The sequence below is a fragment of the Glycine max genome, chromosome 1 (genome assembly GCF_000004515.6).
Source record: "Glycine max cultivar Williams 82 chromosome 1, Glycine_max_v4.0, whole genome shotgun sequence".
NCBI lineage: Eukaryota > Viridiplantae > Streptophyta > Magnoliopsida > Fabales > Fabaceae > Glycine > Glycine max.
Window position 1 is genome coordinate 49192515 of NC_016088.4, and position 72089 is coordinate 49264603.

General features: G+C 34.7%; 4 protein-coding genes across 8 annotated transcripts; 3 read left to right on the top strand and 1 right to left on the bottom strand.

Moving 5' to 3' along the window:
• Positions 1-8102: 8102 nt before the first annotated feature.
• Positions 8103-11868, top strand: LOC100797716 (aldehyde oxidase GLOX1). The gene is made up of 3 exons (XM_003516428.4): positions 8103-8654; positions 9142-9311; positions 10439-11868. Exons 1-3 carry the CDS (start codon positions 8202-8204, stop codon positions 11616-11618), a joined length of 1803 nt encoding a protein of 600 aa, XP_003516476.1. The 5' UTR covers positions 8103-8201; the 3' UTR covers positions 11619-11868.
• Positions 11869-13710: 1842 nt separating this feature from the next.
• LOC100801627 (probable xyloglucan endotransglucosylase/hydrolase protein 26) lies at positions 13711-16458 on the top strand. The gene is made up of 4 exons (XM_014761637.2): positions 13711-13918; positions 14958-15058; positions 15225-15418; positions 15787-16458. Exons 1-4 carry the CDS (start codon positions 13753-13755, stop codon positions 16193-16195), a joined length of 870 nt encoding a protein of 289 aa, XP_014617123.2. The 5' UTR covers positions 13711-13752; the 3' UTR covers positions 16196-16458.
• A 25588-nt stretch (positions 16459-42046) lies between these two features.
• On the top strand, positions 42047-49084 carry LOC100798768 (casein kinase 1-like protein 3). 5 transcript variants are annotated; one of them, XM_041015795.1, is made up of 18 exons: positions 42047-42248; positions 42370-42410; positions 44353-44422; positions 44642-44790; positions 45060-45155; positions 45268-45338; positions 45532-45593; positions 45677-45740; positions 45850-45934; positions 46033-46159; positions 46403-46485; positions 46560-46617; positions 46698-46831; positions 46948-47142; positions 47239-47431; positions 47654-47679; positions 48251-48339; positions 48433-49084. In XM_041015795.1, exons 1-14 carry the CDS (start codon positions 42173-42175, stop codon positions 47128-47130), a joined length of 1299 nt encoding a protein of 432 aa, XP_040871729.1. In that variant the 5' UTR covers positions 42047-42172; the 3' UTR covers positions 47131-47142; positions 47239-47431; positions 47654-47679; positions 48251-48339; positions 48433-49084. The 5 variants fall into 5 exon arrangements, with proteins under 5 accessions (XP_040871729.1, XP_040871727.1, XP_040871728.1 ...); XM_041015793.1 differs by having other exon boundaries at positions 47239-47679; XM_041015794.1 differs by lacking the exon at positions 47654-47679.
• A 16909-nt stretch (positions 49085-65993) lies between these two features.
• Positions 65994-69504, bottom strand: GLYI-1 (putative lactoylglutathione lyase). Its single transcript, XM_003517016.5, has 9 exons — positions 69308-69504; positions 68829-69024; positions 68611-68735; positions 68413-68477; positions 67993-68205; positions 67858-67905; positions 66740-66847; positions 66383-66523; positions 65994-66264 (listed from the first exon to the last, which is right to left on the bottom strand). Exons 1-9 carry the CDS (start codon positions 69405-69407, stop codon positions 66223-66225), a joined length of 1038 nt encoding a protein of 345 aa, XP_003517064.1. The 5' UTR covers positions 69408-69504; the 3' UTR covers positions 65994-66222.
• Between the last annotated feature and the right edge of the window lie 2585 nt (positions 69505-72089).

Genomic DNA, 72089 nt, shown 5'->3' on the forward strand with positions numbered 1-72089 from the left:
CTATTAAGCGTTACCCTCTCCCGAGTGGTCTAACCCTTAAAATAGATTCAAGTATTCATTCCTTACCCCTAATTAGGCTTTACCCTCTCCCGAGTGGACTAAATCCTAACAGAAAGCAAGTTTCGAGATACAGGATGTAAAAAGAAAGAACGGTAAATAAATAAAAGAACCTGGAGGGAATTCCTCTTTTTATTGATAACTCTTGAAATGCTCCATACATCATTAGCTTTTTAGGCCTGTCAGGCCCTAGCTAGGGGATTAGCCACTCATGGTCATGAGGGCTTTACAATGAGAAGGGGGGTGAAAGAAAGGGAGTAAATGAAACCCCTAGAAGAGGGGGTTCTGTGGTGGTCTTTTGTTCCTTGGACTGGCTCTCTATTTATAGCTGCTGAAGTGGGCTTTGGGCCTTCGTAGGCGCGCTTAGCGCGACACCCCGCACTTAGCGCGTGTACTTCCTGGCCCACTTAGCCCGTGACGCGCGCTGAGCGCGCGTATTGGGCTGAGCCTTCTTCAAATTTTATTCTTTTCTTCAAATTTTATTCTTTTCTTCAATTTTTTTTCCCTTTTAGCTTGTTACACCTCCAATTTTTATATCTGCAATCAAAATTCGAAATTAATTAAATCTTTCCAAATTGAAGCATAAATAACTGCTAAATAATTAATTCTAAGTTAATTTTAGACCGATTTTCCACTATTAATTCACTATTATTTAGCAGTTATCAACAGACATTCCCTTGCAGTAGGTATAACATGCATAACTCAAAAAAGAAACTTATCCTAAGAAAGGGAAGCTCGAGGCTGTAGTACCCAATGTGAGTTGTTTAAAGCACATACTAGTATTTAATTGCCATTGAGAAAAAGAATTAACTTCAATCTTTAACAAATTCTTTATACATATCCATGCAAAAAATTAAATGTCTCGAATAATCTTTTGGTGATAAAAAATCTCTTGTTTGAAGACGCACATATTCCTTGTCTTCCATATAATCCATACAATAGCTACCCCAAAATCATCGTTATTAGCCCACTTTTTCTATTCCCTGCCACTTCCCAATGTTGGGAAAAATGCAATTCCACAGTGTGTGGTAATATTGTGATGTCCCCAAGCCACTCATAGCACTCCTGCCAAATGGAATAGCTTTTTGAACACATAAACAACAAGTAGTTTGTAGTCTCCTCCTCAAGTAAGCATAATGGACAGAGGGTTGAAGGTATAGTCACTCCTCTCCTATCAAGATTCATTCTTGAAGGCAAGCTATTATGCATGATTCTCCAATCAAGGCATTGGACCTTTGGTGGTACATGTAGGTCCTAAATGTGTGAAAAAATGTTATCAACCATTGTATACTTCATACATCCAAAGAATTCCCCATAGGCAAATTTAACTAAAAACAAGCCATTAGATTCTTTTCTCCACCATCAACAATCCGAGGTATCAATTTTCAAATTGAAACCATCAAGTTTTCTATGTAATTCTTCTTTCAAGCTCTCCTCCCAAACAAAACTTCCTTCCTCCAACAAAGATTCCACTTACAAGTCCCATCTTCCCATATTCCCATATCTTGGATAAGAAGATTTTGTTGCATAGAAAGAACAAAGAGTCTAGAATAAGTGTGAGCAAGACTTTGTTCTTCTAGTCAATTATAAATCCAAAAATAAGCTTTGTTGTCACTCCCTATCCTCCACTTAAAGAGATTGTCAAACCACTTTGTATCATCATTCGCGACACACATATAGCACAAATCCCTCCACCAAATAGATGCATTAATTGTCATGACTTTCGGTCTTTAGAATGCCCTTTCATCTCTCATATTTTGGCTCTAGGACACACACCCTCAATGCTTCCTCATTTTGGAAAAGTCCCACCTACATTTTCTCAGGAGAGATTTGTTAAGGGAACCAATACGTTTAATGCCTAACCCTCTTGGGATTTTGGCCTACATACCTTTTCCCATCCAAACCTTTGTCAAGGGAAATTAAATTTGGAACATAGTGTGATTGCTTTATCTTTTGAAATTTAAGAGTGTCATTGATTTATCTTGACTTCCTATTAATGATATTAGCTTATTTATTGTTTTATTGATGCATTGTTTTCTTAATTTCATGTCTATTAAACAATTTTCAATTAAAATTAATTATTTGATGCTTAAAAGTTATTAACAACTAGAAATGATTTTCATTAATGGAATTTGAAATAAAGTGGTTAATTATGTTTAAAAAATGAAACAGGTTGAGATATGTAGATATGTATAATTATAAACAGAATTATATTTGTCTCTAATCAGAGACGGACTATCACAGTTTTAAAGACGGACAAAAAAATAGTGTCATTATTTTGAGATGGATGTCAATCTAACTCTGATTAGAGACGGAGCTATAATTTTAGAGACGGATGGCTCTGTCTCTAACAGACATGAATGGAAATTTTTTTATATAAATGACCAATTATACTTCCAACAGTTGATAAGAGATGAATATATAATCCTGTCTCAAAATATTCGGAAACGCCCAGATCTGTGATTAGGCTCTTTATCTAATTATTAGAGACGGAAAATTTCTTTTAGTGACAAAAGTCTTCCCTCTCTACATAAGATTTTTCTAGTAAAGATATCTACTTCGACACCAAGATAAAGTTGAATGTGGTGTTAGTTTCTATAATGTAGTTTATGCTAATGTGATTTTCTTATATTGAGTTTAGTCAAAAAAACTTATAAGTTTAAACAATTTGCTAAACTTGGGGGAAAACTTAATAAAGTAATGCATTTTTATAACTTATTGCATTCTCTGATGAGAGTTAAGGACTAATCTCACAAAATACTAAACTTAATACATTTTAGGAACTGAAATTTCCAAACAGCGGATCGATGCCCTATTAATTATATATTCCACATATTTTGCACTCTCTTATCAAATGCAATACTTGGTAAATTTTTAAGCAAATACAAGTGACCCAATCGTTCAAAGCAGCATTGCGAAATATTTATAATGAAAACTATATTATATAATTGATTTAATTTTAATTGATTTAATTTAATTATTGAGGGAATGTGTGAGAGAATGAGCATAAGAGAATTGTTTAGACTAATTTTTTAAAAACTAATTAGTTATTAAATTGATGAAAGTATAAATTTAAGTTATCCATGAGTTTAATTGTGATTCAACCATAATTTAATCGACAATAATTAAGCATATAATCTTAATATTATATAATATATTAATTAATAAATTAAAATAAAATTGTACGAAAAAATTTAAATAAAATTTCAAATTAATACAGAAAGATTAAAATATTGTATATATTTTAAGAAAATTATAATAAAAGGTTAAATAATAATAATTCATAAATAGACTTATTTGACCATTATTTATTTTTAAAAAAATCAAAGTAAAAGTTATAATATTAAAAACTGTTCTACTTTTTCGGTGAAAGTTTAAGCTAATTTGTTTATCATTAATTTTGAACGATTTTAGATTGATTTGATCCTTTTTGACTGCTTTCTATCGATTTTTTAAGTTGTATATAAATTTAATAATTTTATTGATTCATTAATCTACCATTTGAATTGACTGGTCCAATTCTACTTTTCATTTTAAGTTTATGGGCGTTTGACGAGGACAAGTTTTTTGGTACTCGAAAAATATGATTTTTGAAAAAGTCGATTTTTAAGAATTATAATTTTTGAGATTGTGGAAAATATATTTGATTAGTTATAACATATTTTTTATGAATTAAAAATTAATATAAAATATATAATTAAAACTTTTTTTTCACTGGTGAAAGTTGAATTCTGTCTGTTTGTTATTTTTTTTTACAAAAAAGTAAATTAAAATTAATTTTCGAAAATCATAAATTTTAATAATTTTTTTATTATTACATATTAAACATGGGAATCATAATTTTTCATTTTAAAATTATTGAGAAAGTAAAAATTTTAGCCTATCCAAAAGCTCCTTTGGAGTTAAAAGCATAATGGAGTCAACCAAAAATGAGCAATGGATATGCATTAACAAAATTTCACACAAATATCGATAGAAATAATAATTAATCACTGTGAAATATGAATTGAACACTGTTTTTAAAGATAAGAAAGGGATTGTGTGTCATCCTCTTGTTTCTTCTTTTTCTGTTTTTACCTGCTGAGATGGGCAAACTGTCTTAAAGCTAGACTCTCACACACGATAATAACATTCTATCTTTTTGTTATTATTTTTTACATCTATTTTTTCCTGTCTCCCATCTTGTCATACATATAGCGTGTCAAGTGTCAACCAGTGTGACTTACTTGAAAAGAAGCGAATCCATTCTTTCTGTCTACAACATTATTATAATTCTAATAATTAGAGGAAGAGAGACACTTCGAGTCTCTTTATATATTTTAAATAAAAATAAAATAAAATAAATATTTAGAAGTTAAAAAAATAAGAAAAGGAAATAGCTAACTAAAAAATAATAGAGCAGTTAGTTATAAAAAAATTTGATGAAAAATAAAATTATTTAAAATATATATATACTAAATGGGATAATTTTCATTATTAGTTGTTATAGATAATCATGGGTAAATTGTTTTTCTTTCTAGATGTTGCAAAGTATTTTTTTTATAAGAATAAATTAGACTTAAGTGAGATAGGATAGATCTTATCAGCATCAAATTACTCATGGACTCAATTGGATATTGAGTCAATAAGTCATTGATTGATGTCCATGATTCAGTTTAAAACTATTTAAGTAATTTCATAACCTGTAGACTTATACACAAAGTTTAACAAAATTTAATATATTTAAAAGATAAATTTTGAACTTATTTAAAAATCTTAAGCAACATATTATTTTTTTTTCTTCAGAATTCAGCCTACACTAACACATAATTTAAATCAACTATTTATTAAAACTATAATCGTTGCATACTGGAAAATATAATTTAATATATATAGAGAGAGACAAAATATAAAAACAAATTCAATGAAGTGAATAAACTTGTATAAAACTTATTTTATTTAGAAAATATAATTTTTTTCATTTTTTCATTATTGTTATGATAAAAAATAATTATTTTTCAAACAAGTAAGTCTATAAGATAAATACAAATTTTACTCATAGATGATAACATAAGTCAAGGGAAAGAACTTAATTTGAAAGTGGTGATAACTTTATAATGTCAAATGGTAAGATGTGATTATGCTTGGTAAAAAAGCAAGTAAATCTATAAAATTAATTTTCTAATATGAGTAATGTTCTTCAGCTTAAACTAAATTATAATTTTTAAAAATAAATAAATAAAAATTGCATGACTCAACAAGTCAATTGAATCGTCAGGTCAAGATTGAGTTGAGCCGAATCAAACCAGATCAAATGTGCATCTATTCAAATGGTGACTCGAACTAGTTAAATGTCTAAACCAACAGGTCTAGTTGAACAGTTCGAAACAAGTCTGATAACTATGAATAAGATCCTTGTTAATAATAAAATTATTTCTTTAAATATTTAATATTGAATTATCATGTTAATTTTCGTTGAGGAACCTGGTTGGCTTGATTTAGTGGTGTCTTCTTCCTCAATTTGCTTGATTTAGTGGTGTCTTTTTTCTCAATTTTTTTTTCATCCGCAACAAGACTCCAACTTCAAACTTTTGTTTAAGAAGACTGAGTCAGTGCCACTTGAACCAACATCTTGTAGGTAAAAACTATCGTGTTTTGGTATATTTGTTTGAGAAAAATATTTTTTTTATGCAGTGATGTATTTTTATTTAATTAAAAAGAAAAGGAAAAATAAAAAAATAATTTCTAAATGTAAAAACTTAGATTTTCTTTCGTTGTTTTTTTTTCTTCTTCTTTTTCCCAAACTAACAAATGCAGAGTTAATTAGTCCTCCCCGTAATGATGCTATTGCTGTATGATAAATTATGCTCGAGTAAACAGTGAAAGTGTTACCAAATGCACCTCATTTAGCATAGTAGCTTATGATAAATTATTCTCTATTCTTCTGAATTAAGCATAATATGAGTGAATCAGAAGAAGCCTTTTGTCTTTCGCACTAATATTTAGCTTATAAAAAAATTAGCTACCGCGTATACTTGATTGGTATTTGTTTAATCGAATACTAAACTAAAAAAAGTTGTCTTTATTAATAATTAGCAATAGATTATTTTTTTGTTAATTTAATCTTTATATAAAAAATAAAATCATTAATATAAACATTATGAGTTTGTTTAGGAAAAAAAGCATTATATGAGTCTATGCTAACATTATGATCTATTTTGCACATAGAGTAGTTTTAATTGATTTGATATTCAGTCTTTGATCAGGGTATTTCCATGTGAGAATGGATTTTCAACAGTGATTTTTTTATTGCATAAATACATTTTAGTCCTTGAATAAATTTTATTAATATAATATTCTATAATAAAGTGAAAGTTGAAAAGAATAATTAATGAGATCATAATACTTAATTATGTCAAAAAATAATTTCATTGTAGAGGATCTCTTTCCAGATATACACTAGTATAAGTTTAACTCCTTAAATATTGTTACAATTAGGAACTCTTGTTTTTGTTTTTATTTTTTCTGTAACATTTAGGGTACTCTTCTAATAACTGTCTTTACTAAAATTTAAATTCTGGTCAAATTTTGATTTTCCCTTGCAGGCAACTTGCACTATTGTACTCATCATTAGCCCAAAATCAATTTTCTAATTTTCCAATTAGAACATAATAAGCATTAAAAGCAACTCCTTTTCGTAAAGGTAAAGTAAGTCATTTTTAAAAAAATAATGGTCAGGTACATGCAAAATTCCGTTTAAAAAAGAAGGTACATGCACAATGGTCAGTGCAACTTGGCCCATTTATGAAACATACGTATAAAACAGGAAATAATATAGCAACCATGCATATATATGGAATGGTGATTCAATCAAAATCAGATCTTAAATTCAAGTAGTTGATAATTAATATTGGTATAAACTAATTGAAGGCGCATTCCGTACAATATCCATGTTTCACAGCAAACAGAATCACAGATAGACCTGTCACTAAGAAAAAGCAACTCTTTCAAAAGGGAAAAGGAAATGGGAAAATATTGGCAACTTGATTGAAAAGTTGTGGTCTGTTGGTTGGTAACATTTGCCTCCGGACGAAAGAATACTACATAACTTGATCCTCATGTTTGCCTTCGAATTAAAGTAGTCAATATGGTCACATTTTTTTTCCCTCAAATATATAAAAGTTAATCTGAAGAAGATATTAATTATTACCGTTAGATGTGGCCGGGGAAAAAAATAAATTTATTAATATAATGGTTTATGTCAAATTAATATAACATAAGTCAGAGAAAACACTGTTAGAAGAAAGCGTTTCACATCGGTTAAGAGACAATTTTTTATGATGGTTATTAATGATCGTCATGTGGTTATATTAAAAGGATGGAATCAAAGGGAATAGAACAATGCAAGCTGTAAAAGAGAGAATAGAACAAGACGGAACGTTGTGTTATGTCTGATAGAAACCTCTCACGTTTCTGGCACTAAACTAATTAAAAGCACAAATGTGAAATAAATAGGACTGAACATTACTTCTAATTATATATTGTTAATGAGAAGAGTTGCTAGATGTTGACTCTTCCAAACTCTTACTTTCCCACTATAAATGGTGTGTCACAAATATTGGTCCAAGAGCTTAGGCACCAGTAACTATTTATAGACTATTTTTTCATCAAGAATACATTACAAGCCTTTACTACACCACAATAAAAAAATATATTAATTAATAAGAATTTTTCATAAAAAATTGCTTCTTAATATTTTTAACCAGTGTCTTAAATGCAGTACTTGTTAGCATTTTAATTATTCTAAAATTATTCAAGTCTTTACCTACAGGTCTGAAGTATATATTGGAATACTATTATTTCATGATATTTATAGCAATGTTATCTAAAAGAGGAATATATTTTGCTAGAAATTAAGAAATCAGAAACACCTTCTACCTTGCGTTACATTCCATAAACAGAAAAGTGCTAGTTACCGTTTATTACAAGGCAATCTCCAGTGGCTAAAATCCATTTGCTATTTTGGCAAATGCTTAAACAAGCAACGCTCATATGAAAGCTCAAATGAAGGTTTATTAAACAGAAGCCTAACCTAAGGAACATAAACCAGACACACCCAAGAGATCTCTTTGAGGTTTCTCATCAAACACCTTTAGCCAACAACAATGGCACCTTTGAACAAAGTTCTTTTGCTCCTCACCTTATTGTTCCTTGCGGTGGATGCCAAATACAAAAACAAGAAAGACAAGAAGAACAGTGTTTTTCATAAGATTCCCAAATTTCCAAAATTTCCAGTTCCTATCATTGGAGGTGACCAGAAAGTTGTTGTGGATGGTGGTAATAATGCCATTGCCAAGCCCGATTTTGAAACAAACAACCTAGGGCATTGGGAGTTGATTAATAAGCAGTCGGGTGTATCCGCCATGCAAATCAATTTGATGCCCAATAACAAGATGCTTGTATATGATGCCACCGTTTACCGTACCTCTAGACTCCCATATCCAAAAGGGATGCCATGTGTTCAATGGGTTGATGACAACCTTAAGCAAAGCAAAGAAGATTGTTTTGCTCATTCAATGGAATACGATATTGAGACTAATCAAGTTCGAGCACTCACGGTTAGTGTCATCTTTATTTCTTCTTTTCACACATTACAAAATTAATTAGCTTAGTGTTGTTTAATTAAAATGTGATGCATCATACTAGTAGCATGATATACTAATAATGAGTTTAATCATTATATATTGTCAACCAATTAAAATCATAATTGATATAACTTTTAAGTTAATTATCATAAAAATTAATAAATTTATCATATTTATGATTCGATAAAAATATAAAACACTTTTTTATTTGCATCACTTCATTTTCAGTCAATTTCTTTTCATATGTTTCTTTTCATTTTCTATTGTATCAAGTATTTATCACTTTTCTCCCTCCTCTTTTGTTTTTCTCTCCATCTCTCTCATCCTTCCACTCAGCCAAAAATGAAAGGAAACCTAATGTTTAACCATGATGAAGCATTTTTCTTTTTTGTGACACGCTTTCAAATTAAAGGGCACGAGAGTTGATTAAATGCATGGCATAATGTGGACCTTGGTGCAGGTAAAGACAGATCCATGGTGCTCATGTGGAGGACTTACACCTGATGGTACCCTAGTTGTTGCTGGTGGTTTTGCAGACGGAGGGAAAACCTCCAGATACTATGGCGGTCAACCTGATTGCCAAGACTGTGACTGGAGGGAATACCCCAATAAATTGCAAGAGCCTAGATGGTACGTAGATACAGTATTTATCACTATAATGTTCATTTAAATCTTAAATCTTGACAAAACTGATTAAATTTAATCTAATTAACTTAGCTAATTAAAGTTTTATTTCTAATGATTTCAATTTTTGTTTGGAAACTCTAAATATTCCAAGGATTTGGCTTGCATTTTGAAACACCAATTATATATAGTTTGCATTATTATTATTTTTTTCTTTTGTGTATATGCTCGTACATGGAAAAACTCTTAAATACATATTATTTATCACATTATCTCACTTAGGCACTGGAGGCAAATAACATGTATAAATGCACTTTACACTTTAAATTCAACATTATATTTAGGTAACGTTTCGTGACAGATAAAATGGAATGATAAATCTTTCTCTATTCCGGTCTCTTTAATTCCACCTTCTTCAATAAAATTATATATACCATTTTTTTTTACCTCATGCATACGTTTTATTTTAATTTTAAGGAAAAATTATTTTTTGTTATTATAAGCGCACAAATTTTACCTTTTAATATTTACACTTACAAACAATCTTTTCTAATCCTTACTAAGGAGTTTAAGTTAGTTTGTCGAATAGGTGTATGAGTTATTGTAAATTTTTTAATATTTATCTTTAATTGTTATGAATAAAAAAAAATTTAGATCTTGTGTAAATATTTTCAAATCCTTTTTTTTTGTTGATATTGTTACACAAACATTACCTTTTAGTGTTTGTTATTTTATAATGGCAAGAGACCAAAAGTATTTGTGCAAAAAGTAAAAATGATCATTTTTAAGTTTAAAGATTAAAAGGGTAAAGTATGTGCAATTATAAGGCATAATTTTTTCTACTTTTAAAATATATCGAACATATATATATATATATATATATAATATTTTCATCCCTTTTTAATATATCTACCCAATGCTACCTTGGTATTAAGCAAACGGCCTACATATTAGTTGTCTAATTAATCAAGAATATTAGTTTCATTTCATGTATATGAAAAATAGATCATACATATGATAATACCACAAGCATAATCATTTCACTTGAGAAGATGTTAGAGTATTAGACCAATATGTCTTTCCTACAAAAACCATGCATTATTGATTTGTTGTTCCACTCTTGTATATGCTAGGTATGCTACTCAAGCAATTCTTGCCAATGGAGAGTATATTGTGATAGGAGGTCGTAGATCTTTCAGCTATGAGTTCTTTCCAAAGGAAGGGCAACCTAGTGACAAACCCATATTTTTCCCATTCCTCTATGAAACCTCAGACATTGATGAAAACAATCTTTACCCTTTTGTCCACCTTTCTAGTGATGGCAATCTCTTCATCTTTGCCAACAACCGTTCCCTCCTCCTCAACCCTACCACCAACAAAGTGGTCCGCACCTACCCCGTCCTCCCCGGTGGTTCCCGGAACTACCCGGCTTCCGGCATGTCTTCCATCCTCCCTATAAAACTCGATGGCACTGAGCTAAGTAGTGCCTCCATCAAGGTAGAGGTCCTTGTATGTGGTGGCAACAGCCATGATAGTTTCATCTTAGCCGAGACTGAAAAAATTTTCAAACCAGCCATCAAAGATTGTAGTAGAATGGTGATCACAGACCCTGACCCTAAATGGGACAGTGAAGAGATGCCTTCAGGGAGAACCATGGGGGATTCTCTTGTCCTCCCCAATGGACAAATCTTGTTCATCAATGGTGCACAAAAGGGTACAGCTGCATGGTGGGATGCTGATGAACCTAACTTCACACCAGTATTGTATTTCTCTGAAAAACCTAAGGGTCAAAGGTTTAAGGTGTTGAAACCTAGCCAAATAGCTAGAATGTACCACTCAACCTCAGCAGTGCTTCCTAGTGGCAAAATTTGGGTTGGTGGTAGCAACACCCATGATACTTACAAGGACAAGGATAGGTTTCCAACTGAGACTAGGATTGAGGCTTTCTCTCCTCCTTACTTGGACCCAAAACTAGATAAATACCGACCCCAAATTGTTGAGGAATCTTCAGAGAAGAAGCTGATGTATGGAAAAAACTTTGAGACACAATTCAAATTGCAAGACACGAACCAGAAATTGACCAAGCAAGACATTAAGGTCTCCATGTATTTTCCACCTTTCACCACTCATGGCTACTCTATGAACCAAAGGTTGTTGTTTCTTAAGACTTTCATTGCTCAAAACTCTGAAGGGACTTACAAGGTTACGTCCAAGGCACCAACTTTCCGAGAGGTGGCTCCCCCAGGATATTACTTGCTCTTCATTGTCCATCGTGGAGTTCCTAGCAAGGGAATGTGGGTGCAAATTGGGTAGGATTATTACTAGCTCAATTTCAAGGCACACGTGGAGATCTTTGAACATGTTTTTATTTTAGTTTTTTTTAATATCTAGGAAATCCTCATTTTTGAAGCACAAAAAATGGAGGAAGAGAAAGTGGTGTTATTATCGCACCCTTTTCTAGTCATGTAAAAGTTAAATCATTTTAGTTCATGTACAAATAATTAGTGTCAGCTTCTACATGAGAACTATGTCATGTAAGGGGGACTTCTTCGAGTAAAGAACATGATGCAAAAGATGTTTTGATGAAGTAAAGTGAAAAATGATAATTTTACTTTTTAAGATTATTCGTTTTAGCATTATTGTATACAAGGTGATGATAAGATTTGAACTTGTTACCTCATAGAAATTATCCAAACTACCTACCATTAGTCCAATTTTAGTGAGTACATTTTTTCATATTAACTTGAAAGTATAATTATTTTTGCATTTTATATATTTTCTTTTGAACTAGCAAAATATATTGGTGATTAATTTAGTGTAATAGCAACGAAAGAATAAAAAAGAATAGATACATAGTGGGCTAATAGATAATGATGAGAAAATAAAATAAAAATGAAACAGATTCCTTATTAGTCATTTTAATTAACGTATGATTATTTCATTAATTTATAAACTCATTTAATCAAAAACAAAAAAATTATGGCAAACAATATTATCTCACCATCTCTTGTGGTATTTTTTATATGTTGTTTGAATTTATAATTTATAATTTTTTCTCAATTTTATCCTCAATATTTTAATTAAAATCTATCTTCTAATATTATACTATTTATTTTAATTTTTATTAAAATATTTTATCATTAAATAAAAATAATAAGAGTTCAAAATTAACTAAAAAATTGTAAAAATATAATTATTTTAAAACATATATATTTTTCTTAAAAAATAGAATTTATATAAATATATAATTAATTTTACGTCACCTTATATAATTATTAGCTAATTTAACTACTAATTTTACCAAAAATCAACTATATATATACGTTAATTAAGGAAGTTGGAAGAGTGAATATACGTGTGTAAGTATATATGTAACAACTAGTCAACTCTATTTTTCATTTGCCCCTCTCCATCCCCTTTATATATATATTCCCCCTTAAATTTTACATCATATAAAAAATATTCTTTTATCTTAAAGAAAGAGCTAGCACAAGTAGTCCAAAAAAAAACATTATTTTCCTCGATCAGGGGTGCACGACCTTGGTGATGAACCAACAATGGTAGCCGGTAGCTGGATAGTCCATTGCACTAGTCCTAGGCACGACACTCATCATCTCTTTCTCCGCGTTCCAGCTAAGTCTGGTTTTCTTCCCAGCGTTACTCTTTAATTATCATGCACCCTACCATGTAGTAATTAAGTTGTAAACTAAACATCAATAAGTAATAATCTGTTTCCATTGATTTCAAGTTCTGATTACCAAACTCAAGTGCAGTGTTTGTTATCTTTGTTAGATTCCTTTCACTGCATACTTAGTATATATTTGTTTATTCATTTAATAGGATAATAATCAAACCGCTTAATTATGTTTGAGATTAATAATATATATTTGATTTTTATTTGAAGTTTTTTATAAAGTTTTTTTATTATTCTAAGTGATATATTAAAAATTTTGTTTTGAATTCTTATGTGGTGAGAAGAAGATTCAAAATAAAACTTTTAATATAACAGAAATATAATAATAATATTTATTATTTTTATCATTTTATTTATATTTATATTTGACATAAATAAAGTTATTTAACGTTACAGATAGCACATTTTGTTGAGTTTTAGTTTTGTTGAGTTTGTTGAGTGTTGATCTTTTATATTTATATTTGACACAAATAAAGATGAATATAATCCAAAGGACAGCTAATCTTGCCAAACTTATTTATGATACCTGACGTTAACTCTTTTGACTCTTAAAAAAACTAATTTCAACAAATCAAATCTAAAAGGAAAAGGTCAACAATACTCGGAAACCAGTTATTTAAGTTTTCAAATATTTCCAGCAGAATGTCACATCTTGCCACTATTATATATATAAAGTGATCACGAACCAGGACACTATGCATTCAAGTTTAATTTCAATCCATAGAAGATCAAACAGAGGCGGCAGAAGTTAACATGGCACAAATTGAGAAATTTTTGGTAGCTTTGTTCCTCTTTGCAATGGCACACAGTATAATCCTCGTAGATGCCACTTTTTCCAAAAGCATGTACATCACTTGGGGTTCCCGACATGCATCAATGCAGGGTGAAGACCTCCAACTTGTGTTGGATCAAACCTCAGGTGAAAACTCCATAACTGGATCCAATTTAGATTATCTCAACAGATATTTTTCTTAGGCAATAGAAAACATTTGCATTTATATATGATCAAGAAAATAATATGAAGTTGCAACCATGCTGCATTCTTTAATTTAATACTATGTTGCAATTGAAATGAATGGCGATAATGATCTAATAATCCAATTGCAAACAAGTGCAGATATATATCAGGAGAAACAAATTAAATTAATCATTAACCTATCCAATGTCATAGAGATTCGACAAAGTTTAACATTGGCTGTCGAAAGCCTAACACAACCCTCTCCTTTTATCCGGGCTTGGGACCGGCTAAGAATAGCAAAGCTATTAGAGAGAGCATCGGGGGTGTTATGTGATGTGAAGGGAATGTGAATCATCGCATTCAAGCAGGATGGATGAAATGGAGAAAAGTATCGGAGGTGTTATGTGATGCAAAGGTACCGATCAAGCTAAAGGAAAAGTTTTATCGGACTGCGGTAAGACCGGCGATTTTGTACGGAACAGAATGTTGGGCGGTCAAGAGCCAACATGAGAATAAAGTAGGTGTAGCGGAGATGAGGATGTTGCGGTGGATGTGTGGTAAGACTCGACAGGATAAAATTAGAAACGAAGCTATTAGAGAGAGGGTTGGAGTAGCGCCTATTGTAGAGAAGATGGTGGAAAATAGACTTAGGTGGTTTGGGCATGTAGAGAGAAGACCGGTAGACTCTGTAGTGAGGAGAGTAGACCAGATGGAGAGAAGACAAACAATTCGAGGCAGAGGAAGACCCAAAAAGACTATAAGAGAGGTTATCAAAAAGGATCTCGAAATTAATGGTTTGGATAGAAGTATGGTACTTGATAGAACATTATGGCGGAAGTTGATCCATGTAGCCGACCCCACCTAGTGAGATAAGGCGTTGATGTTGTTGTTGTTGTATTAACCTATCCAATGTCTTAATTGACTGCATTATGAAAAGTTTAATGAATTCCTCCATAATTTCACCTTAACTAGAGTATTCGGTGTTGCTTTTGAAATTTAGGATCCGCAGCACAAACAAAGAAAGCATTCTTATTTGGAAGTATTGAATCGAGAATCAAGCTAGTGCCTGGTAATTCTGCAGGAACAGTTACTGCCTACTATGTAAGTTCACTGTATTTTTTCCAATTAAAAAGAAAAGAAAAGAAAAACAAGTAGCAAAACTTCAGATCAGCTAACATCATCAAAATTGTGTCAGTGAATATTGTAAAAATATGTAGATTTTACAAAAGGAAAAGTGCTAATGCTTCATCACATAAACTGTGCGCAGCTATCTTCTACCGGAAGCCAGCATGATGAGATAGATTTTGAGTTCTTAGGCAACATTTCAGGACAACCATACATTGTCCATACAAACATATATACACAAGGAAATGGAAGCAGGGAGCAACAATTTTACCTCTGGTTTGACCCAACTGCTGATTTTCACAATTACACCATTCATTGGAACCCCATTGAAGTTGTGTAAGTTGAAAAGCTACTAAACTCTACCAGCACAAAGTAATTAATTCATTGTTCATTTTTCTTAGTTCTATATGAAAGAAATAGTCAATTAGTTATACCTTCTTCAATTGCATCATGATCTATGTTATTGATTTGTTATCTCAGGTGCTAGTATATTGATAGTGTACCAATTAGACTATTTAATAGTTAAACCTTAGAGATATAAGGTTGATCTAGTGATGAAGGAAAAATAGAAGGGGAGGAGAGGTCGCGGTTCGAATTCTCCCCTAAACAAAAACTAACAATAGTAACAATTAACATTTCTCAATAAAAAATAGTTAAACCTTTTTCAATTGCATCATGGTCTATATTATTGATTTTTTTCTCAGGTGGTACATTGATAGTATACCAATTAGGGCGTATCGAAACTATGAAAATGAAGGCATTGCTTACCCAAACAAGCAAGGAATGAGGGTTTATACTAGCCTGTGGAATGCAGATGATTGGGCCACTAGAGGTGGGCTTGTTAAGACCAATTGGAGTGGTGCACCATTCATAGCCAGATTTAATCATTTTAGAGCAAGGGCTTGTAAGTGGAATGGAGCAGTTAGTATCAACCAATGTGCATTAAATTTCCCTGCCAATTGGTGGACCTCTCCCACATACAAGCAATTGAGTTATGCCAAACTGGGCCAGATGAATTGGGTCAGGAACAATTACATGATCTATGATTATTGCAGAGATACCAAAAGATTCAATGGACGGATGCCTCCTGAATGCTTCAAGTCACAATTCTAAACATAAAGGAAGGCATATGCAAGCTGAAACGTGTTTTTTCATTTAATTATTGCTTTTGTCCCATTTGTTTGTGTTTCAACCTATGTGATTTCATTCTTGCTAGCCAATTCAATTGAATAATGTACACTATTTTGTGTATTGCAATATAGTTTCATCTTCATTCCATGCCCATGGGCTCTTAGTCATACCTGTATTATATTATCTGAGAGTAAATTGATTATTGGCCATTGTTTAGATGGCCATTTTATTGTTGTTATTGATCTTACCGATATATATTAGAATCCAAAAGGTTCCTACTTTCTAACATATTGTGGATAAAATTTGTGTAACCTTGTATTTGGAATTGCGTTTTCACGCCACGCTAACACAGAAGCTACATATTGTAGCATATGGTGGATGGTGGATGCAACTTTTTCATTGTCCGAATGTGCGACCCACCAACACCCACTAAGATTTTATGTATTTGTATTTAGGCTTAAATATGTTTTTGTTGTTATAAGTTAGTGTTTTTTTTTTAAAAAAAATAATTGATCCTTATAAGTTTATTTTTTTTTTTAATTTTAATCATTCACGTGAGTGTTAACATTTTTTCAATTTTGATCCTTATAGATTTTAAAAGAAGAAGAAAATCACAATTAAACACAAGATTACCATCAATTCCAAAACCTATTGTATAACCTCATCCTTATCTTTTGTAGAGTTGTAGAGCCCGTTTTTTTTTTTTCTATTTTGTTTCTATTCATAACTATATTATGTTACTAGGATCTAGAATTTGTTGAGGTGTATCTTTTCTGTTATTTCCTTTTAACTTTTCTTTCATAGGTTGTATATATATACATTCCCCATTCCTTATTCATAAGAGGGAACGGGAAATCATTTTCACCCTTTTGTCTCTCAACATTTCCTTCCTTGCCTTGTGTTTCCTTTTATGGTATTAGAGCTTCTCATTGGAGCTCTGCTAATTGCCTCCCTCTATCAAAATGCCAAATACTTCCCACACAAGCAATCCTGATGTTGTCACGCCACCCTCTAATCCTTGTCTTGACCCATCTAGTCCTTATTATATTCATCCTAGTGACAACCCATCCTCTATTTCCGTCACCCCAGCTTTAATTGGCAGCAACTACCACTCTTGGTCTTGCTCCATCAAAATGGCCTTAATATCTAAAAACAAGATGGGTTTTTTGAATGGCATAATACTTGTCCCAACTATTTATCTGTCGTGGGAACGTTGTAACACCCTTATCATCTCTTGGTTGTTGAACTCTTTGTCACCACCAATTGCGCAAAGCGTCATTTTTCTTGACCGTGCCATAGATATATATAGGGACCTTCATGAACGATTTTCCCAAAGTGATCTACTCCGCATAGCAAAACTCCAAGAGGAAATTTACGGTATCCGACAAGGTTCTCGATCGGTCTCTAATTACTATACAACGCTGAAGTCATTATGGGAGGAACTCGATAATTTTTGTCCCTTCCATGTTTGCACATGCTCCACAAAACTTTATCATCAACAAGACTTCATAATACTTTTTTGAAAGGCTTAGATGACCATTTCTCTGTTGTTCGCTCTCAAATACTTTTGATGGACCCGTTACCGTCCATTAACCGTGTTTTTTCCATGGTAGCTCAACAGGAGTGTCAACATTCTTCATCATACACCATTGATGAACCAAATGCCTTCGTTAATGCTGGACAATCGGCGTATGGATAGGGACGCGGCAGGGGAGGACCTGGCGGACCACCAAGAGGCAATACCCGAACTGGTGGTTCCAACAAAAAGTGTATTTACTGTGGCCGTACCAGACACACAATGGAAGTTTGTTACATTAAGCACGAGTATCCTCTTGGCCACCCACGTTACCTTGGACGACCAAAGTTCCACAACCGGGACAACTCTTCCTCCTCTTGTGCTGCCATCAATAGCGCTGCACAAGAAGCAGATTCACGCATTCCTTCCTTGATTAGTCAAGACAATGATTCCAACGGGTTAGGCTTTAGCCTAACCAGAGCCCAATATCAAGGACTTCTAGGTCTCTTCCAGCAACAAAAACCAAATGTTGACGCTAGCCCATCAATGGCTTCTTCTCAGCCTAAACATGCCAATATTTCTCAAGTGTCCAAATCCAATTCTAATGACTCTCCTGAAATGTATTTTGGTACCCATTTTGTCTTTTGCACCACCATTACCCCACGTTCTTTGTCTAATGCACACACTGCTCCTATCACTCACACAATTAATTGTACCCCTTGGATTATTGACTCTGGGGCCACAGACCACATTACATGTTCCTTTAATAATTTTTTAAGCTTCTAAAAAATACAACCTGTGTGTATCCATTTACCCAATGGTTTTGTCATTGTTGCTCATATTTCAAGAACTGTCCAGTTATCGCCACACTTCATTATACATGATGTTCTTTATGTTCCAAATTTTAAATTCAATCTTATTTCAATCTCCAAGCTTTTGTCTTCATTAAAATACACTCTCACCTTTTCCAATTCTCATTGTCTAATACAGGAAATGAAGTCCTTGAAGATGATTGGTTTGGCTAAATTAAAGCATGGATTATACCAGTTGCAGATCAACAAGGATGTAAACCAAGCCATTCCTAAAGTTTCCTTCATCAATAACTTCTCCACCCCACCTATTACCGAAACTAACCTTTGGCACTTTAGACTATAGGTCACCTTTCCGGTAAACGTCTCAATGTTCTTCATTCTATTTTTCCTTTTATTTCTAAACATGTTGAAGAAAATTGTAATGTTTGTCACTTAGCTAAACAAAAGAAATTGTCATATTCTCCTAGTATTAATAGAGCTTCCAAGATTTTTGATTTGGTTCATATGGATATTTGGGGTCCTTTCTATCAACATTCCATTCATGGTCATAAATATTTTTTAACTATTGTGGATGATTTTAGTCGTTATACATGGATAGTGCTTCTAAGATCAAAAGGGGAAGTTAGAACACAAGTTCAAAACTTCATCATTTTAATTGAAAATCAATTTAAAATCACAATTAAATGTGTTAGATCCGATAACAACCCAGAATTTTTTCAACAAGATTTTTTTTCATCCAAAGGAATACTTCATCAAACTAGTCGTGTCCATACGCCTCAACAAAATGGTCATGTCGAAAGAAAACATCAACATATTATTAACGTCGCTAGAGCTCTTATGTTTCAATCTCAACTTCCAAAACATTTTTTGTCATATGCTATTAATCATGTTTTTTATCTTATTAATTGAATCCCATCACTAATAATTAAAAACCAAACCCCTTATAAATTATTACATAAAAAGAAACCAGATTTTTCCGTGTTGAAGGTTTTCAGTTATTTATGCTATGCATCCACACATCCATCCCATCAAAAATTTGATGCTTGAGCTAGACGAGGTATTTTTTTGGGTTTTCAAACTAGGACAAAAGGGCATGTCATCTCAGATTTAAATTCTAGAGAAATTTTTGTGTCCCATGATGTTTTATTTAATGAGATGGTTTTTCCATTTACTAAATTTCCTTCCAATGACATGTCTAATAACCAAAGCCCATTACCAGCTAATCATGCTCCGCCCACAAGGTTTTTTTACTACACCATCCCCCCTAACACTCGGCCTATAATGCAGCAGTTCAAAATCCACGCCATCCTTATCTCAATCGTCGACGTCACCACCAGAACCCCAGCCCACCCACCGCTCAACTCGCCCTCACCACCGTCCCACTTACCTTGCTGACTACAAGTGCAATGCGTGCCCTCGCATTCCCATCCATGGCTCATTACAATCAAACCAATCTTTTCCAAAGATATCTCGTTGTCCAATATGTTGTTAATTATTCAAGTATATCTCGCTCTCGCACTCGTTTTTTTATGAGTCTGTCTCCTGAGCAAGAACCCACCACTTTTCGCGAAGCCGCAAAGCACCGTTTTTGGCAAGAGGCCATGAAATATGAGATTCAAGCTCTTGTTCGTAATCAGACCTGGGACATTGTCCAGATGCCACCACATGTGAGACCAATTGGTTGTAAGTGGGTGTATAAGATTAAGCGTGGTCCGGATGGGTCAATTGAGCGCTGCAAGGCGTGTTTGGTGGATAAAGGCTATTCCCAGATCGAAGACATTGACTACCTTGATATCTTCTCTCCGATAGTCAAGATGAGCATGATTCATGTTGTTTTGGTGATAGCTTCCATTCATCATTGGCACTTGCAGCAACTTGATGTTAGTAATGCTTTCCTATATGGGGATCTCAACGAGGATGTGTATATGGCCATTCCTTAGGGTGTCTCTGGCTATCAACCATCTCAATGTTGCAAACTGAAACGGTCACTCTATGGCTTAAAACAAGCCAGCCGCCAATGGATTGCCAAGCTATCCAATTTGTTGAAGCATTATAGATTCATGCAGGCTCACGTTGATCACAGCCTTTTCACGAAGGTAACAGGTCATACTATCACTGTCTTGATCATTTATGTTGACAATATCGTTCTGGCTGGTAACTCAATTGCTAAAATTGATAAAGTCAAACACCTCTTATGTTCTAATTTTCATATAAGGGACCTAAGCAAACTAAAATATTTCTTAGGGATTGAGGTTGTCCATTCCTCCTCTGGTATTTCTTTGTGTCAAAGAAAGTATTGCTTGGACTTGATTTCATATGCAGGCTTTTTAAACTGCAAGCCATGTTCCACACCAATGGACACCTCTTTTCGCCTCCACCATGATTCCAGTGAAGCTCTTGTTAATCCCTTATCATACAGGCGGTTAGTTGGATGTTTGATATACCTAACCAGTACCCGTCCGGACATCGTTTATGCAACCCAACAACTCAGTTAATTCATGATTGCTCCTACTCAAACTCATTTTCAAGCTGCCTTGAGAGTTGTTCGCTATTTGAAGGCTACTCCTGGGAAGGGATTATTCTTCCGCAGAAATACTTCTTTCCAACTATCTGGTTTTAGTGATGTAGACTGGGCCACCTGTGTTAACACATGTCGATTTGTCACTGGATAATGTTTCTTCGTTGGTAGTTCTCTGGTTTCATGGAAAACAAAGAAGCAATCTACAGTCTCTAGATCACCTACAGAGGCTGAATATAGAGCCCTCGTCTCAGCGACTTGTGAACTGCAATAGTTATTTTACTTAGAGACTTACAAGTTCCTTATTCAAAATGTGTTGCATTATACTGTGATAGCCAAAGCCCACTCTACATTGCTGCAAATCCAGTGTTTCATAAATGGACTAAACACTTGGAAATTGACTACCATCTAGTTCGAGAAAAGCTTCTTTCTGGACTAATGAACCTCTTTTCGGTTTCCTCTTCCCACCAACTCGCAAATATGTTCACTAAAGCACTTTCCCCAAAACTGTTTCAGTCAAATCTTTCCAAGCTTGAGCTTCATGATATCTTTGAACCTCCAACTTGTGGGGGCTAAAAGAAGAAGAAAATCACAATTAAACAGAAGATTATCATCAATTCCAAAACCTATTGTACAACCTCATCCTTATCTTTTGTGCAATTGTAGAGCTTGCTATTTTTTTCTCTATCTTGTTTCTATTCATAACTATATTTTGTTACTAGGATCTAGAATTTGCTTAGATTTATCTTTTCTGTTATTTCCTTTTAACTTTTCTTTCATAGGCTGTATATATATACATTCCGCATTCCTTATTCATAGGAGGGAACGGGAAATCATTTTCACCCTTTTGTCTGTTAGCATTTCCTTCCTTGCCTTGTGTTTCCTTTTAGGTTTTGTGTTCATTTTTAGTCCATATAAATTTGTGTTTTTTAAATTTTATTTCCTTTAAGATTTTAATTTTTTTATTTATAGTACCCATAAGTTTGTGCTTACATGGACCAAAATTGGAGAAAATACAAATTTACAGGGACTTAAAATGAACTAAATATCTTACATGGATCAAAATTGAAAAAACACCAAATAAAATTATAAAGATAAACTTATAGGGATCAAAAATGAAAAAAAATGCTAACTTACATGAATAACAACATATTTAAACCTTTTAATTTTTTATCAAAAACCATGGGACAATGGTTTGGAAAAAAGCTTGCCTCTTGTATCTTTTCCTCAAACCATGATTTACAAGTGTTATCAAATGAAATATAAATATGTTATAAATAATATTTGTGTGTCCTAACCTAAATTTATTTAGAAAAACTTACATGAATTCACCAATAATGAAGATCATGTCTCTTGTAGCTTTGATTATTATAGTATAACATAATTTATAATTATATATAAAGAGAATATGATGTTTTCGTGTATATATTTTTATGTCAATTTTATTCTTATAACTACATTCATAAAGTTACTATTTTATTCTTATAACTACCTTCACAAACTATCCACTAATTTATTATTTTTCTTTTTATTTAAAAACTACATGAAAAAAATTTGTTAGACTCAGTGTCTGTTTTTCCCTTGTAATATATAACTATGATAATGTTCAAATGTCCTCAAATAAGCACTAACTTGAATAAGAACAACCTACCCTATAACACAACATGCAAACACGAAACATTGGCATGTACCTTAAAACATGGCACATGTACACCCTATGTCAATAAAGCAAAACTCCATGCATCATGTATTGTCTAGGGTACACAAAGTACATGTGGAAAGCTACGTAGCACTTTATTACACATGTCAGCCCTCCATGTCAGCCTTGGCACAAGAGCACAGACATCCAACCCTTAACAATCGGGCTCTCAACTGACAAGTTATCTCTAACCTCTTAATATTTGAATATATTGTTGCCTCTTTATCTCCTGGTAGGTATCCAATTATCCACAAAGCTACACATTATCTGTAAGTAACAATTATCTACTAGCTTTTATCTCTAAGCTATACATTATCTCTAACCTTATCTATAAGTCACCTTTATCTATTGGCTATTATCTATAAGTCGGTAATTATCTGTAAGGGTTGTTACGTCACCGTAACAGCCCCTATCAACAAGGACCTGCAGCTCCCTCTCCACACTATAAGTATCAAGTTCCCTCGTACTTTTTTCATACACATTCTCACTCACGTACTTACTTAAGCATAGGAGTCCTTTATTTTACAGGTCCCCTCTCTTGTCCTCCTATCAAAGGCCATTCTTAGTCTGACATGCGAAGTCTAGGAGCCCACTTTATCTACATCCACTCTGACGTGTCCCGATTCCAAATTTTGGTAAGTACATTTGGCGTCCACCGAGAGAACGCGGTAAAATAGACCCTGTTGTCTCTCTTTCTCTCTCACCCATAGGTAGCACTCGGTTTGGCCTCAGACATGATACCCCTTTCGAAGGCTCCAATCCTCCTCCAGCAACCATGACAAATATTGATACTCTCCAACAACTCCAAAATTGCATTGCGGAGATGGAGCGACGCCATGAGGAAGAGCTCAAAAAGATAAAGGCCAACAATGATCAGCTCGAGGCTCATGTGAGACGCCCCTAGGGCAATAAGCACTTCGCTCACACATTTCCTGAGCACACTCAAGGGGAATCACACCCCCAACGTACAGTTAACACGCAAGAAGATCCAAGTCTCTTCTGTAGTTGTATGAATACATGGTTTTGATGATGCCAAAGAATAATCAAACAAGGTTGTTTCTAAGATTACTTCAACAAACATTCAAAGCTTAAGCATTGCTTCAAGATTAATACAAGGTTGCTTCAACAAACAAGCATTGCTTCAAGATTAATTCAAGATTAAGTTTTTCCTCAAAACAAGTGTTTCCTAAGAGATCAAGGCTCCGGTAATCGATTACCAGGCAGTGTAATCGATTACCAGAAGACAATTTTGAAAATCAACTTTTAAAAAGGGTTTTGAATTTGAATTTTGAATAATGTAATCGATTACCAGCAACGGCACTTCAAAAAACACTTTGAAAAGTCATGACCCTTCAAAATATAATTGTGTAATCGATTACCAGAAACCTGTAATCGATTACCAGCAAAAAATTTCAGAAAAAAGCTTTTTGAAAAGACACATCACTTCAAACCATTTTGAAAAAGGACAAAGGGCCTATATATGTGTGTGTTTGACTTCGAAAAGAAAATGAGAGATATTCACGAAGAACTTAATTGTCAAATGCTCTCTCAACAACTCTTGGGAAAACACTTGCAAATCTATTGAGAATTCATCTAGGAACTTCAAATTGTATTATCATCTCTAAAAGAGAGAAATTCCTCTAAGAACTTCAAATTGTATCATCCATTCTGAAGGAGAGAAATCTTAATGTTCATCTCAGAAAGTCAGTTGTAATCAAGAGACGGGTTGTCTCTTGGAGAATCTTTGAACACAAGGGTGAGGGATCCTAAGGTGTGTTCAAAGTTTGTAAAGGATTTACAGAGATAGTGGAAAATCTCAAGTGAGTTGCTTGAGGACTAGACGTAGGCATAGGAAGTGGCCGAACCAGTACAAATCGAGTTTGCATTTCTCTCTTCCCTTGTCTCATTTATGTTATTGCAATCAATTTTGTCTTGCATGTTTAAAGAACATTATTAAATTGATTGCTTCTTCTTCTGCATTATGAACCTATCATTTAGAAGGGGGTTAAAAGTTTGTTAGTGGGAAAATTTGAAACTTAATTCACCCCCCCCTCTTAAGTTATTGAGGCCACTTGTCCAACAAGTGCTATCAGAAGAAGGGGAAATGCAACTATAGAAAAGCCTAGAGAAGAATGGGATGATGATGAAAGAAGAATGGTTCAATACAATTTAAAGGCTAAAAATATAATCACTTATGCATTAGGCATGGATGAATATTTTAGAGTATAAAACTATAAGAATGCAAAAGAAATGTGGGATACATTACAAGTAACCCATGAAGGAACAACTGATGTAAAGAGATCTAGAATAAACACCCTTACTCATGAATATGAACTGTTTAGAATGAATCAATATGAAACCATACAAGATATGCAAAAGAAATTTACTCATATAGTTAATCATCTTGCATCATTGGGAAAAATATTTCCTAATGAAGATCTCATTAACAAAGTGTTGAGATGTTTAAGCAGGCAATGGCAACCAAAAGTAACAGCAATTGCAGAATCAAGAGATCTCACTAATATGTCTCTTGTCACTCTCTTTGGAAAACTTCAAGAACATGAAATGGAACTTATGAAACTCCATCAACATGAATAGAATGATAAAAAGAGAAAAGGAATAGCATTCAGAGCCTCATCATCTTCTATTCAAGAAGACAGTGACAAAGAGGACTTGAATGAAATAAAAGATGATGATTTCAAATTTTTTGTGAAGAGATTCAATAAACTTCTGAGAAACAAAGGAAATCAAAGGAGATCAAATATCAATCCTAATAAGAAAGTAGAAGATTCCTCCTTAGCCCCAAAAATTCTATGAATGCAATCAACCTGGGCACTTAAGATTCGATTGTCCTGTCCTTAAAAGAAGAATGAAAAAATCCGACAAGAGAAATTTCAAAGAAAAGAAAGAAAGGAAAGCATGTATCACTTGGGAAGATAATGACATGGATTCTTCAAGTGATTCAGAAAATGAAATTATAAATCTGGGTCTCATGGCGAAAGACTATGAAAGCGGAAAAGAGGTAATGTCTTCTAACTATAACTTATCAATTTCTTTTAATGAACTTCAAGATGCAATCAATGACTTGCATAAAGAATCTATCAAACTTGCCAAATTAGTTTCATATTCTAAGAAAACTATTTCAAGTTTAGAAAATGAAATTTTGAAGTTAAATGTAGAGTTAGAAAATCTTAAATCTGAAGTTAAAACATTAAAATCAGTAGATAAAGACCAACCATCTACAAAATGCTTAGTACAAGAAAACATTAAAGCATCTCATTCATGTGAATGTTGTGATAAATTCAAAGAAGAAATTTTAGATTTAAAAATTGCTCTTGCCCAAGTTACTCTTGGTAAAAATAATTTAGATATTATATTAGGCAAACAAAGATGTGTTTTTGATAAGGCTGGATTAGGATATAATCCTGAATATCAACAAAAGACGCATAAAAATTTCTTTGCCTCCACTCAAAAGTCTAGTTCTCCTTTGCTAACATGGTTTTACTATGGTAAGAAAGATCATAGTGCATCAACATGTTATATTAGAAAGAATGGTAGTAGCATTGGAAAAAATGGTATGGGTTCCAAAAGGATCCTTACTCAAAACTAACATTCAAGGACCCAAGAAAATCTGGGTACCAAAATCAAAATATGATTATATGAATGGTGGACTCCTTGAAGCAAAGTTGGCACATTAATAGTGATTGCTCCAAACACATGGCGAGAGATGCATCAAATTTTATTCATATTTCTCCCAAAGATAGTGAATATGAGATCTGTAGAGACAACAAACAAAGGTAAAATTGTTGGAGTTGGAAAAATAGGTACGAATTCCTCTACCTCCATAGAAAATGCTTTACTTATTGATGATATTAAGCATAGTTTATTAAGTATTCATCAATTATGTGATAAAGGCCTTTTGATATCATTTGATTCTCATATATTCCAACAAGTGATAACATTTTCTTTTAGGCCATGAAATGATACTTGAACAGTATGACATTCTCTACTCTTTTAATTCATTATAAATTACTGAATGCTTTTATCCTCTCTGCTTATGATTTATTTTTGATGTTGACAAAGGGAGAAGATAGATAAAAGAAAAGATAGTAAGGGTTTATGAGATAGCTTTTTATATATGAAATGTATGTAATCTTCAATTGTTTCGTATAAGCAATCATTGCAAAATCAAGGGGGAGCAAACTATACATATAGATATTCTTTTGTTTTTACTCCTAATCTACAGATGGTTGTCATCATCAAAAAAGGGGGAGAATGTGAATCATGCAGGTTTTGATGATGTCAAAAAAGAATTTGCTTGATAATGATTGTCATCATCAAAAAAGTGGAGAATGTAACTGTATGAATACATGGTTTTGATGACGCCAAAGAATAATCAAACAAGTTTGCTTTCAATTTTACTTCAACAAACATTCAAAGGTTAAACATTGCTTCAAGATTAATACAAGGTTGCTTCAACAAACAAGCATTGCTTCAAGATTAATTCAAGATCAAGCTTTTGCCTCAAAATAAGTGTTTCCAAAGAGATCAAGGCTCTGGTAATCGATTACCAGGCAGTGTAATTGATTATCAGAAGACAATTTTGAAATTAGCTTCTAAAAAGGGTTTTGAATTTGAATTCTGAATTATGTAATCAATACCAGATGTTTGTAATTGATTACTAGCAACAACACTTCAAAAAAAACTTTGAAAAGTCATGACCCTTCAAAATATAACTGTATAATCGATTACCAGAAACCTGTAATCGATTACCAGTGAAGAATTTCAGAAAAAGCTTTTTGAAAAGACACATCTCTTCAAACCATTTTGAAAAAGCACAAAGAGCCTATATATGTGTGTGTTTGACTTCGAAAAGAAAGTGAGAGATATTCACAAAGAACTTAATTGTCAAATGCTCTCTCAACAACTCTTGGGCAAACACTTGCAAATCTATTAAGAATTCATCTAGGAACTACAAATTGTATTATCATCTCTAAAAGAGAGAAATTCCTCTAGGAACTTCAAATTGTTTCATCCACTCTGAAGGAGAGAAATCTTTTTGTTCATCTCAGAAAGTCAGTTGTAATCAAGAGACATGTTGTCTCTTGGAGAATCTTTGAATACAAGGGTGAGGAATCCCAAGGTGTATTCAAAGTCTGTAAAGGATTCACAGAGATGGTGAAAAATCTCAAGTGGGTTGCTTGAGGACTAGACGTAGGCACGGGAAGTGACCAAACCAATATAAATCAAGTTTGCATTTCTCTCTTTCCTCGTCTCATTTATGTTATTGCAATCAATTTTGTCTTGCATGGTTAAAGAACATTATTAAATTGATTGTTGCTTCTTCTTTTGCATTTTGAGCCTATCATTTAGAAGGGGATTAAAAGTTTGTTAGTGAAAAATTTTGAAACTTAATTCACCCCCCCCCCCCTCTTAAGTTATTGAGGTCACTTGTCCAACATCTCCCACATGCACCGTCCTGCAAGGCGAACTACTTGTTGGTACCCCTTCATCGATTGAATCATGGAAGCTATCATACCCCTGGGTTGGAAACCACTCAACCTAGAGCGGTATGATGGGACCACCAATCAAGATGAACATCTGGATACTAAATAATTTGTACACTAATGACAATGCAATCTTGTGTTGTTTCTTTCCAACGTCCCTCAAAGGGGTGGCATTAACCTGGTACGGTGGACTTCCTCCAAGGTCCATCGACAGCTTCAACATTCTTGTTGAGCACTTTAGTGCGTAACATGCAACCAGTCGGTCACATCGTATGACATTGACTGCTATGACCAGCCTACGTCAAGCAAATGATGAATCTCTCTGAAAATCAGGGACAGGTTTGGGCGCATTGTTGTCCAAATCCGTAATCTCAACCCATAGGTAGCATTCCACTCCATTCTCCTTGCTCTACAACCTGACAAGTTCGCGGACAGTTTGTGCCAAAAATCCCTAGTAGCATGGACGAGTAGTGCGAACAAGCCAACGGTTACATCCAGATGGAAGAGATATCCAGGTACAAGAATGAGGTCCAACAACCCGGACAAAAGTGCAACAAGCGAGAAGGAAACACCAAGACTAATTCACACAAGTCATACAAGTGGCACAAGTCGGACAAGCGCTAATCTTTCCCAAAAGGGCCCAGGTACAAGTGTTACACACTCTTGACGGCCAATCACATTACAATCAAGGGTTTAATCGTCGATGCAAATACCTCTTACTTTGCTTTGATTAGTAGGAAAACGCTCAACGAGCTCGGAGTCATCGTCTCCATATCCCATCTGAAGATGAAGTTCCCCACCTTGACGGGAGAGATTGTGACCATCAAGGAAGATCAAAAATAGGCACGACAGTGCTACACGAAAAGCCTAAAGTAGCACCCTATCCTCCTACCAGGGAGCCTGCCAAGCCTCACCCCACGACGGATGGTGCCACTCAAGTCATGAGCCTGGACAAAGGGTCTCTAGTCTGAGCCCTGACCATCTACCAAGCAAGCCTAGACGATGTTAACTCATTGGCAAGTGCACCAAATTGTCACAAGTAGTAAAGTAAAGCGGAAGTCTGAGTGTCAAGTCCACATGGACTTTGTTTGTACTTAGATTGGTGAAAACCCAATTTTGAAGCAATTGATAGAAAAGATAAGGAATTGCAAGTGAGAAATTAAAGGGGAACATAAAAGGCAAAAAGACAAGAAAAATAAACAATAATTTAAATGCAAAGGATGAATTCAAAATGCAAATGTGTTGGGGCCTAACATGCCAAAACTACTTGTGATGCAATGTTAATAATTTTTCTCTATCTAATGTTATCTCAGTTTTTACCCGTATCTACTATGATACTCTATCTTTGGTTCCCCGCATGAAGAGCCTAATTTATCTATTTTCTTTCCCAAATTCCTTTGCATAGATAAAATAGTAAATTGCATTAAGATTAAAGATGCATGAAATAGGATAAACAAAATATCACTCTATTTCTAGACATGATTTCATTTATATGTCATTTCCTAGTTCTCTAGAAAATAACAATTTTCCAATGCATTACCTCCTAAATAATACATGAACATGGGTGATCAGACCATAATCAATAACAATAAAGCACACAAAAAAACAATAAAAATTGGAATTGCATTAAATAGATAATAAGGAAGAGTTACATTACAAGAGTTTGGCCTACCAGGCTCCTAATAATGGGAGGTTTAGCCCATCATTGACATGAGAGGCTTTACACTTTAGGGGTTGATGGAGATAAAAGAAAAAGATGGATGAATAATGAAAGAGAGAAGGGAAAAATGACTAAAGAAAAAGGGTTTTCCCTATTAGAGATGCTTAGGCTTTGGGTGTATTCAATAGAGAGCTTTGGGTCTCGGTGTGTCTTTCTCCTTTACTTCCTACTCCTTTTATACGCCTAAGGTAGCTTAAAATTCACGCAACCTCGCGCTAAGCGTTCCCTTCTGGGCTTAGCAAGTATGGTAGTGATCATGCATTGAGTGTGGCGACATTTGGGCTTAGCAATATGGCGTCAATCGCACGCTTAGCGCGGGATTCACACTAAGCGCACCTTTGGGCTTCTTCGTGGGTCTTCTTCATGCTAAGCTTGTGCTAGCCACTAAGTGAGTTGACGTGCTGAGCCTGTCTTATACGCTAAACGAGTTGTCCTAATCTTCAACTTTTTCTTCAAGTTTTTGCATCAATTTTTCCTCCCAAGCACTTGTAATTTCCTTCTTTTGAATCCTGCTGGTCAAAAATTAAAATGATATTAAAATCCTCATTATTCCATTTAAAACAACAGTAAAGTAGACAAATTCTAATCATTCTTAGTCAAAATTGAAAATCAATTAAACCCAAATTTTGCATTTATCAAACGATGTATTCGATATAGATCCGCACGATGACACTTTTGATAGAGGCCCAAAGCTTATTGAAGAACTCATTAAATTGCAACTCGGACCCAAACCAAGGCAGTACGCAGCTTAGCAGGGACCTCATCAGCAATGAGCACAAACGCATAGTCGATGTCCTACACAAGAACGTTGACCTGTTCGCTTGGCAGCCATTTGACATGCTGGGAATCCACCTTAGCACTATCTGCCATAAGCTCATTATTTGTCCCTTGGCCAAACCGGTATCACAAAAGAAGAGGAAGATGGGAGAAGAATGACGCAAAGCGATTAATGAAGAAGTGGACAAGCTCCTCAAAGCCATCTTCATCAGAGAAGTTAGGTATTCCACCTGGCTTGCCAATGTCGGCATGGTAAAAAAAGTCAACGGAAAATGGAGAATGTGTATCGACTACATTGATATGAACATGGTATGTCCCAAGGATGCATACCCTTTGCCTAACATCAACAGGCTAATCGACAAAGTGTCTAGGTTCCAAGTACTAAGCTTCCTAGACGCCTATTCCGAATACAACCAGATAGGATGCATGCTCCAGACGAGGAGAAAACGACATTCATCACTGAAGATGCCAACTTTGCTATAGGGTCATGCCTTTTAGCCTTAAAAATACAAGCACTACATACTAGAGTTGATGGGATGGGTTTTCAAATAGTAGATCAGATGAAATGTTGAGGTCTACGTCGATTACATGGTGGTTAAATCCCACAGCCTAGCCCAACACGTGGCAAACCTGGAAGAGGTATTCGGAGAAATCCAAAAATATGACATGCGCCTCAACCTAGAAAAATGTACTTTCGAGGTTGGTGGAGACAAGTTCCTAGGCTTTATGATCACACATCGGGGAACAAAAGCCAACACCGACAAATGCACAAGCATACTAGAGATGCAAAGTCCTACAAACGTCAAAGAAGTCCAGAAGTTGAATGGTAGACTAGCATCTCTATCCAGGTTCCTCCCTAAGCTCACATAAAAGGAGAAACCATTCTACAAATTGCTCAAGAAAACAGAGCCATTCTTATGAGACGAAACCTTTGAACAAGCCTTCTTGGCCTTTAAGAAGACTATTGTCAGACCACCAGTCCTGAGTCGACCCAGGCCAAGAGTACCCCTACTTCTATATCTTTCAGTAGGTGGCGAAGTCGTTAGCTCAACCCTCATACAAGAGGAAGGGAAACACCAACTTCCTATTTACTTCACCAGCCGTTTACTCCATGACACCGAGAAACGCTACCAAATGATAGACAAGGTGTCTCTAGCACTCATTACCTCGGTCTGATGTCTCAGGCCATACTTTCTGAGTCACCAAGTGGTAGTTAAGAGGAACTACCCCATCAAACAGGTTTTGAGAAAGCCTGAATTGACAGGGAGAATGGTGGCATGATTTGAAAAAATTTTAGAGTTCGATCTCCAATATGAACCCTGCGGCCCCATGAAGACATAGCTCATGGCAGACATCTTGGCAGAATTTGCTAAGAACAACCAAACCACCCTAGATTGTGGAGCCTCTACATTGACGGTGCATCCAACATGAAGGGGAACGGGGCAAGAATCATCCTCGAAGGACCTGACAATGTCACTCTAGAGAAATCCCCCAAGCTCAACTTCAAAGCCTCAAACAATCAGGCCGAGTACGAAGCACTCATTATAGGTCTAAAACTAACAAGAGAAGTCACAGCTAAGAAGCTACGATGCTACACAGACTCGCATCTTGTCCAAGGGCAAGTTGCCAACAGATACCAAACAAAGGAAATAATGTTGCTCAAGTACTATCAAATTTCCAAAACTTTCATTGACAACTTCGAATGCTTTGATATGTTCTACATACCCAGGGAGAGCAACACCAGAGCAGACTTGCTCTCCAAGCTGGCTAACACCAAAAAGACCGAGTACCTCCAGCCTATCATTAAGGAGACACTCCAAACTCCCACCATAGACACTGAGGAAGTTATGGCAGGAGAAGACGAGGAACCAGACTACATAACCCCTTACAAGAATTTCCTAATCCGAGGGATGTTGCCGTCAAATGAGAATGAAGCCTGATGCCTAAAAAGGAAGGCTAGCTACTATGTCATCCTTGATGGGGAACTATTCAAAAAAGGGTTGACAACACCCCTGCAAAAATGCCTAAAATAGCCAATAGACAAACTATGTCATGAAAGAACTTCATGAAGGGATATGCGGTTTCCACACCGGGGGACGCGCCCTTGCAACAAAAGTGGTGTGTGCTGGCTACTACTGGCCAACACTTAGGGCAAACGCCCTTGACTTCACAAAGAGATGCAAATGATGCTGAGAGTTTACAGAAATTCCATGCATCCCTCCTTACAATCTCCATAGTTTGAGGTCCCCTTGGCCCTTTTCCATGTGGGGAATAGACATACCGGCACCACTGCCAAAGGCCCTAGGAGCAGTCAAATATCTACTAGTTGTTATCGACTACTTTACCAAGTGGATGGAGGCAAGTCCACTCCAAGAAATCACAGCCAACGAGGTGGAGAAGTTCACCTGGAAACACCTCATATGCAGGCATGGCCTCCTGTACACCATTGTCACCAACAATAACACCCAATTCAAAACTCAGACTTATGAAGACTTCCTGATGAGGCTGGGCGTCAAACACCTCACCACCTCTGTCAAGCATCCCCAAACCAACGGTCAAGCAAAGGCAGCTAACAGAGCCATCCTTAGGGGCCTACCGTTTCTAACAGAGCCACCTCATCACCTCTGTCAAACATCCCTAAGTGTAAAGGTATGTGGAAAAAGGAACCCCTAGTATACTCAGGACCTACCATTGTTCACCCTAGATAGCAATCAAGGAAACTTCTTATTGACTCACATATGGAATAGACATCATGATCCCTGTTGAAGTTGGGGAACCGTCAACAAGGAGAGTCTTGTTTCAAAAACAACAAAATGAAGAAAACAAGAGGACTAAAGACAATAGATGAAGCCCAAGAGATAGCCAAAATCAAAGAAGAAGCTACCAAGCTTCGAGCATCAAGAAGATATAATACATTGAATAAAATTCTACATCCGGAGCTTGTCAAACCCAAGGTCCACCCTTGGTGAGTCTCACCAAAATCTAGGATGGACATGTTGTTGGTCGTTTCTCCAAAGACTTGTCAAACCCAAGGTCTGACCTTGGTGAGTCTCTTTTCTCCAAAGGCTCGTCAAACCCAAGGTCCACCCTTGGTAAGTCTCTCCAAAACCTATGACAAACTATTCCTTGGTCGCTTCTCCAAAGGCTCACAAAACCCAAGGTTCGCCCTTGGCGAGTCTCACAGACTCGTCGAACCCATAGTTTGCCCTTGGTGAGTCTCGGTTCTCCAAAGGCTCGTAAAACCCAAGGTCCGCCCTTAGTGAGTCTCATAGGCTTGTCAAACCTATGGTTCGCCCTTGGTGAGTCTCACCAAAATCTAGGACAGATGTGTCGCTAGTCTTTTCTCCAAAGACTCGTCAAACCCAAGATCCGCCCTTGATGAGTCTTTTTTCTCCAAAGGCTTGTCAAACCCAAGGTCCTCCCTTGGTGAGCCTCAATGCAGCTCTACAGGTTTGCCAAACCCAAGGTCAGCCCTTGGTGAGCCTCACCAAAACCCAAGGCAAACACATCTTCTGTTGCTAAGTTCCATCTCCATATCAAGGTACACAAGGTCTACCCTTGACAATATGCCCTATTCCTAACTTTTATCTATGCAAGAATACAAGTATGAAGGAACATCAAAAACCCAAGGTTCTTCTTTGGTACAAAAACCCAAGGTTCTCCTTTGGTACAAAAACCCAAGGTCCACCCTTGGTACGCACTCCTACAAAACCCAAGGCACCCCTTTGGTCAGCTCACTCCTTAAGAACCACGATGACCACAATCAAAAGGTTCAGGTTCCACAAGACGAACTACCACCAGACTGGTCTATAAGACCTTTAATCAGGTGGAAATCATACTAACTCCTCACAACCATCAGAGGAGAAGCTCCATAGGTCAAGTGACCTATCACTGGACTGGTTGATAAAACCTTTAACCAAGTGCAAATCAAACCAACTCCTCACAAGTATCAAGGGAAAAGCTCCACAAAGCAAAATGAAGCACCACCAGATGAGTGACAAGACCTTTAATTAGGTTGAAATCAAACCTAAGATGATCTCGTGTCATCTACTTCTTTACTTCACACAAGACCATCAAGGTCTTGCTTCCTACATTAACAAAGAATTCACTCTCATCACGACGGGCTATTCATACTACCACAAGTAACGGAGCATTGCATACACAATGGCAAACACACAAGATATAACAGCAATGCAAACTTTGTTAACAAAGTAATAATGCAAATGCATTAGAAGAAAAATTGTCATAATTACAAAGCCTATGCGACCAAAGTCCAACAATAAAGAAAAACAAAGAAACATCGGCCTAAAAATTAGCCCCAACATCCTGTTCCTTGGCATCCTCCTTCTTAGCAGCAATATCTTTCTCATCAATCAGAACACTGTCCTTCATGTCCTTGAAAAGGTCAAAAAGACCAAAGTCAAGGTCCTTGGCGAAGAACTCAACCTGTCAGACGGCCTTGTTAAAGTCTTTTTCATCATATTCCACAACTTCCTTCTTGTACATTAGCAACTCCTCTTCAAGCTCTTTGCTGGCCTCCCTCTCCCTAGCCGTCCACAGCTTGGACTTCTCCAGCCTGGACTCCGACTCCTTCAGCCGGGCCTCAAGGTCCGCCGCCACTTTGGCAAGCTCATTCTTCTCTGCTGCAATGCCCTTCACCTTGCTAGCCAAGTCTTTTTTTCTCTCCCTACAAATCCTTGCAGCGCTCGAACAACTCATCATCATCCAACCTGGTGCGAAACAACTTGGCCAAAACACTGCCAGCCTTGGAAGACAGTTCGTGGTTTGACTTCACAGCTTGAGCAAAAGCAACGATGGCACTAGCTACCTTAGATCGCTCCACTCTCCAAACTGTGCGAGTAGTAGCCCTCCATTTGATGACCTCCACCTCCAAGAACGCCACTTTGCTTAGCGCCTCTTGGTGCTTTAGCCCATTTTCTTCAAGGATTACTAGACTTCACTAAAGAAAGACCTTGGTAGAATCGGTAGCATACTAGACCCCAACTAATCGGATGAGATTTTTGTCAAAGTTTGACACAAAGCCAACCAGGGCCTTCTATTCAGGCTTGTACCCCATACCCCATAGGGAATTAACATTGTTGAAGGTGTAGATGTGGTCCAAGGAAACATATGGGTGAGAGGAGGAGGAAGGTGATGTCGATGCCAACATGACCGAGGAAGGAACCCGAGGAACTAAAGAAGGAGGAGGCGGCATCTCGGGAGCACTTGTGGTCGCCACATCGACACTCAACAAGGGTGCAGTGATGGCAGATAGTGGAGCCACGATAGGACCAGCTAAAGCGGTTGGCACATCAACTTCAGTAGCCAAAGCAATCTCCTAAACAAGCACTGCAGAAGGAGGTGAAGGAGCAGGAACAACAACAACAATAGGAGCAAGACCCTCAACGGTCGATGGAGCCTGAGGCACATCTTGCAAACTTGAAGGGCGACCCGAACCGGGTGGGAACCCTGCAGCTTGCCTCAATGCACGAAGACTTAAAAGGGGCCTGGACTCCCCAATGTTGTCATTTCGCTTCTTCTTAGCCAAAAAAGAGGAAGGAACATCGAGGGAGACCTTAGCAACACCAGCAATAGGGCTAACCTCAATAGAAGGTTAACCCTTTTCTGCAGTAGTAGGGGCAACAACAGATGGTGGCATAGTCCCGCCAACAGGTCCGCCTTGCTTCACAAGTGGCCTTCAAGGAAAGTCACCCATAATTCCTACAAAACAAGCAACAACATCACAAACAAGTGTTAGCTCAGGACGACACCTACCTCAAACACAAAAGAGGACAAGGTAAGGCACTTTACCGCCCAAGGTAGTGAGGGGATCGCTCACCAAGGGAAGAGAAAAAATGGCATGTGCGTCTAGCGAGGTCGGCAATTGCTCCAAGATAGCCTTGTTGACCCTCTCCACAAGGGTCAAAAGATCCTCATCAAAAGACTTGAACTTGGTGGGGTCAAACTGCCAGTAGAACGGGAAGCGGGGCTCCCCATCCTAGTTTAACATCAGTGGCAAACCATCAACCACAACATCAGTAGCCAGGACCTTGAGAAAACGATCCTTGAAACGCCGAAAGACGTTCGAGTCAAACTCGAACAACTTCTTGGACATGCTGTTCAGGGAGACCCAACCGATCTTGCCGGTCAATTTCATTTGAAGGAAATAAAGAAACACCATCACATTGGGCCAAATGTTGAAGAAGAGGCACAGGACCTCAAAGGCCCTTACCATGGCCCAACTACTGGGTGGATTTGGGAAAAGGCCACGTTCAAGTGCTCAAGCAGAGCACTGTAGAATGCGGTCAAGGGGATAATGAGACCCAAGACCTCAAATAGGCACCTGTACAAAAAAAGAAGAAGCGCAGATTGCCTGACGCAGCTCTCAGGAAAAGAAAGTCATCGCTCCCGCAAGCCTGGACGACTATCTTGCAGGAGTCCCTCACTCATTCATAGCCAGCAACAACAGGGAGGGACGATGGTGACCCAATGTTATGGCTACGTCACACACGGGGAAATGCCTTAACGTCCCCACCACCACTTCTCCTTACTCCCCCAGAAATAGAAGAGGGGTGAACCATAGTGACCAGGATAAGTTCCCCGGCCGGGGAAGCAGTGAAAGGCTACACCCTCATGTGCAGGCGAGAAATGCATCCACCAGTACAACGTGAAACCCTCAACCTCTCCAAGGGAGTGCTCATTATCAGAAGCACCATGGCGAGTGTCCTTCAAGGAGAAACCATCAATGGAAATGACCTTTCGGTCCATCAGGGGTTGATGAATCGAACCCCCAGAGTTGCTACTACCCAAGCCATTGGCAAAGTCAGAAAGGAATGAAGACATGATCAAGAGGAAATGTACTTCAAGGATTGAAGAAGATGAACAGAGAAGAAAGGGAATCACAAAATTGTAAGTACAGGAATAAAGAAGATTTAGAAAGGGCAAGTAGAAATTTAAAGTGACGCTGGTCACGAATCAAACATCCACTCCATTTAAAAAAGAGGCAAACTCTTCGGTAACTGGTGGGAGCTAAAGTGGTGCCCTAATTTTTTGCACCACGACATAACCACACTTACCCATGCATTACGTCTCAGTATGTGCCCGCTCCACGAGTGACATGTATGCAAGAGTATTGCACATGCACCGCACATACCTACAACAACAAACAAAATGTAATATATGTCTTCAATACTCTCTCCAATGGTCAGAAAAGGGCAGAGTAGTCAAATATAGAGGCTTCCCTCAACTGACATGTCAAATCTTGCTTGCAAAGCCAAAGAACATGTCCACCCTGGGCAACTTGACTGAAGCAGCCCGGACAACACATGTCCAGGCTAGGGGGTCTCGACAAGCTTGACAAACCTATAATTTTCTCACCTGTCGAGGATACCACTCTCGATACCAAAAAAATACTTGTCCATGCTTGAGGGCTTGACCAACTCGTCACCCTCCTACTTGTCAAGGCTACTACCCCCGACATCAGACAATCTCCCTCGACACAAGACAATCTCCTTCGACTATTTCTTTCGCCCGCAAGCTGGCTCAGAGCATGTGGCTTATGTACTTTCCAGGGTCCACAAAGTACATGTGGCAAGCTACGTGGCACTCAATTACACATGTTAGCCCTAACACAGTAGCACAGACGTCCAACCCATAGCAGCCAAGCTCTCAACCGACAGGTTATCTCAAACCTCTTATTATTTGAATATATTATTGCCTCTGTATCTCTTGGCAGGTATCCAATTATTTATAAAGCTACACATTATCTATAAGTAACAATTATCTACTAACTTTTATCTCTAAGTTATACATTATCTCTAACCTTATCTATAAGCCACCTTTATCTACTGGCTATTATCTATAAGTTAGTAATTATATGCTAGGGTTGTTATGTCACTGTAATAGCCCCTATCAATAAGGACTTGCAGCTCTCTCTCCACACTATAAGTATCAAGTTCCCTCATACTATTTTTATACACATTCTCACTTATTCTCCTAACTCACGTACTTACTTGAGCATCTGAGTCCTTTGTTTTGCAAGTCCCCCCTCTTGTCCTCCTAACAAAGGCCACTCTTAGTACAATGTGAAAAGTCTAGGAGCCCACTTTGTCCATGCCCACCCTGACGTGTCCCAGCTCTAGATTTTGGTAAGTACACATCATAATCAAGACCTAGGATTCTACTTTTGTAGTCATCCCAAAGGACCATAATTCATGATTCATTTCTTCAAACCATTACTTGAAACACTTCAATTATAACATTTGAATGAATTGAAAAACTTGATGGATTTGCAAATCCTCAAACACCTTAAAAGAATAGCATTCAGTTGTAATAAATCACATATACAATCAAGAAAAGCTAAGGTGTGGTAAAGCCAAATACACATTCTAACCAAGCTTCCATGACGTGATTAAAAAGAATCTAAAGGAAAACTAGAACAATGAACTATTTGGGTAAGTTTGTTTTAGAAGTATTTCTAAGAGAAAAAAAATAATGAGATGAGCTTTTCTATTAGTTAATCATTAGTTAATTTTTTTCGCTAATAAAAAAACATTAGTAAATTTATAGAAGTTTTCTCATATAATTTTTTGAAAGATAAGAAGACATCTATAAATTAACTAATGGTTAGTTAATAAAAAATTCATTTTAACTTATGAAAAAACTTATCTTATTATTTTTTCTTATTTTCTCCTCCTAGTAGCACTTCTAGAAAAACTTACCCAAAAAGTAACAAGAGACAAATAAAGTTGGATACTCTACTGATAACTGCTATGTATAGGTATATTTTGGGATTAAATTATGTAGGAATAGTTAACTTTTCTCTCTTATTTCTTCCCTTTTGTGTGAATAATTGAAATTTTAACATCATTTAAGTTTTTGTGCACAAAGTGTAAAAAGCTTGTGAATTTATAGTGTTTGGTGACTAATTGGCACAAAAAAGCAAAGTAAAGCCCAAAGAAGCAAAATTAAAGATCTAAAATTACTCGCTCAGCATTTCTCAGGTGCTCAGCGCAACGCAGATGCTTAGCGGACAACGCACGCTTAACGCCAGAAAGTATGAAGACGTCTGAATCATGAATATGTGCTTAGCGCGAGTCACTCGCTAAGCGCGAGATTACTATCATACTCGCTAAGCATGAAATTGCACTTAGCGTGAAGGTTACGTAAAAATCAAACTGAACTACACCTATAAAAGAAGGAGAGAGAAAAAGAAAAAAAATACACTTAAAATTCAAGAGAATACAATTCCTTACAGAAGGCAAAGGTCGAAAGCAGGAGAAGCAACCATTCGGAGCCATTCCTTTGCTTAATTCCCTTTCTCAATTCCCTTTTTCTAAATATTATCCTTTTGCAATGGTAAAATCTCCTATGACAATAAAAGGCTAAATCCTTTTTGTTGGGAGCTTAGTAGCCAACTACTCTTGATGTAATTTTTTTCCTATCTATTTATGAATATTACTTTTTTATTATCTTTTTCTGTGCTTAATTTATATGTTTATGACTTGATCACTCATTTGCTTAGTAAGTTTTAGGGGTAGCATTGAGAAGTGTTATTCTCTAATAGAAGTAGGAAAGAGTATCTAAATAATTCATCATTAGGGATAAGTTGATTTGCTTAGCCTGTTATAAATATCCATTTTTAATGCAATTTAATTGATTTTATCTCTTAAATGAATTTGAGAGAAAAAATAGATAAATTAGACTCTTTCACTTAAGGGATTATAATTGAAATATATGAGTAGATGCAGGTAAAATTTGGAATAAACATAAATAGAAAAAAACATGAACATTACATCAAGAATAACTTTGGTAGGTTAAGCTCCACCATTCTCATCTTCTAAATTAAATTTTGCAATAATATTGGCTTCTCTCATGTTTTTTGTTTTAATTAATTAATTTACTTTTATGTTTATTTTTCTCTCTTGTTTATTTTAATTTATTTTATGTCAATTTATTCTACTATTTTTTCCAAACCTTTTAAACCAATTTATTTATTGCTTAAAAATTTAATATTCATCCACGATAAAGTTCCTCTAAATTCAATTCTTGAAGTTTCGTTTTAACTTTACTGGTTAGAACAATCTAGTGCACTTACCAATAATTCAACATCTACTCACGGCAAGAAATAATTCTTCGAGTGAGTTCTATAACTAATTAACGATGTTGGAGTTTTGTTCCTTGGCTATGAATTTAAGCAAAAGACAACAAAGGCAATTTTTTCAACGCAAAGGAACTGTATGTAAGCAAATTAGACAACCGTTATACTCATGCACTCATACGCTAACAACAACACAATACCCGCACTTAGGAGTTATAAAATTAAAAAAAAAATCATATTTTGTCGATAGAATATCTTTTGAAATTCTTTCTCGAAAATTTTTCTCATCATTTTTTTTCTTAAATAGTATTTTATTTATCGTGTTAATAAATAATATTTTAATCCAGGAAAAAACATGGATATATTTGATTTATACAATATATAATATTCTATCACGATAATTTATATAATACATAATTTTCTATTGTTATCTGACTTGTTATCTAGTAACACCAAAAATATGTTAATAACTTTAAGTGATGTTATATCCTCCTACTTCATCTTCCTATTACCTTTCATGATAAGTATTGAAGAAAAGAAAAGGTAAAAATATTTAGAACTTACCGTAAAATATAGTATTGAAGAAAAGAAAAAGTAAAAACATTTAATCACTTCAAAATTGGAAGTTTTAACAAATTTAAAATTATAATCAATTATCGTGTTTTTATCCAATTCTTTTATTTTTTTTCTCATCCAGTATTTTAGAGCATTTTTAATGAGAATTTTTAAAGTTTTTTAAGTTATTTTTTGATTCTCACAATGTCATATTATTATAAAAAAATACACACAATTATACTTTCATGTTAAGAAAGTTTAGGAATCATTAGAAAACTCATAATTTTATGTTTTTTTTCCACTTAATTATGATTTAATTATGATGTTGTTATATTTTAAATGAATATTATTTTTTATTACAAAGAAATAGTTTTTTTATAAAAAATAAAAATCATATCTTTAAAAAATTCACATAAATTTGTTCCAATAAAAAATGACACTCATTTAAGAAATCCTTAAAAAAAAAAAAATCCTTGATCTAAACCAGTCCTAGATCCTTAAAATAGGATTTAACTTTCCCAAAAAGATTCTGACGGTGGAACCAGGCAACAACCCAGAACCGGGTCCGTCCGGTTGGGCCGTTCTGGCTGGAGTGAGACAAAAGTGAAAGGACGGATATACCCCCGGATTCATATTTGTTTGTTCTGAGTGGTTCCGTGTTGTTGCTCTGAGATCGAAGCATTTCTTTGTATTGTTATTATTATAGCAGGCACCTAATAGATAGATAGATAGATACGTAGGGATAGGGTTAAGGCCATGGAGCGCATCATCTGCGCCAAGTACAAGCTAGGTCGCAAGATCGGAAGCGGATCCTTCGGCGAAATCTACCTTGGTCTCTCTCTCTCTCTCTCAATTTTTCTTCACAAATCTCAATTCCTAATTTTAATTATTGTTGCTTTCGATGTTAATGCTATTATGTTCTGATTGCGATTCAATTCAATTCAATTCTGCAGCGACGAATATTGATACCTTCGAGATCGTCGCCGTCAAGATCGTATGCTGCTTTCTGTTCCTACGCTTTTTTAATTCAATTAGTGCAGTTTCAGCTTCGTTTGATTTATTTTTTTTATCAGCAAAGGTAAGCTATATATTAATTGGAGTACCAGAGGTACTGAATAGTACATAAAGGACCATACAAATGGTTCCACAATCAGACATTCATATTCTGAAAGGGAACCAGAGTATGGATATAGATTTGTTCTGAAATTTACATTAAATAGGCTCATAACGATGTAGTCTACTACTGATACTAAAAGCTTTGTGTAAAGCTGCTTGCCCATTGATTGAAATGGACTGTGAAACCTTTCTCAAAACCCCTTAGCCAAGACCACAGTAGGAAAGTCGCATCTTCAAACAGTGCATTAGCATTGAAAGTGGCATTAGAGAACACTATGTTGTTTCTAAGCTTCCAAATGGATCATGTTAAGGCTAACCACCAGTATTGCCATCTGTTCATCCTTACTCCATCAAGTTGAACACCCAAATGTTGTAGGAAATGCTGCTTTGGGCTTAATGGGAAAGCACCTTTAATGTGCAGCCATGTCATAGTGTCCCACCAAATGGGTTTTATGTTGCTGCAATGTAGGAATAAATGGGATGCATCTTCCTCTTGAGATCTGCAGAACGGACACAGCATATCTGTGATCTGTACTTGACGCCTCCTCAAATTTTGTTTTGTCGGCAATCTGTCTCTCAACAATCTCCACGCAAATACCGCAAACCTAGCTGGAATCCTTATTCTCCATAGTTTCACAAAACAGTCTTCCTGTCTACCAGCTGCTGCCTCTTCCCTTAGCATATTGTATGCGCTTCGTGTTGAATATTGGCCCTCTGGATCACCCATCCATACCCAAGCATCTGTGCCTTGTTGCTGAATTGACTTATCTGCAATATCTGTTAGGAAACTAACCGCTGAATCGATTTCATTTTCAAACAATGGTCTTCTCCACGTAAGAATCCACTCCCACCCTATGTCTTTATGCATTCCCATCGATTTTATGATTTGATTCTGCTGTGATGATATTAAGTATAGTCTAGGATACTTCTCAGCCAATGATTCCTCCTCCCCGGTCCACTTATCCTCCCAAAATTTGATTTGATCTCCACTACCCACCTTCCACTTCATTCCCTTTCGAATGAGCTGTCCTTGATGTGAGCTGCTGAAAGTCTTTTGTAAATCTCTCCACCAAATGGATTTGTGGCCTGCCCTACCCGCTTCAGCCAAGCCTCTCCATCCTCCATATTTTGATTCTAGCACCTTAGCCCATAATTCCCCTCTTTGTTGCCTAAGATTCCACTCCCATTTGTCAAGCAAAGCCATGTTGAAGTTGTTAATGTCCTTTATGCCCAATCCTCCCTTCTCTTTCGGCAAGCACACTGTCTCCCAATTGATCCATGCAATTTTGGTTTGGTCAGGCCCTCCTCCCCATAGGAAGCTACGTTGTATCCTCACCAACTTGTCGACCACTGATTTAGGCACCCTGAAAAAAGACAAAAAGTAAATTGGAATCGATGTTAGCACTGATTGTATGAGTGTCACTCTCCCCCCAAAAGATATGTGTCTCTGTTTCCACCTCGCTAACTTTCTCTCACATTTGTGGATTATAGGGTCCCACAAATGACATCTCCTCGGGTTTGCTCCTAAGGGTATTCCCAGGTAAGTAAAAGGGAGAGCCAGCAAACGGCAATTCAGATAATTAGCTGCCTGTTGCTTCCATAGATCAGATTGGCCAAAGCTTCAAAACAACTCTTTGCAAAATTGATTTTAAGGCCTGAGGCAAGTTCAAATGATCTTAAGATGGCTTTGATTGTTTTAACATTCTCCATATTCGCCTCCCCAAAAAAGTTTGATTATTGTCTGGTTGTGGTTTCGCATCATTAGTAATTATGCATTCTAGCAGATTCGGATTCTTTAACTCTTCGAGTTTTGTTTGCAGGAGAACGGTAAAACGAAGCATCCACAATTGCTTTACGAGGCCAAGCTCTACAATATTCTTCAAGGAGGAAGTATGCCCTTTTTCCTCTTTTTTTTTTAATAATAAATTGATGCAATTTGGATTATTTTTTTAAATTGATAATTAGTTGTGCATTTGTGTGTGTATGTCTGCATAAGTGAATGAATGAGTTGGTGTATCCGTGTATGGACTATAGAGTTTGGAGAGTTTTACTTTTAGGAACATGGTGAGGTTTGAAGATTTTGAATTTCTTTCTTTTTTTGGAATCCAGGTGGCATCCCGAACATAAAATGGTGCGGCGTAGACGGGGAGGATAATGTGCTTGTTATGGACTTGCTGGGACCTAGTCTTGAGGATCTTTTTGTCTACTGTGGAAGAAAGTTCTCCCTCAAATCTGTGTTAATGTTGGCCGATCAAATGGTAACCAGTCATCTCTTTTAATTATTATTATCATATGGGTTACTATGTTGTCTGCAAATTGTTCATGTGTTCAGCTCAAAGGACAGCAAGACCTCTTCCCTCTTGCCTCTTGGCCCTTTAAGTCCCGTTCTCTCAGCCTTATTCTTTTATTTAGTCTCGTGGAAAATTTTGCAGTCAGTGTCGCTTTGTTATAAATTTTGTTATGTCATGATGCCTAGTGAGTGAAGTGTGCAGTTGATGATAACTTTTTTCTTAATTATTTTGTGCAGATGACTAGAATAGAATATGTGCATTCTAAAGGATTCCTACACAGGGATATAAAACCTGACAACTTTCTCATGGGACTTGGTCGGAAGGCAAACCAGGTGACTATCCTGTTGTGGTTTCGTCTTCATTTGGAGTTGACTTGCATTGTCATTCCCCCAGTTTATTAGTTGGCATCAAATTAAATATACATGATCATGGTGTACTTGACAGGTTTATATAATTGATTTTGGGCTTGCAAAACGATATAGGGACTCCTCAACTAATCGCCACATCCCTTACAGGTTTCTAACTTTCTACTATTGTATTCCATTGAATTATCTCTCTCTCTCCCTTTTTTCTTTTGGGTTTGATCCAATTTCTTAATCAATTTTCATGAATAACACAATATTTTTGGGAGTATTTCTTTTTTAGTTTCTTCTCTTTTCATCCCTGATAAATATACCAGAATTAATAATAACAAATTGTACTGGACAGGGAGAACAAAAACTTAACAGGGACTGCACGCTATGCTAGTTGCAATACTCATCTTGGGATTGGTAAGTCAGAAGAAGTTATTTAAGCCCTTCACTCCATATAAAATTCAATTTTTGTTTATGTTCAATTTCTATTTTATTTGTAGAGCAAAGTCGACGGGATGATTTGGAGTCACTTGGGTATGTGCTTTTGTACTTCCTTAGAGGAAGGTATGACATTCTAATCTACTTGTTTTACTTTAATGGGCATTTTTTTAATCCATTGGGAGCAATTTAATGAAATGTTCTAACTTGTAAATGACTGAACATTTGTGTTTAGCCTTCCTTGGCAAAACCTAAAGGCTGCAACAAAGAAGCAAAAGTATGATAAAATATGTGAGAAGAAAGTATCAACTCCTATTGAGGTAAGTGTTTGGACATTTATTTGATGTGTAGGTTTTTTTATCACGATTCTTATGTGTTGGGATTTGATCATGATTCTTATTTGTTTGTTATTTTCAAGGTATTATGCAAATCTCATCCTGTAGAGTTTGCTTCATACTTTCATTACTGTCACTCTCTGACCTTTGATCAGAGACCGGATTATGGATTCTTGAAGCGCCTATTTCGGGACCTATTTGCTCGAGAAGGTGATTATTTTGATGATTTCTTGAGTAATATGGAATCAAATTACCTGCAGAATTGTGTTTATATTCCTTCAAAATAGCATCTTTGGATATTGAAGTTATTATTATTATTATTATAACTGAAAGTTGGGATTTAACAGATCATTAAGTATATCAAATGTGGTGACAGTGGCAATATTTGTCTTTGTTTTCATATCTACATTTATGTAATTTTCCTTTTCTATTTCCCCTTATCGGTAAGTGCAGGTTATGAATTTGATTATGTATTTGATTGGACTATTTTAAAGTACCAGCAGGCACAAAAGAATAGAGTCCAGTCTCGTATATCTGTGAGTATATTTGCTCTACATGAAGAGGTTTGAGTCTTCCCATGCTTATAATACTAATTTTTGTCATATTGCAGACAGTCCCTGGAACAAGCAGTAGTCCTGCAATGCCAATGGATGTAGACAACCATCGAGGTTGGTGCATCTGAAATTATTTACATAATTTTTTGTGATTCTGCATAAACAATGTTGTGTTCAGTATTACTCGTTGGCAGGTATTAATGCTTATTCAGGGGATGTCACAGCAGAACGCATTAAGTCAGGCAATGTTACTGGTTCTGGTGTTAAAATTCAGTTTAAATCACCAGTTGGCAAAAATTTGGGCTCTGAAAAGCCTCTGGACAAGAATGTAAGTCATCTTTGAGTAAAATATTTATAAATTTTTATTATGACTACGTGTTTAAAAATTATGAAATAGATCAGTGTTTAAAGCAATATTTAATTAATTTCATCATTTACTTCTAGATTTTTGGTGAAGCGAATATACCCTCTACCTCATACTCTGTTGCTGGTACCTCAAGAAGGAACACCTTGAAGCCTGCCTTGTCCACTGAAGCTCCTAACCCTGGACATGGGCAAGGTAGTAATAAAATTGGCCCTTCGAGTAGCTGGATTTCATCTGTGCAGCGCATATCTTCTGCCAAATGAATGCCCAATATGGTAATTTTCTGGTTCATAATAAATGTGCTGCAGCAAGTGTTATTGTCTCTATGCCCCAATTATATCATCGACTGTTAATATTATGTGTTTTTTCAGGTTTGATTCTGATCAAGAAGATTCCTTGTATACATTCATTAACCTGCAAATTTGTGGTATTTGCTTGCTTCAACTGTACATTTTTGGTCAAGAATTTTCAAGTGATCTATCCAGGGAGACTGCAAATGGCTGCAAGGTTGATAAATTTCAAAGCTCATCTTCTGAGACCATCTTGTGTTGCTTTTTCCCTAAGGTGACTGCAAACGATTGTTTGGTATAAATAACAGACTACCCAGGCTTGGCTGCTTTGCTGTAGATAGATTTCAAATGTGACACATGGCAATCTTGTGTATCCATGTTTTATGTAAAATTAATGCGTGAATGTAGCCCTGTTTTGATGATAATTATCATTGGGCCATATGTTATATGGTGACTCAATTTAGTTTAAATTGATTGACGATATTATGAATTGTAGGTGTATTTTCAGTTGGTTCTGTTAAGGTATATTTGATTTTACTTTTTTGCTTTTGTTGGTAATTTATTTTTACCTGGTTATGCTATTTTCACTGCCTAAATAACATACCATGTAACTGTATATCATGCTTTGAAGCTTTCCATAAATGAAATTTCTTTGAATGTGGGAAAACCTAAACTGGGAAAAGGTTTTATCATAAATATTTTATCAATTTTTTTGGTGTTCTGACTTCTTTCATTGCTGTCAGATCATTTGTCTCTGATGATGCTGAGTTGATATTCCTGTTCACATGGTCATGTTTTCAGAGAATGTAACTATCATATCAGAGGCAGAATTTTGGCCTACAAAGTTACTTAATTATTGAGATTTGTATCTCATCATTGGTTTTTCCATTTGGTCTAAATCTTGATGTTATTCAAGGAAAAATCTTCAGTCTCCTGCCAGTGTCAAATTTTAAAATTTATATAATTACCCATAGTTGGAACAATCAAAGATTTGCTGCTTTAGATTTCCTCTTGATTTTATCAACTTATTTTTATGAGTTTTCAAAATTTTCAATTCATACGTGTTGCTCAGGAAGCACTTCTTTACTTGTAGGTAGCTCGAATTTGACTATCAGCCAGATTAACTTGTATTGTCATTCTTGGGATGAATGAAAACCTGGTCTTATTTCAGTGTAGTTCAAGGTTTGGATAAATTACTGTGCATTTGTTGTTCCTGTGATAAAACTAATTGCATATGAGCAGCTCAATTATCAGTTCGCACTTTCTCTTTTGCAGGACTTCTTTTTTCAACCTATATTGTCTGAAGGATGAAATATGACTGACAGTTGGTATATATGGATGCTATTATCAACTGGAACATACCTCTCCATACAGATTGGGTTGTCATAGCATTCTGGGAGTCTTCAGCTTTGTGACAAAGCTTGAAATGAGAATTGCTTTTGATATGGATGTTAGTTAGCAAAGATGATTCAAGATCTGTGATTCTAACCAACATTTGTGTAAAGTTGACTATTCATTTTTCAGTTGATGGACTTGATCAGTGATCATTGATTTTGTTGCTGGTTACAAGTGGGTCTCTCGAGGAAAATTATAGTAGAAAACAATGCATATGAAGGAAGCTCAGTTTCATATATTGAGAAACATTTGGTTTTAACAGTGTCAAGATGAATATTCTGAGTTCCTTTTCTGGATAGACTATATACTTGGTGTTTATTGGTTAGCAAGATTACCCATGACTTTCATGGCCCATGCCACTCACATGCGTACAAGTTTAGTACAGTGAGATCAGCATCACATGTTTTTACTAACATGTATACACTGTTTTGCATTGTTGTCTAGCTACAGCCCATGTCAGATGGATACATGTAATGGTGAACAGAAGCATCACAATGAAAGACCAATGCTATAGTAGATATTCCAAATTCAATTTCTTGATTGGTATGAATGACAAACAAAAAGTCATTTAAAACATGAATGTGAGGACTCTGGCACACACGTTATCCTACATTGCTTGATGTTGGTGTTTCAAGCACATCCAAAGCATCAGGTGAATGGAAATTTTACTTGAAAGCTTGGAAAGCAGCATCATTGAGGTTCAGATGGTTATAAATTCTGAATTGCATAAACGAATACAGATTGGTTTAACGGTTTTTGACGTATGCTGACATGTAATTGCATGAAGCACCTATCTTCTTCACCTTTAAAGATCCTTTGTGCCAACTAATGATCGTAAAAGAGTCTTAGAAGCAAGAAAAATGACTGAGGCATGAAAAGGATTTCATTCTCTTGGATGCAACCTAGTCTTATATGTAGTTAATTCTTATCTAGTCTTTTTGAATTAAAAGTTTTTATGATAATTTTTTTCTTATATGTTGTTAATTACAAATTTTGCATTATGTTGATTTAGCCTGAAGAGGCCGAAGCAACTTGTATAGTTTTAAGTTTAATATTTGGTTGTCCCGAGCTTTTCTTGACAGGTAATTTTGTGAGGAGAAATGTTATTATTTATACAACAATTTCTACAATAAATTTTAGCGAGAGAGAGTGTTATGAGCTTGGAGTTCGAGGACCAAGCAGCCTCCTAAGAGAGGAGTGGGAGAGAGAGAACTAAGGAGGAACGTTTTTTGCTATTTTCTGATATCCTTCCAACACCATTTCTTTACATATATATATAGTTGTTATAGAGGGGACGACAAGCAAAAACGAAAAAGATAAAAGCAATCCAAAATATCCTAACAACAAATATGCCTTTATTCCACTACCTACGCATCTTTTAGAAGACACGATGCTATCACATGGGTTTGCGCTTTTCCTACGTACGGTGCATGATGCATGATGCATGATGCCAGCCATGTTGTACGTTCCTTCCTCTTGGGCCTTTGGTGCTTACTTCCTGCAGACCATTTTACTATTCCTATCATTCCACGCCTTGGAATTCACATTGCCCTCAATAGCCATTCCATGACTGTAACACCAACTGTCGCACTCCTCAGCCACCGAAGACCGCCTGAGGTGCTTGGCCAAACTTGATGTCGTTCACGCCGCCTGACGCCAACTGGATGCCTTCCTTGAGCCTGAGACCCGGATCTGTCCGGCCTCGCTGGCTCGAGTTTCCGCTTGGCGTAGGACCAGAAGATGGTGGCGCGGCGGGGTTATGGGTGGAGCTGTATGGGTACGAAAGGTGGTGGCGGAGGCGTCGTGGCTGGTGGAGCTGGCGGCAGAAGCGTCGTGGCTGGCAGAGGTGGCGGTTGCGGAGGCGGTGCGGTGGAGGTGGTGGCGGCAACGGCGGAGGGGTCGGTGGAGTTAACGGCAGTGGCGTCAGATGGCGGAGGTGGGAACGGAGTCCGCGGCAGAGGTCCGGGTGGTCGAGGTAGTCGGAGGAGAAGGGCATCCAGTTGGGCGTCGAGGCGGCGCGTAACGGCCTCGTTGGCCAGGGCTCGGCGCTGCAAGGCAGTGGTCGCGTTGGTGGTAGCCATGGAAGTGGCGTATGGTGGGTGGCAGCCATGCAGTACGTTCCTTCCTCTTGGGCTTTGGTGCTTACTTCCTGCAGACTCATTTTACTATTCCTATGCAGGAAGTAAGCACCAAAGGCCCAAGAGGAAGGAACGTACTGCATGGCTGGCATCATGCATCATGCATACATGCACCGTACGTAGGAAAAGCGCAAACCCATGTGATAGCATCGTGTCTTCTAGAAGATGCGTAGGTAGTGGAATAAAGGCATACTTGCTGTTAGGATATTTCGGATTTCTTTTATCTTTTCTGTTTTTGCTTGTCGGGACTTGTCCCCTCTATAACAGCTATATATATGTAAAGAAATGGTGCTGGAAGGATATCAGAAAATAGCAGAAAACGTTCCTCCATAGTTCTCTCTCTCCCACTCTCTTATTCTCTCTTAGGAGGCTGCTTGGTCCTCGAACTCCAAGCTCGTAACAGAGAGAGAGAGATAAGTGAGAAATATGAATTGTAATTAATGATGTGGAGATAGATAGAGGGAAAAAATGTTGTATGAGTTATATGAATAGAACAATTCATTTGTAAATATATCTGTGGACATTCTCCAGGGGACTTAGGGTTGAATAATGTTGAGGACGTCGGATTATGGAACAGTCTCTTCAAAAAAAAATTCCTAAAACAAATGAAACTTGAATTATTTACCGTTAGATTTTAAACGAATAGTTCAGAGATCATTTGGTTAAGTAGAGTAGCCCAACTAAACATAAAACTTCAATCCCAATCATTGTGATGGTTTATAATAGCAATTGTGAGGATTTGGATTTCTTAACCAATCCTTATATCAACATAAATTTAGGGTTTGTCTTATCAAATTTGGTTCCTTTGCCCACGGGTGCAACAGCCAATTAAAAAAGAGAAAAGTTTGAAAAAAAAAAAGAGAATTGAAGGAAAGAAAATTTTGTTTTTTTACTGTTAAATTATTTTCCTTTTATTTTCTCTTTAATTAAATAAAAAATATATTGTTATTGATGCTTTCTTTCTTTATTTTTTTCCTGTCCAAACATCAAAGCAATGGTGTATTTTAAAGAATAAAGTATATTTAACATATTTTTATATATTATCGAAATTTTAATTTTTTTAATTAATGATTATAATCATATTTTATCTTTTAAAATCTAAAGTATATTATCTCGTTTCTATTTGATAGAAGGCGATGGACTCTTTATTGGTTCGAATTTCTTTTTATCTGTTCCTCAGTTATTTATCTTATATACTTTTTATATATAGTTTTTTTGGTAAAATAATATGCACTAATAAAATTATTTGTAAGCTAACCAGTAAAGTGTACGCGGCTTTTTATATAAAAAGTAATTGCCCTACTAATAGTTCATTTTTTTATGAAAACTAATAATTCATTTTTATTTTTGGAACTCTAAACTTTCTTCTATATTTTGAGTGATGTTAACCTAAACACGAGAAAAGATTTAATCAAATAGAGACTGGTAAGTGGATAAGTCAAAATGTAAAGTTACTTAGATGTCATTTTTCTTATTCTAATTTAATCATATCAAATAATTTCATATTGAAATTGGTATGGTATTTTTTTTGTCTTTTGTTAAGAAATTGATTTTCCATGAATTTCTTAACTCGTTTTTATTTAAAATCACCTAAAGAAATCATTTCTTCACGAACCAATTTCGTAAGGTGGCAATTTTTTTTTTTTTTTTTGTAAATGACTATGAAATCAGTTTTGGAAAATTGATTTTTTAAGGTGGTTAAAGAAAATTGATTTTTTATTATCTGTAATTGTTTTTTTTGTTTTCTATTTAGTTTTTTTGATAAAACTATTTTTTTGTTTTGTAATTAGTTTTAAAAAAATATCCATTTGTGTTTTTTCTTATGTCTTTGTATATTTTTTGTTTATTCATTCAATTTTTTATAAAATTATCCCAATCTTTCTATACAAAAAATGAGTTAATTTTTTAATAAAATTTGTATTTAACCCACAACTTTAGTTGAACTAAAAAAGAGATTATGTTAACAAAATAAAATAGAATTATAAATAATACAACATAATATTTAATGGTACCGATTTTATTATTCTACAACAAGAAGATTACACACAAAATTCGTAAAACAAAAACATAATTAGGACCATACAAAACAAACATAAACGAAAAAACTAGTTATTACTCAAACATATTGTTGGAACATTATTTAACGTACTTGATGACACGTTGCAAGTACAAAATACATACTTCTTAAGGTGAGATCAATTCTCTTTTGGAAACACTTGTGTTACATATTAACAAGACATGGGCATACAATGTAAATTTGTTAATAACAAATTAATTTGTAACCTAAAATACAAAAACATTACCTTGACAATATTGTGCAATGTAATATTCAAATAACATTTGGAGTGAAGAGGAAAGGAAGAAAACACAACGGCCTATAGAGTATATAATTTAATGCAATAAAAGAAATAAACTATATGTGACACGAAAAGTAAGAAACTAACAAGAAAAGTAAGAAACTTACCTCTTGCAAAACTAAGACAGAACCAACAATTATATATTGGCCTAAATCTTCATGTTGTATGATTATCCGTCACAAAGTGACATCAATAGTGCCCATAGGATCCTAAAATTAAAACTTTCATCAATGAATATCTCAAAAATAACAATGTAATTGTTAAAGACTTAATTATGCTTGACTACCTTGAGCGTAACTCTCATGTTGCCAAAATAGTTTGGGGTACAAGTTTTGACAATGACGGTTGTTAACGATACACGATCAAAAGTATAATCAATGGACCCTAACTTTGTCCCGTGAGGTGTGTCATCAGTATTTACTGATCCTATAATTATATGAATTCAACAATCAATTGAGGGTTTGGGTGTATGAAATACAATAAATGTTTTACAGTAGCTGACCTTGTGATCGAACGAATTCTAAAGCACATAACCATGGATTCTTGTTAAATCCAGGTTGGCTTTCTGGGTGGGCACACATTATGAATTCTTGAATTGGGAGTGGCTTCCTAGATTGGTGATTCACCTTGACAACCTGTATGACCCCTATGGGACTAGGAATAAGTGGTCTTAAACTAAAGGATAATTGATTTGGGTTAGAAGGATAAACAAAGGATGAAAGGTTTGAGTCATCAATGTCAAGAAGTTCCCACAATGTATTGTCCATGATGAATGAGAGTTTATGAGAAAAATAAATGGTTTGAAGATGATGAGATATTGAAGTTAACATCAGTACATTACTTATATTTATACAAATATGTTGATCATTTTCATTCATTGTCATCTCGGTCGCTCCTTTTCTGGCATAAAACTTGAAGCACTACAAATTCCTGACAAGTGAATAGTAGTCTCATTTACATCAATGCAATCTGGGCCATTGATTGTCGTCGATGCTATCTTGGATACTGCTTTTCTACCATAAAAAACGAAGCTTTGTAGGATTCTTGACAGGTGAACAATAACCTCGTTTACGTTAATGCATTCTAGGTCGTTGATTGTCATTGGTGATATCTTAGCCACTGCTTTTCTACCACTAAAGATGAAGCTCAGAAGGATTCTTGATGGGTGAATAGTAACATCATTTACGTCAACGCATTTTGGGTCGTTGGTTGTCATTGGTGCTATCTCGGCCACTTTTTTCTTCCACAAAAGACGAAACTCTGCAGGATTCCTAACAGGTGAACAATAATCTCGTTTACATCAATGCATTATAGGCCGTTGATTACCGTTGGTGCTATCTTGGCCACTGCTTTTCTACCACAAAAGACGAAGCTCTACAAGATTCCTGAAGGGTGAACACTAACATCATTTACATCAAATTTTGAAGTAATGATTTTTTTTAAAATTTTGGGGCACTTTTTTAATGCATTTTTAGGTCGATTGGAGTCATGAAAGTTATATCATCGACTTCATCGACATGAAAACTATTTGGAATGAATCATTATTTGAACTAAAATAACTGATACACATAATCATATAAGTGGCAAAAGTTTGATAATAAATTGTTAATGACAACAAATTAACATATCAACATAAGTAAATTATATAAACAAATACTGACAATAATTTCTCAATACACAACATGATAAAAACAAAAGAAAAATACACGATTAATCACCAAAGCCAGTGCCACAAAGTCTAGGCTTCCTGTTTAATGTCATCTATGTCTACGAGTTTCACATCTAGGAGCTTGCCTATTTCTTGTCGGTTTTCGATGAACTCGTCCATGCTTATGTGGTTGAATATGTTCATCGGCAACAACAGGTTGCTCTTCCAGGATGAACTCATTATAATTTAGATTAAAATTTGTTTGATTTGTTGATTGGGAATTGAGATCGTTTACAAAGGATGTTAAAGAACTTCCAACTATAGCTAGGTGAAAGGATGCAAACGAAGGAATGAGTATACTTTGCATGTAAGCATAAGCAGATTCTGGTGTTCGATTTGTACCTATAAGGTTGCTCATAAAGTCTTCTCTGCTAACTTTGAATAAGTGTGAATTGTACCTATAATGTTGTTGAGGTTGTTGTGGAGTGAATTTAAATGATTGAGGAGGTGGTTCTAGTCTTTCATCTTGCATGTTGACAACAACTAGTAAGCTTTGTGGAGAGGGGGTATTGCGATGGAAATGAAGACTTTGTTCAGTTACCATCTCTGGAGTTGACCGAGATTTGTCGACAACTCATTTGTTGAAGATATCCTTGAATAGGTTGTCCGGTTAACACATATTAGCTTCTTTCTTTCAAAATGGAAATCCATTGTTGATGTTCCTCTGCCCAATTTGTGTCACTATGTCCTCTCATGTTTGTTTGATGGAGTTTGTCAAGATTATGCAGTGGGTTTGGTATGTCTTACCAAAGTCCAAATTGGAGTTTGACCTTGTTGATTTCATGTCATACTACCACTGGGAAACAAATTAAAACAACACAAGCACTCCATATTTTGAAATCCTTTAATGCATTTGTTTTGGAAAAATTGACTCATACCCTCAATAAGACATCCAATAAAATTGGAAAAAATATGGGTTGTAATTGGTGTTTTAATAAATAACATAAAAATAATTTTGAACCTCCTCGTTATGCATATTATCCAATCTTGACCTATAGCCTATAACATTACCTCATATGATTCCAGAAAATCGTAGCCCTTTACAACTCCATCTAGTAAAATATATAATATATTAATGTCAAATACTTTACCAACAATGAGTTATTTTGAGTGAGCAATCTTTATTTACGTATTTGCAAGTGAAAATGATGGTTGACGGCTCGACCTTTGATTGAATGAATAACATGTGATACCATGCTCAAGACTGTAACTAGGGGTATGCAAAAACTAGTTTGGTAAGAAAACCTAACTAAATTGGTTTCAAATTGTTTTAACCGATTTGGTTTTATATCTAAATAGTCAAATTGATTTAGAAATTGGTTCAAAACCAAATTGGTTTTTAAAAATTGGTTCTGAAATGAACTAGTATTTAACCAGTTTTAAACTAATTTTAAGAGCCAAACTAGTTTCGAACTGGTTTTCGAACTAGTTTTTTTAAGTAAAAAAATATTTAAATGAAAACCAGTTCAGTAACTGAATTGGTTTCAAATAAAAAAATATTTAAAATAGTGCAGTCATTTTTTCTTGAACTAGTTTGGGAAAAAATAAATTCAGTTTACGTTCGGTTACAATTTGGTTCAATGCGAACTGATTATTTTGCACACCCCTAACTGCAACAACAATGTACATCCACCCATATTTTTGGATTTTGGAAATATTGCTCTACACATTTCTCTATACAAATGTGTTAAACATGTTGAACCTCAACTATACCATCCAACCTATTCTAGATCTACTAACAAAGGTATATATATCAGGTGAACTATGTTTCCTAACTTTTTTGGCATAAAGACCCCCCAATTAATCCTAGAATGTATGCTTTGCAATGGACTGCTAATTGTTGCTGAGTGGGTTCTTTTGGGAGAGGAAACATATTTTCTTTTAACCACCTAAGTTTCAACATTAATCCCACTAATGTAACCTTTGGGGGAACAACACATAGATATTCTGCTCACATTTGTTCCCAATCAAATTAAGTTGGGCTAATAACTGTTTTTCCATGGACTCATAAACTCAGATGAAGAGTGACATCTTCTAAAGTTATTGTGCATTCACCAATTGTAAGATGAAATATATGTGACTCAAGTCTCCACCTTTCTGCCAAAGCAGTTAGCAAAGCGTCATTGATTTTAAAATGTCAAAGCTTTGCAACATCATAAAACTCAACTTGAACCAACAAATATTTGAATTCTGGGATCTGGAGCAGACATACTTTGAGCATATAACTAGATAACATCATTTGCTGCCTGCAAAAATGAAAATAACAACACATGCATTGACATTATGGTATGAATATTTTAAAGCGGTAATATAAATAACATTCAATAATGCTTAACATATTACATACTTGTCCAGATCTATGAAGGTGTTGTTTCCAAGAAAAATAGGCATTTGCAGGTTCCATGGTTTAGGATTTGTTACTAATGTAAACAAGATGTTAAAGAAGGATATATGACAACAAATTTAATTGAGTTTGTGCATGTATGTGGGGTCATTACATGTGTTATATTTATAGGGAAAAATTAATTCATTAATAGTAACAATTTATATCAAAATGATCATAATCGTTCAATTTTGATAGTTTGATCTCAATCGTTCTTTATTAGTGTGCTCCAATTGGTGTTACCATAGGCACTCATTTTTTTGGTGGAATCTTGACCATAGCTTTGTAAAGTGTATGTGACAAATCATTACTTATTATAAATATAGTTTGCATTGAGACAGTTTGAAACATCACCTCAATTAAAAATACTTGATCTCAACCTTATTGTTACCCAAACCATGACTTCATCATCAATCACTGCAATTGTGTACTACAATGGTATCATCACAACAACTCAACATAGGTCAACGTTTGTAAGCAGTAAGTCAAAGATACTTCAACTTAACAAGAACATGTCACTTGAATCCTTGAAGCAAGTTATTCAAAAAAAATTAGTCTACCATATGGTAAAATGGTCAAGCACATCCATTATGGATTTGTTGGTGATTGTTTTTGTATAGAGCATGCAAGTTGTAAGATGATGAGGACACATTCACTATGTCTTCTTTATTCAGGAGACTCCACAACCACACATGCGTTGAGTTATATGTTACCATTAAGGATACACTCACACAAACATATGCATAACCACTACCAATTTCTACAAGCTCTTGAAATTTGGAGGGTTTGGATGAATGTCTTGATGAAACAATGAACCTTGAATTGAGTTTTGAAGAAAAACTTAAATTACTTGATTGTTATGTTTATTATTTCATGATTTTTAGTCTTCATGTGTGTTGTTCGTTGTTGTATTACTATGTGTTTGCAGATAGTTGTGTTTAGTTTGTCACTTTCGTTGTTGCTAATTTCTTAGTTTTATAATAAAAATAGTGGTGATATTTAAAAAACGTTTTGCATCAGTGTGTCAGGGAATCCTTTGCTTTGCATCAGGGCGTTAGAGAATTCGATGTTTTGCGTTAGTGTTTCAGGGAATCCTTTGCTTTGTGTCAAGGCATCAGGGAATCCGATGCTTTAATTAAAAATCTAAAATAAAAGATGCATATTGTATCTTAAAAATGAACGGTTCACATCACATCTAAGATTTTTTCTATATATACAACACATATTCATCTTAATTTATACATCCGCACAACACTTTCTTTCTCAATTAACTTTCAACTTTGCAAACAAAATACACATGTCTTATTTATCTATCTATTGATTAGTGCACTACAATGGTCAAATAACCAAATAAGATGAAGGGGATACATTTGAATGCCCCATCATAGTGTTCTTTACATCAAATCGAGATATCACACTTGAAGTCTTGAAAAAAAATCCACCAAAAGATCAGACTTCAACCACATGATCGAGTCAATAATATCTTCTTTCGATACTCCTAACTAGTTGGATGCAAAATGCTGAAGTTTATGACAGTCAAAATTGCTGAGGACAACAATGATAAAGGTTTGATTGATGTTATTTGCCAACATGAGATTATTTCATCTATCGAATTGTATGCAAACATTGAGCTAAATACGCTTCTCACCCCAATTCCTCAGTCAATACCGCACGAATCCCATTATAATTCATATCCCCAATCCAATTTTGCACATGTATCAAATGCAATCCCATCATATACTTATGAAGATTTCTACCAACCGACATTAGATTTAACCCAACCACAAGGACATGAATTGCAACCAACCACATCTTCTTAACACAACTTCTTCCCACACCATTTTACACCAATTTGTTAGCCTCATAATCATTTGATCTTGCTGAGGATCAATCTCATGCATATTGTAGTACTCCTAAAGCAGAGCCTATCCCATCAACTCAACCAAATGAGCCTGAATTTGCAAACTTCGGGTCACCTAATGAAGAACTCAATCTCTTTAGTGATGTTGAAGATGAAATTTTATGCAACCAACCCCATGAAGAACGTGATGAAGAGTTTGGTCTTATACCTCCATCAACAATCGTACCATCATATGACATGCCAACACACATGCATAATGTTGACCTTGAATCTAATTTTCAAGATTCTGAATACGATCATATGTTGAATTGTAAAGAAGTTCAACATTTGGTGAAAACCTTATTTAAAGGGATGTGTTTTGAAACCAAATAAAAAGTTCAATATGCTTTGCAACAGTATCATATGAATAAAGAAGCTAATTACAATACCAAACTATCAAATCCAACAAAGCTAATTGCCAAATATGATGATGAGGATGTGCTTAGAGGTGCATAGCAGCATACATCCTTACAAGTAAGAAATGGAAAATTAGAAAGCTCCATGAACCCTATACATGTTCAAATTATGTCATATCACAAGATCATGCAAAGTTATCTTACATGTTCATTAGTAAAAGTATCCCTACGTTGATCGACAATTATCCATTAACTTTAGTGTCAACTTTGATAGCACATGTCAAAAGCATTGAAGGATACACTACAACCTATAGGAAAGCATGGTTGGCAAAGCATAAGGTCATTGAAAACATCTATGGCAACGGGGAAAAATCGTACCACAAATTATCAAAATTGTTGCAAGCTATGCAAACATATCTTCCTAGTATGGTCATAGAGAAGGAAACATTGTCAATACTCACCAAACAAGGTACAATAGAGGGTGTCTTCAAATTCCATCGTCTTTTTTGGAGTTTCAGACCATGTATCAATAAGTTTCAATATTGCAAACCCGTTGTTCAGGTCGATGGAAGTTGGTTGTACAAAAAGTACAAAGGGTCTCTACTTGTGGCAGTTGCACAAGATGTGAACAACAAAATCCTACCAATAGTCTTCATCGTTGTCGAAGGTGAAACAACAGAAGCTTGGTTCTTCTTCCTCAACAATTTGAAAAGGCATGTCACACCACAAAATGGTCTTCGTTTGATTTCAGACAAGCACAAGCCAATCAAAAGTGCCTACTCAAGATGGGATAGTGGGTGGACACCAGAGAATTCTATGCACGTGTTCTGCATTCGAAACATTACACAAAATTTCACAATGAAATACAAAAACAATGACATAAAGAAAATTGATTATCAATATGGGTGAGTGTCAAACTTCTTTCTCTTCATAGTAAATATCACTTAATTTTTTATTATTCATAATATTGAAATTGTATGTTTTTAACTACTCAGCATATGCAAGGACAAAGTTTGCTTTAAACTACTATTACAACAATTTGAGGGAGGAAGCAGATAATGAACGAGTCATTAATTGGCTTAACAAGATTCTACGAGAAAAGTAGATTCTCGCATAGGATGGAGGGTGACGATGGGGACACATGACCACTAATCTAGATGAGTCAATCAACTCAGTACTCAAGAAAACAAGAAATCTTCCAATAAATATTTTGGTCAAATCGACTTATTTAAGGTGTAATAACTTATTCAACCAAAGAGGGAGAGAAGTCAAAGCAATGATTAGATCTGACCATGCTTATACAGAAATAATAAACAAGGCTATGGAAGATGCACAAAGAAAGGCCAACTCTCACCATGTTCTTGAGTTTGATCAATATGATATACGATTCATAGTGCAAGAGGCAATTAACCCAAGAAAGGTGCAGCCAGTTGGAAATTTCACGATTAGCTTAGATCAAAGGTGATGTGATTGTGGTAAATTCCAAAAGGTACACATGCCTTGTTTGCATGTTGTTACTACTTGTAAGCATGCTCACCATGAATATAGGGCTTACATAGATCTTGTGTACACATTGGAAAGTGTCTCAAATGTGTATAGAGGATTGTTTGAGGAATTGCGCAATGAAGCGTATTGGTCATCAACTCGTGTTGAAAGTTCAAGCAACAAAGTTAAAAATAAATTGTTTAATTCTATTCTAATTCATGTTAACTTAAATCTTTTTTTAGTTCAAGTAAATTTGTGGGGTAAATACAAATTTTATTAACAAAAAATTAATTTTTTTATAAAGACATAAAAAATATAGGGAATAACTAATAAAAGACATAAAAAATTACAAAACAAAAACAAATTATTATATTATTTGTAATTCTATTCTAATTCATATTAACTTAAATTCTTTTTTAGTTCAACTAAATTTATGGGTTAAATACAGATTTTATTAACAAGTTAATTTTTATTTTTTTAGAAAGACATAAAAAATATAAAGGAATAACTAATAAATGAAATAAAAAATAATTACAAAACAAAAACAATTAAAAACAAAAAAATATCAATTAAAAAAAATGAGTTAAGAAAAAAAATATAAATGAATAACTAATAAATGATAAAAAATAATTATAAAAAAAATTAAAACAAAAAATTATCAATTTTAAAAAAAAAACTAGTTAAGAAATTGATTCTTGAAAAAAATGGTTTCTTAACTAAGAAAAAAAAAAGCACGGTATGAAATTAGTTCCTGAAAAATTAATTTCTTAGCTTATACAACAAAATGTATCATTTGTGTAATAGTTTTTAAGTTGTATTATTTGAGTATTTTTTTTTTTTGTTTTTTTATAATATTGGGGTAAAATTCTCGATCACCATCACCCACCAAGAAAAATGTTATTTTCTTTATGTCGTTGCACGTATATATGGAAACCGTGTAAGGAGTTATTTTGCTTCTAAATTATTGAACACCATCCCCCATGATGAAAGATTTTTGTGTTAACTAGCTTAGAAAAACGATACAAAGCAGAGAATAGTCAATTGAAAATTTCCCAAACTCAATATTTTATAGGTGTTAGCTAAGACATCCGAAGGACTAGAGAAAAAGTACACAAAGCCACATTTCAAAAGGAACCAAAGAAAAAATGGTTGAGCCCTCATAATAGAACTAAAATTCTTAACCTCGTGTAAGCACTTAACTAATACGGATTTATGCTCTTCAAAACCTTGAGGACTCTCACTACTTCATTCAACACAATTGCTGGGTCAGTAGTGTCAACTCCAACCATTGCAGCCAATAGTTCAATTTTCTCCTTTGTTTTTCCATCAAACTGCAACTCATCCAAACTCATCACTTCATCATCTGATGCATCATCACCTTCCTCATTGGATGAATATGTGTCTGACTTGGCACAAGAATGCTCCCCAAGAACATCACAATAGCCAGATGAATCTACACTTGGTGTGAAGCAATTGGAATTGTTCAGATCATTGAATTCCATGGTAGAAAACATGGAGCTGAATGTGGTGAAAAGGGTGTGATTGTTTGGAGTGAAGAGGCTGAAAAAAGGGTAGGGAAAATATGGTAAAGTGTATTGTTCTTGTTCTACAAAGGGTACCTTTGAGTTTTCTCTGCCATGATCCATTGTTGATGCTGAGGAAGAACACTTAGAAAGAACAACGGGTGTTGATATATATAAGGAAATCAGTGCGTGCCTCTTGAAATGCCTTAATGACAACCGTTATCAAGTTAGGTCAAATGAAGAAAACGTAGAGAGTAAAAGTAATAAGGTAATTATGGACCAAGGAAAGAAAACAAGGTAATTATGGCCATAATAATTCAATTGGACCATAGTTTTGGAAATTTGGGTGAGGCCTAATACTTTTAATACCCATCTTTTGAACACTGCTGTTTTCCTATATAGTATATTTGACTTCTGTAACTTTACAAATTATATTATATAACTTATATTCCCTTTTGTTACTTCATCTTTTATGAACATTAATGAGTTGAGGTTCCATATGCCCCACCCCTTTCTCTTTGACACACATGCTAGTTCAGGCAAAAATGCAAATGCACTCAGCCACGCACTTACAATCAGACACAATTAAGTACATACATGATTGATGAAACTAGATGAGTAGATTCCGCAACCATTGTATATGTTTAAAGATAAAGGTGATTTTGTGGGTGTGCTATGATTGATTAATTTTTTTATGTAGTAACAATATGTACACATGTATTTTCAATATGTGTGCCACCCTATTGGTTATTCAATAGGAATTTGGCTCATCTTAACAAGTTGTAACCATTTAGAGTGTGTTTGTAAACATTCAAATGCCCTTGAATGAGAATTCAATAAATTTCTTCTATCACGTTTAAGTTTCTTAGAATATGGAAAGTGGAGGTTGAAATGGAACAAACATGCCTTTATTATACATGTTAGTATGTTGGTGAAGGGTTTACTAAATGGTTCGCAAGTGCAATTTCACCAATAATATTAGGTTTTTTAGACTCATAGTGATCACATTCACTACATTTGTCTACAATTTCTCATAATGCGAGAAATTATAATGAAATAAAAAAACTATCATCACAATTTAAAATCTTAACGTTGATTGTCAAGAAAGGCATTGTTCACTTCTAGAAAGTCCATAAAATCCATAGACACATAAATCCATTGACACAAGGCTTCTAGGCAAAATTAAATGGCAATGGACATTATAAAGCCGGGACCAGGATAAGGACCAAAAGGAATAATAAGTGCCTAAAGCAGAGCTATGAATGGGAATCAAATCTGTCCTTTTCTGTCCAGCCTTAAATGAATCCTTCCTCCCAAAATGATGTCTACTACTAACTAGGAAGGTAAAACTTAACTTCAGATTAGATTGAATATGATTGCTTCCTATCATTCACTTGAACCACTAAATCCTCTAATGAAACCTAATCCTACCAGATATCAAGTCAACGCCTCACTGGCCACTAGTCATTGTATGATTTCAGGTTTGGTGTGTTTAATACATAATCAAAACGCATCACTACTTCACTGTGGTTAATTTTGCACCATATTATATAAGGATCTAATTGAAATGTACCAACACAAACACACTATTATTTAAAATCACAAAATTATGAGTCCTACTTCTTATTTAATGAGCTTATTCATAATTTTATAGTTTCCAAGATATTTTAAGAGGATATTGGAGGTATATTGCAGATACTCGTATTCTTGACATAATGGATGCTAATGCTAAAAGAAGATTGTAGAGTTAGTGATGCTCTTAGTTTCAGAAAAATGAGTCATCTTCAGTTTTAGTCCCTAACTTTTAAAATCATAATTTTTTGTCCCTATATTTTTCAAAATACCCAACTAGTCCCTAAAATCATAAGTTTTCAACCCCTTTAGTGTTAACTATAAGAAATAAAGTTTGAGTATTTCCAAAATACATGAATGAAAAGTCTAGGACTAAAACTAAGGATGAACAATTTTTCAGGAACTAAAACTATGATTAACTCAATTTGAAGGGTTTATCAAAAGTTGAGGACTAAAACTAAAGATCGACATTTTTTTTCATAGTTTTTTTAGTGTATATATTTTGGGGGAGAAGAAAAGAATAGAAATAAAAGAATGATAAATATAGTAGATAATTTTGATGAAAAGAAAGAAAACGTTAAACTGTAAGATAAAAAAGTAACAAATATAAAGTTACAAATAGAATAAATACTAGTTTTGAAATTTAGGAAGTATTAATGATATAATTAAAAAATTGTCAGCTCTTGAAAAATGACACAATGAAAACGTACATGATTTCTTTTGAAGCAAATTAAAACATACATAAGAGGTTAGAGTTCACATATAAAATGCTAAACAAATCCTTTTATATACAAATTGAAATACATGATTTGATGTTTAGTGTTTGATTTATAGGGAAAATAAAAGATTTCATGTTCATACACATAAAACCCCACCTTTTTTCAAATTAATCAATGGAGCGATGGCTGGGGTTCGTCAGATTGGAAGAACAGTTCTTATGTTAGAACGGGTTCTTACCATTAAACAATTAATATTGATTCTGATTTAGGATCATATGAGACCCTCGGACTGAATGGACCGTTAAAAAATAAAATGCGGAACCAATTTTGTTGGAGTAAAAAATTAACAAAGTTTTCAATTTTTGATGTGGCGATCTGAAACCTACAAAAAAGTAATTTAAAAATTCAAAAATTGGTTTTTCCATAGAGATACTCTTAGAACTTTGCTGCCACAAAAGTAGTAGAAAAAATTTAGGAAAATGTCGTGTCCTAAGAATACTAGTTAAAGTTTATTAAAAAAAGTACTAGTTAAAGAATCAATAAAATTATTAAAACTCATTGAGGAAATGTGTTTAAAAATACAGCGAAATGAATTAATAACATTTTTTTTATCAAAAACATTTCGCTTTGAATTGATTCCTTAACAAATATACAAGTGTAGAAAGGAGGGCAACCTAGGGATTCAAATACCACCCCTAACCTTTAACTCTAATGAGGTAATAATTTGAAAGAGTAAGCTAAACAATTTATTTTGTAAAGCATAAGACAATTCAATTTGAACTAAATAAAAATGTTATAAGCCACAAAAAAAATTCTAAATATTTAACACAATTACAATTCAACATCTAAACTCAACCCCTCGGTTTATCTCAACCTGTTTATTCAATTTAAATAGCAAAATAAAATGTTTCCAAGTTTATTTGTCTTTGAAAATAAAGTGCCCTATTGATTGATACACACCATTGTAATTTTCTTTTAATCATGTTGAATTGTTTTTACCTTAAAAGTATCTTACAGGTATTTATTATATTTTAGTTATTCAAAAAATGTTAAATAATTTTTCTGTCATTGTTATGAACTTATGATAAATGCTTTTATTAATTATCTTATACTTTTGTTAATTTACGAAGTGTCCCAAGAAACCAGTTAACACTCACCTTCCTTATAACAATATACTATAATTAAGACCTGTATAGGATACTCCGGGAAATTGGCACTTTTTCAAGTGGCAAGGTCAAAGTTACTACGTGCCATGATATAATTCAGAAACATGCAAATTGGACAAGAAAAAAACTTCGTGTTATTGCCAAAATCATATGTGTAAGTGAAATTGTATAAAGCTAAAGATGTTTGTTGCAAGAGCCATATTTGTACAGTCATTATTCCATCATCTACAAAAAAATGGACTTGCGTATGATACATTCACTGACTCAAAAAAAAAAAAAACTTCAACAAAGAATACCATTCCTCTGCCACAGGTTTTGATATTAAGCCTCACAAAATGGCCATGATGACGACTCGCATAAAAACTACTCCAACTCCCTACGAAAGTCAACATTATCTACAAAAACCTGTACATTAGAGTTGAGAAAAAAAAAAAAGTTATTCTCAACACAAATGCTTCACTATAAGAAATAATGAATAAACAACATAATGGAAATAATGCTGAAAATGACCAAAGAACCATACAGTTTTCCAACCATCAGGATCAACACACGATGTGATCTTTGTCTTCATAACGGGTATCGGTCCAGGTTCTCGAGTAATCTTTCCTCCTGCAAGTTTAATTGCTTCTGCAGTTTTGTACACATCATCTGTGTCTATTGTAATCTGTGAAAAGAGAATGAATAGAAGAAATTATCATAAATGAATGGCAAGAAACGTTTAATGATGAAACACAACAAGGTAGCAAGCATTTCAATAAAAATCTCACGAAAATTCAATCATTTTGTAACTACGAAAAAAAGCAAATTTGGAATAATGAATACTACTAGCAGATTCAAATGATATTATGATGAATAAAAAAGGAGAGGAACTTCTGCCTACCTGAGCATAAGCATCTCCTTTATCATAATTTGTGACTCCATAGTTGTAAGTCAATTCCAGGACAGTATTTTTTTCCTCTGGACCATAACCCAGTATTCCTATTGTACTCTACCAAAACGGGATGAAGAAAAACCATAAACGATCGTAGGCGAAGAAACAGATTGCATGCCCAATATATCAAATAAGTCACGGGAAACAAAATTTGGGCCAACAAAGCAAGCATGATTAACCAAAGAATGGTAAAGCTGACTTAAACCTCAAAAGACCAATAGATGATACATATATTTCAAAAGAAACATAAATTTGAAAGCATTAGCTAGTTAAAAGATGCAGAATCTTTCCCAAAAAATGAGGGAATAAATTGAAAGCAGCATGCTCATAACTAATTTTCTTTATGAAAGATGCTTCTCCCATTAGTTGTTTTCCTAGGTTATATTGGATGATAGTTCTTCAAGTTTGTGTCTTCTTGACAATTGTAAAGCTCGTAGGGAGACCAGTTTGCTAATCTTCATAGGTAATTTTAAGGACAATTACATACATAGACAATTCAAGTGACATCTAAAACCAATTAAATACAAATGGATTGTATTAGCGGCGGCAACAATAAAATCCTCAGTGTATCATTAGTATCCTGTTCATTTGTCTGTTCAAAACTACAGATGGACACCTATGGAATCATAACTCAATAAAGAAGAAAAAAGATGTGCTATATTAGTCATTTGGTAGAACACATACACAGAGCAGTCTTCCATTCTAAACAAATTTTGATTCAGCATAGTGCTGAACGGAACATATTTTTGCACACCACCAAACAATAGGCAAAAAGGACAACACACATACACATATGATCATAGAATAGTTACTTTTTGCAGTACAAACCCACGCAAGATATTGCACCTTAGAGACAATTGATTACAAAGGAATGTTGTATCTATTGCCCTGGGGTTTAATTTTTCCACACAGATATAACGTAAGCAGCAGCGCCCCCACAACAATCATAAATAAACCATAAATTCTCATTATCTTCTAATTTTTAATTTTTAAGTACTTAGGCATATATTTGATACATTAAAAGATGCCAGTGCCAAATATATGTAACAAAATAGATATCAATGCACCTTAGATTCTGGATCATCTTGTGTTCGAAGTAGCTCCATACCAAAAGCCTAAGCAGCAAGCAATCACAAACAATTCAATGTTGTATATGGAAATAAGAAGACTGTAAAACAACATAAAATTGCATTGACCCTCACCTTCTCATAAAATTTAATGGAACGATCAAGATCACCCACTCGAAGCATTACTTTGCACAAAGGCTCCGGAGAGGGAACCCTTTCCAAAAGTTCAAATTGATAACCATCAGGATCTTCAATATATGCAATTGTTGTGTTGCCTCCCTTGACAGGACTAGGCTCTCTAGTAATTTTTCCACCCTTGGCTCTAACAAGTTCCACTATTCTTGAAATCTAGTGAGTAAATATAAAGACAAGGAAATCATATTATACATTGGTCAAAAAGAAAAAAGAAATCCCAAGTAATAACCAGAACTGGATCTCCATTCCCACAACAATAACAAAAAGATACATTTGGAATAGTTCACACTTCACACACAAAAATACATTACACCAGTGAAAGATGTTTACAAATGATGACAGTTAGTTTAGCAAACTCACATCATCAATAGCAATACCAAAATGGCCAAATCCATCTCCAATGTCATACTTCTCAATCCCGTAACCTGAAAAATTGTTAAAGGAAAACCAACATTAAAAGAACGGTTTCCACTGCTCAAGAATGCAAAACTGGTTTCACAAAATGCAAAGTTCAGTAAGTAATTATCAGGAATGCCAACAAGTTAGTCACACTATTACTGTATGTCAGTTCAACAACAAAGTGTGCATCCTCAGGCCCATATCCAAGAAAGGCATTGGTATATTTCTGCTCTTGCATGTCACGCTTTCTGAGCAACTTCATTCCAAGGCACTCTCTATAAAATCTGAAATCACAACAAGTTTGTCCCTCCCATGAGAATGATCACTGTAGAGAATCATACATAACAATTTTGTAACTAATTTAATCTTGGACATACTTTATGCTCTTGTCCAAGTCCCCAACACGATACACAACATGAAGCATTCTTCTCTTGTCATGTTTGACCCAATCTAGCACATTTTCTTGTGTAGCAGCTGTGGACATGTTTCCGAATGCCATCACTCTCATGCACTTATCATCATGTCTCAAAAACCTAGAAGCTTTGAGGCCAAACTTATGAAACTGTCTAATGCCTACATAAAACAACCCAACAAACAATCTCAGTTCATAAAAAATTACACACACAGACACCTCAACATGCAAGAGTACTACCAACCCATGTTAAAAACATGTCATGTGTCAAAAACATGGCAAAATGCAACATTTATACAAACAAGCACAATTTCATAATGAAAGATAGACAAAAATAAACCCATTTTAAATTGGATACAAAATCAAAGGGTGGATGAAAAAAGATGCCAACTTTGGGGGACTATTTGCAAAAGGGTCAAAGAAAAAGAGATTATTAAAGCTTACCGCTACCAAGACGAAAAAGAGAGAGCTTTTGAGAAGGGTTGCAAGAGGCGAGGGAGGGCAACATGAAGGAAGAAAGTGAGGGACGAATTGAAGAAGACATTTTACTGAGTGAAGTGAATGTGGAATAGAAAAGAATAACAAACTCAAATGTTTAAAGCAAAGAATATCATAGGGCTTTTTTTATGGTATGGGAAGATGATCAAATGGTTTAAATACGGGAATCACGAATGATTCAGATGGGTTCGATAATATTAAGGAATTTTCTTAATTAGATCTGGACCACGAATTTATAAATAATAATTTTAAATATTTAAATATTAATAAGTCCAACATTAACAATCATATCTAACAAACTTTTTTTTTAACATGTTGATACTTTAGTTAATAAAAGCATAAAATAAATTTCAATAGCCTATCTGAAACAGAGAATTATAAATAGTCAATTAAAATGATCCGAAAACACTGGCGATCAATGTCCTCTAGATCATTCTTCAATGTCTTTACCATTCACGTGCTTGTATTTCATCCCTTATCATTAATCGATATACCTTTAATCATAGTTTTGATGATCATGCAGACAATCATAGCTAACAACTTTTGATAGTATGGTATGTTTGAAATTGCTGTGAATATTAGATTATTTCGATAACATATTCTATTTATTTAGTATTTTCATATAATTTATATCACTGACATAAAAATATTCACAAATATAATTATTTATATTATTATACTTTGATCTAAACATTTATCTTTACAATTATAATAAAAAAATACACATGAACTAAATTTTGTTAAAAAAAAAAAACTATGGATCAAATTATAATATTATAAAGACACTTTTCCTTTTATATATTAATCATGATTAAAATCTATGGATAAAAAAGTAGAATTCCTTGCACAGACATTTTTCCTTATAATTATACTGTTTACATAAGAAAATATTGTTATAGTTAATTATTCACTTATAAGTTATTTTGATTTTAGCTTCATTTTTTAATTTAATTTTGATATACTATTATTTAGGAGTGGAAATAGACTAGGGCGGTCTACAGGGACCTACGACCTGGCCTACATAAAGTCTGGCTTAGACTGACCTATTTAATTAAAAGGTTAGGCTGAGATTTTTTTTTTAAACTTATTAAATTAAATAGATCAAACTTAGGCTTATAAGCCTAATAGGTCAACCTATATATATGTATATATACTTATATTATTTTTTGGGTATAATTAATTTTTTTAAAACTAATAGACTTTGATTACACATTCCTACTCCATAACTTTCATTCCTATGATCAAGTAAGACTTTATTTACAATTTAGGTATGAGTTATGTGTCTCTTTATATTCCTCATTATTTTCATTGAGTTTTTTTGTTCCTGTTAACGTTTCCTTTCCTATCACGTTACTCCATATCAAAGAAATATTAAAAATTTAATGCGAAGAAGACTTTTAAAAAACTATCAGGTCAGGCTAGGTTTTTAAAAAAATCAGATCAAGACAAAATAAAAGTCTTTGATAAGCTATAGGTCAGGCTCATGCCTAAAAAATTCATCCGTAAACTAGGTTTAGGTCTTTTAAAACCTAGTCTGACCTATTTTCATCCCTACTATTATCATAAAGATTTTACAAATAATTAAAAATTACCATAAATATTTTTTTAAACTAATTATGATTAAAATGAATATTTTTCAATTATATGGAAATTTAGCATTACATAATAATAGAAGTTTTTTATACTGTAGGTATAGTATAATTAAATTCTTCATTTTTAATCGTCATAATATTTGTGTTTAAGTATTATAGTTACTATAATTTTGTTTCCTTTAAATTTTGTTGATGTGATTGGATTGTCTGCAGTCATGCTGCCCCTGCAACAGTGATTTTGACCATTGAATTTAAATCTAATGGTTATTAAAAATAGGAGTATAAAAATATTTATATATTTAATTATAAAAGGCTAATATGCTGCCATAGTGGCTGTACGAGACTGTTGTTATATATATATATATCAAAGATCAATTTCTTATTCTATATATGAAGGAAGAACAAGTTATCAGAATTAGCCTTCAACACATTATTACTCTTTTGGCCACTTTGTTTTCTAGGAGAATAACACCAAAGTTGTAGCTGACCACATTTTGAAAAATATATGTTGAATCCAGCATAATATTGAATCTCATTTTACTTTTCTAGGCTCATAATTATATGTAATGAATACTAATAATGATTTTTATGCTTTGCAGCACAATGGATTTTGCACATGCTACAAATTCTTTAACATTTATTATTTACAGCACAATGAATTTTTTTATTTGAGTGATCAAGAACATTTTTTTTTTTTGGAAAAAATGTAAATTATATTAAATCCAAAATGATACAATAATAAACGGGGCATATCCCGCAATTAAAGAAAATCAAAAGTTTCCCTAATACAAGAAGACCTATATCAAGATGCTAAAACAAATGCAACAGGTGCGCTTGTCTATAAATAAGAAACTTAATCTTGCTAATAATCTCTATTACTGAAAATTGATAATCTTCAAAAATCAGCTTGTTCCTAGATAGTCAGATGCAGTAGACTGTAATTGCTATAGCCAGACAACGTAATTTTCCTTGAACACCTGATGTGGATCTGCCCCTAATTAAAGAGTCAGTAATGCGCTGTAAAGAAGTGAAACGCCTGCGAAAAGGAGCCAAATCACGAATGTGAGTCCAAACTTGGAAAGATTTCCCGCAAGAAAAAAACAAATGAGCATTTGACTCAGCCTCATTTGAACATT

What these genes read in the sequence shown, in the direction of transcription:
- LOC100797716 (XM_003516428.4), top strand. Translation starts at nt 8,202, where the DNA reads ATGGCACCTTTGAACAAAGTTCTTTTGCTCCTCACCTTATTGTTCCTT. An exon ending in ATCAAGTTCGAGCACTCACG is followed by an intron (nt 8,655 to 9,141) that starts GTTAGTGTCATC and finishes ACCTTGGTGCAG; the next exon opens with GTAAAGACAGATCCATGGTG. An exon ending in AAATTGCAAGAGCCTAGATG is followed by an intron (nt 9,312 to 10,438) that starts GTACGTAGATAC and finishes TGTATATGCTAG; the next exon opens with GTATGCTACTCAAGCAATTC.
- LOC100801627 (XM_014761637.2), top strand. Translation starts at nt 13,753, where the DNA reads ATGGCACAAATTGAGAAATTTTTGGTAGCTTTGTTCCTCTTTGCAATG. An exon ending in TGTGTTGGATCAAACCTCAG is followed by an intron (nt 13,919 to 14,957) that starts GTGAAAACTCCA and finishes TTTGAAATTTAG; the next exon opens with GATCCGCAGCACAAACAAAG. An exon ending in TGGAACCCCATTGAAGTTGT is followed by an intron (nt 15,419 to 15,786) that starts GTAAGTTGAAAA and finishes TTTTTTTCTCAG; the next exon opens with GTGGTACATTGATAGTATAC.
- LOC100798768 (XM_041015793.1), top strand. Translation starts at nt 42,173, where the DNA reads ATGGAGCGCATCATCTGCGCCAAGTACAAGCTAGGTCGCAAGATCGGA. An exon ending in AGATCGTCGCCGTCAAGATC is followed by an intron (nt 42,411 to 44,352) that starts GTATGCTGCTTT and finishes TTTTGTTTGCAG; the next exon opens with GAGAACGGTAAAACGAAGCA. An exon ending in GAGTCCAGTCTCGTATATCT is followed by an intron (nt 46,486 to 46,559) that starts GTGAGTATATTT and finishes GTCATATTGCAG; the next exon opens with ACAGTCCCTGGAACAAGCAG.
- GLYI-1 (XM_003517016.5), bottom strand. Translation starts at nt 69,407, where the DNA reads ATGTCTTCTTCAATTCGTCCCTCACTTTCTTCCTTCATGTTGCCCTCC. An exon ending in CCATTAAATTTTATGAGAAG is followed by an intron (nt 67,906 to 67,992) that starts GTGAGGGTCAAT and finishes CTTGCTGCTTAG; the next exon opens with GCTTTTGGTATGGAGCTACT. An exon ending in ATCCTGATGGTTGGAAAACT is followed by an intron (nt 66,265 to 66,382) that starts GTATGGTTCTTT and finishes TCTAATGTACAG; the next exon opens with GTTTTTGTAGATAATGTTGA.